Source organism: Lygodium microphyllum, chromosome 16 (assembly GCF_053477565.2).
Source record: "Lygodium microphyllum isolate KBCC chromosome 16, Lygodium_microphyllum_v1.1.10, whole genome shotgun sequence".
NCBI classification, from domain to species: Eukaryota; Viridiplantae; Streptophyta; class Polypodiopsida; order Schizaeales; family Lygodiaceae; genus Lygodium; species Lygodium microphyllum.
Window position 1 is genome coordinate 124,697,528 of NC_141150.1, and position 72,089 is coordinate 124,769,616.

The 72,089-nt window shown below is 39.6% G+C and overlaps 1 protein-coding gene and 1 pseudogene across 1 annotated transcript; both read right to left on the reverse strand.

The window, feature by feature from the left end:
* Positions 1-24,768: 24,768 nt before the first annotated feature.
* Positions 24,769-25,518, reverse strand: LOC148023379 (uncharacterized). Its single transcript, XM_087695387.1, has one exon. It carries the CDS (start codon positions 25,516-25,518, stop codon positions 24,769-24,771), a length of 750 nt encoding a protein of 249 aa, XP_087551513.1.
* Positions 25,519-69,652: 44,134 nt separating this feature from the next.
* LOC148023380 (uncharacterized) overlaps positions 69,653-72,089 on the reverse strand; it is a 7,604-nt pseudogene continuing 5,167 nt past the window's right edge.

A 72,089-nucleotide genomic window follows, 5' to 3' on the forward strand; every position in this document is an offset into this window, starting at 1 on the left:
GGGATTATATTTGAGTGGCATTCAAATGGAACCCCATCAAGAGGATACCCATATGGCCACCCAATAATAGCCCTTTGTAGGAGAAGAGGAAACCCATATGACCACCTAGACATAGGAATGTATAGGAGACCCCATCAATGAGAAAACCCAATGTTTGAGTGACCGCTAGCAACCCTTGTGGCCCTTAGGCCATAGGGTTTAGATATAGGGATTCTTCACTAACAAGTTGTATATATCTTCGATCATTTGGGTCTATATTTGAGTGATCTTTAATCCAGACATAGGAATGTTTAATAAACCCCATCAATGAGAAAACCTAATGTTTGAGTGACCATGCCACTAGCAACCCCTATGGCCTAAGGGCCATAGGGTTATGATATAGGGATTCTTCACTAACAAGTTGTATAGATCTTGAATCATTTGGGTCTATATTTGAGTGGCCTTTAGATGAGACCCCATCAAGATGATATCCCTACGGCCACCTTTTCATAGGCCCTTGTAGGAGAAGATGGAATCCATATGACCACCCAGACATGGGAATGTATAGGCAACCCCATCAATGAGAAAACCCAATGTTTGAGTGACTACTAGCAACCCCTATGGCCCTTAGGGTCAAGATATAGGGATTCTTCACTAACAAGTTGTATATATCTTGAATCATTTGGGTTTGTATTTGAGTGGCCTTCAAATGGAACCCATATGACCACCCAGACATAGGAATGTAGAGGAGATCACATCAATGAGAAAATCCAATGTTTGCCACTAGCAACCCATATGGCCCTTGGGCCATAGGGTTAAGATATAGGGATTCTTTGCTAACAAGCTGTATATATCTTATACACATGGCCAAGTGGTCCCCTTTTAGGACCTATCATGGACCTAGAAAGCCCTACGGCCTAAGGGTCATAGGTCTCATGAAGAAACAATACCTTGGTAGAGATCTCCTTCAACCTCTCTTATTAATTTTGTCTATTTAATTCAAAATATTAGGTGACTACTATTGAGTTTGATTAGTCTTACCTCCTTACTCTACAGTTGTTCAGCAAAGCAATGAGGTGAAGCAAATCGATGATAGTAGTGATATCAACCAGCAAATCAAAGATAGAAGTGATGTCAACCAGCAAATTGAAGATAATAGTGATATCAACCAACAAAAGGATCTTTACAATCCTTTAGATAGTGTGTGTAATGATCAAGAGAGAGTTACATTTCCACCTAAGTTGCATTATACATTATACGACTATACGTGAATAATCGTATAATCATGTATTTGGTGAACCCTTAGAAATAAATGGTTGCATTATACGATGCCACATCACCTTTAGACGTTGAATCGCTTTTTTACAGTTTGTATTCGATCGAAGAAATATATTATTCGATCGAAATATATTCTCTATATATACAGGAAACTTTCGGGTTAATTTTTCCCGATTCTATTTGTACTCTTCTAGGTTACACACACGATGTGGTACACACACTAGAACTAAATTGGGTGCTAGTTGTGGATACCTATCCTTTACATTGAGACATTAAATAGCATGCACAAGCCAGTGCTAGTTTGGGTGTTGGAGGTGGACACGCTATTTTGGATACTAGTGGGCTAAGGTGATAAAATAGGGTGCACACACCAACACTAATTTGGGTGTTGAATGTGGACACGCTATTTTGGGTATATGTGGATTGTGGTGCTAAAATAGGGTGGACACACCAATACTACTTTGGGTGTTGGAGGTGGATACGCTAATTTAGATATTAATTGTCCATGGTAATATTTGATTGTAGTGCATACACAGATGTATATTGTTAATTAATTTGCATATATCTTTGCATCTCCCCTATTATTATTTTGGTTAATTCTACAAATTCTTGTAATTTGAAATGACTTGTGGTAATGAATGGGAATATGTTGAAGAATTAAAAGCTGGAAAGAACACTTCTCATGTATGATGCGAGTCATGTCAGCATGAGTTCCATGCTAGCGCAACTAGAACTAAAAAGCATCTACTAGGGATGGGTGTTAACGTGAATCATTGTCGTAATCCACCTTCTAATGTACATGTAAAGCTTTCCAAATATATTCAGAAATTAAAGGCCTCTGGAAAGTGGGGGGGGAGGTTACACTATTGAAATTACGTCTACTACAAGACATAATAATGCACCAAGCAATTTCGTGAATGTACTACAACATGTGGGTGGCTCCTCATCACAACACTCACAGTTGATGGACGAAGAACATAGATACAATGTGAGTGTAGGCTCTCAGGAACATGAATGCTCTAACAGCATGGAAAAATCAAAGAAAGGAACTCTGTATAGTGCATTTGATAAGTCATCAATGCTAGAGTTGCACTTGAAATGTACACAAGCTTTCATTGCTTGTAGGATATCTTTGAATGTAATGAGAAATCCCTTATTTCAAGATGTTTTGATGTCTCTTGCAAAGCCTGGGTTTGTTTTTTTGGACTACAATAAGATGTGCACAGAGTACTTAGACAAAGTCAAAGGTGGACTTGAGCAAAGCTTGAAGCGTTTTGTCCTTGATTATGTACCTGCCTACGGATGCACCATAGCTATTGATGGATGGATAGATTGCAAGAAGAGGCCTCTAATAAATATCATGTGTATATGTCCAAGGGGGTCAATGTTTTTGGATGCAATAGATACATCTCTTAAAGAGAAAACCTCCATGTATATTTCAAAGATATATGAGAGGGCTATTGCACATGTTGGAGGACCTGTTAATGTCACATCTATAAAGACTGATAATGCCTCTAACTATAAAGGAGCAGGGATATAGGGAAAATGAGTTTTATTAAACTTACTTTAGTAGAGGCACATCATGTGGTTAAGTGCATCAGGGAGCATCAATTTACGTATGTACTCTTTCGCACAAGGTCGGAAAAAGTATTATGCATATTTTGTGCTACATGCTTTGCTACTGCTTATTATGTCCTTGAATGTTTATTGGAAGTGGGAGATGCATTGAGGGAAACAATTGCAGATGGACGATAGGTTGGATGGGTCACTAAGCATTAGATGCATGCACTTACAGCAACGAAATGCGCAGCAACAATCAGCTCAGATGCATTTTGGGTCAAGGTGGACAAAATTGTGAGTGTCACTAAGCCGTTTGTAGAATTGCTAACAGTTGTGGACAGTGACAAATTTGTATTTGGTAAAGTATACTGGCTCATGTCTGAAGCAATACGCAAGGTAAAAGCATTTGAAAAATTGAAGCCTGTAGAGCGTAAAGAGATAGCCAATTGTGCAGAAAGATGATGGGCAATGATGCACACTCTCCTACATGGCGCTGCATTCATGCTAGATCCTTCGTTTCAATTGCATGATCAAACAAAGAATGATGAGGTGACTCGAAATTTCCACTTTGTGTGTGCCCAGCTGTTGCCTGGGGAACATGGAAAATGTGCATTTTATGGTCGCATACGGTTTTTTGGTAGAGAGGGAAAGTTTAGTGACAAGTGGTGTTTAGATGCCATTACATGCTTAAGTCCACTTGTTTGGTGGAATGAGTATGGTTCTAATGAAGTAGAGCTTCAACATGTGGCAAGAAGGGTATTATCAGTGGCAACATCTTCAAGCAGTTGTGAGCGAAATTGGTCTGCATATGATTTCATTCATACTAAGAGGCGTAATCGTTTAAAAGCTTCAAGGGCAAGAGACTTAGTGTACTACTTTTGTAATATGCGACTGCTTCATAGGTCGTCATCAATTGCAACTTGTATTACACATGTAGAAGGGAAGCCACATCCAAAACGAACGCACGAGGTTGTTTCTAAAGACCAAGGTTCAGAGTCTGAGAACGAATGGGAGGTTGATTCAACTAATTCCGATGTGGATGATATAGTCCCTGCTATTGACAGAGTGAAGACAACATAACATGCATTAAAGACTAAAAAAACATAGCAGGGGAAAAGAATAGTATAAACGATACATTAGACAGAATCTCAAAATTATATTCCATGTATCAAGTCTTGAAATTGAATACCAAGATATATACAAAAGTTGTCTATATATCAACAAGTCTTAATCCAAATTTACAAAATCACGAGTTTGTGTGAGCTTATCAACTGCAAAAAAGTCGCCAATTATAGGAGGTGGAGGAGCATGTGCATCCTCATATCTCTTGCATACTCCTTTTAGTCATTGATTCTCTAACTCCATTTCAACTATTCTCAACTCTAGCTCATGGACGCAAGTTACCATAGTGTCTACGGTGACTCCTTGTGTCACTAAAGTCATGCCTTCAGCTGCAAAATTTGTTAAGATGTTGTGGTCGTTGGTGGTGAGTACCACAGGCTTTGTCCGCTTCAATTCTATGCCCATCTCTCTTGCCCGCTTTCGATAGATGGGATGACCCATGCCAACGCCAGCGTTCTTGGCTCTTTGCTGCCACATAACTTGCCTTCCTAATGTGTCCTGGCAATATACTTGTTGAACAAAGTATATTGCCACTTGTCCATTATTAGGTTCAGCCTGATGGTTCTCCACAAATCTTTGATATAGTGTGCATGATAATCCTATGTGTTGAAGCTCTAATAGCTTCATTGGATATTTGCGCTTTGGGTCTCTTTGTCTACTGTGATCTGTCGATCTAAATAAAATATTTTTGACAAATTCTATTGGGCAAAGAAACTTCACTCCATCGAGGTCAAGAGGAGGGCCAACCAAGTCGTTTCTTGGTTTGGCCCAAGTGACATGAAACAAAAAGTGTGTATATGGTTTCACTATGAAGGGGATTGGAATTGATTGGAGTTTGAATTCTCTTGTATATGCGTGTTCAGTCTCAGTGTCACTCTTGTGAGGGAGATGTGTTCTCCATGCATCCTAACTTAGCACTTAGCTTTCTTTTTTCTATGATGATTATATCAAGGATTGTATCAAGCAAGGAAAGCTTCTCTTTGGCCCACACAAAGAACATGAACAAGATACCAAGGATTGAGCCGAAGAAGAAGCGGGTACAAAACACACACGCAAGCAAAGAAAGATCCTCTATGGCCTTTCTTGGAGAGAATCTTGATCCTTTTCGGTGATGAGGAGACTAAGAGGTGAGATTCCATATTGTTCCTAGGTGCTCGGGTAGTGTTTGAGAGTGGCATGAGAGTGTGAGTTTTTCCTCTCATCCTACTAAGCCCCTGTGATTGAATCTTGGTGCCTAGAGCAATTCTCAAGTTGTGTATTTTTCACGTCTCTTTATTGTTTTGGGTGTTGGTGACATGGTGAATGTTCAAGGACAATCTAGCTCTGGTCCTTGTTTTGTTTTTTCTTTGTTCGAGCTATAGTTGGCGATGACCATGTTTGGTTGTTGTTCATTCCAAGGCTCTCGAAAGGACTATTTATAGAGGTGGTTCTCTTTCTCTCAGGCCTTCTCACAATGTCTCAAGAGCCGGTTCGCTATCTGTAAACCCTCTATATCACATGTGTTAAAGGCGTATTTTTAAAACCCCTTATCTATGAGTTTTTAATTATTAAAACACACTCTATTTCTATTCAATATGTAAATGCCCCCTTTAAAATGGAAGCCTTTTGTAAGTAAATAATATGCAAAAAAGGATTTTAAAAACCAGTGACCCCCCCATAGTGCTAGAGAAACTATATCATGAGAACAAACCCGATTTGGTACATCGATGTGATTGGTGTACTGTGTGTGTGTGTGCATGCATGTGGGTGTGTGTGCTTGCAAGTGTTCTAGCTCTCTCTCTCCTCCAATGTTTTCAATTAAGTAGCAACATGGTGATATTTTTAAGAACATAACCATAAATAGCACATAGATAATGCTTTTGTAAGGATGGTGTGTTGTACTGTGTGTGTGTGCACACATGTGGGTGTGTGTGCTTGCAAGTGTTCTAGCTCTCTCTCTCCTCCAATGTATTCAATTAAGTAGCAACATAGTGAGATTTTTAAGAACATAAGAACATAACCATAAATAGCACATAGATAATGCTTTGGTAAAGATCGTGTGGCACATGTCTCTGCCAATACTATAAGGTCACTGTGTGTGTGTGGGGGTCTCGCTCTCTCTCTCTTTCACACACACACCCCCTCTCTCTAACTAGATTGGTGTTTCTACTTGTGTTGTAACTGGATTGGGCCTAGGTGTTATATAGCTAAATAAAACAATGGCCACCTCTCATCATCTGCAATCTTTCTCTCTCTCTCTCTCTCTCTCTCTCTCTCTCTCTCTCTCTCTCTCATCCCACGTTTGTTTCTACGAATCTAAACTCACCAAATTTACGTGTCTAGACTTATGTAGTTACGGTATTTCTAGTATTCGCATGTCTAGGCTTATGTAGTTACGGCATTTCTAGTATTCACACATCTGTGCTTGAATATATCCACCATTTCTAGTAGACTCATGCACTTACCATGTATCATTTCTAGTTGAATTTATATGCTTAAGTTCTTCATGGTGGGCTTCTCCCATTCTTCTCGCAAATAAAAATATGCTCTCTCTCTCTCTCTCTCTCTCTCTCTCTCTCTCTCTCTCTCTCTCTCATCCCACATTTGTTTCTAGGAATTTAAACTCACTAGATTTACGTGTCTAGACTTATGTAGTTACGGTATTTCTAGTATTTGCACGTCTAGACTTATGTAGTTACGGCATTTCTAGTATTCGCACGTCTGTGCTTGACTATATCCACCATTTCTACTAGACTCATGCACTTACTATGCATCGTTTCTAGTTGAATTTATATGCTTAAATTCTTCATCGTGGGCTTCTCCCATTCTTCTCCCAAATAAAAATATGGTTGCATGTGCTTCTTAATAGATTACTATGCACTTAACCAGATAATGGCGAGAAATAAGTACCAAATGCCAAGCATGGATGGGCTTTTTTAAAAAAAAAATTCTAGCAACACTTATGATGTTGATGGATAAAGTTTTAGGTTCATATTTGGGAAAAAATATAGTAGTTCTCCTTAATGATATAATGATTTATAATAAACAAAAAATAGAACACCTAGAGTACTTAATATGTGCTATATTCAATTTCCTCAAGAAGATCAAAGTATTTGGGAAGGAATCTAAATTTTGATTTTTCACTCAAAAGATCCATTACTTGAACCATATCATAACCACAAATGCTACAAAGATGAGTCTTCATAAGAGCGATGCCATTATGAGGTGGTGGTGAGAGTCTAAAATCTCAAGGGCCTCTATTGCCATGTAGTCTATTGTGTAGACACTATCCTAATCGTATTTGTTCCTAAGGAAATGACCTTTGCCAACCTAATTGGTGCATGGAGGCTTCACTCACAATGGAGTATAGGTCTTGTGATTCAAGCTCTTGGAGTGGCCCCCCTTGATGCTTGGTTTGGAGAAGAAGAGCTTGAAGGAAGCTCCTTCTAATCCTATCACTTCCTTTTCACTGCACAAGTATGGTTCAAGCACATGGGCAAGAACACTTGCGGGCTCTCAATGCAATGCATAGCTAGCCCTAATGTAAACCCTACACTAGGCTCAAGCACACACACGTGCATTCAAGCTCAAGCAAACACTCATGCATTCACACAAGCAAGAAGATAGATAGAGAGAGAGAGAGAGAGAGAGAGAGAGAGAGCAAGAGAGAGAGAGAGAGAGAGAGAGAGAGAGAGAGAGAGAGAGAGAGAGAGAAATAGACATGCCTTAGCATAAACATAAGCAATAGAGAGAGAGAGAGAGAGAGAGCAATAGACATGCTTTAGCATAAACATAAGCAATAGATTAGTCCTCCTTAACCAAGACAAGCTCATGAGAGTAGAGAGCTCTCACAAGTATGCTTCTTCACTCTCCACAAGAGGGAGTTGAGAAAGGAGCAAAAAAGGATGGGTTTTACACGAGCACTCACTTATATAGGAGTTTTGGCCAAAAATTAGGTCTTGTCCAAAACTAGCCAAAACTCAAGTTTCTTCTAATTTGAGTGCTATCAAGGCTAGTTCTAGCTAAATTCATGGGTGGGAGTTCAGATGATTGGGAAGTTACAAAGTGAAACTCATACGAGCCCGAAGATATTACCATGTGGATATATTCGCAAGGTTTGGCAGGATTTTAGATTAGTCACCCAAAATGTCAAAAAACTGTAAAACATGCCTTGAGCGATCATTTTTCGATGAAGATCCTTGTAAACTTAGGGTGTAGGTTTACATTCCCCCCTACCACACTACATTCCATCCTCGAAATGGTAGTTAGAAGAAGTGGTAGTGCTGGTGGTGATTGTGGCCAACTCTGGGGAACCTCTTCTTATCTTTGTTATTAGTCACGGTAAATGTCGTAATAATTATCGTATTTGATAGGAGAATAGGTAAAAAAGATGACAAAATTGTGAAAAAGAAGTCCCTTATGTTTCCCATTCAAGTTCTCCCAAACAGATGAGGCGTGGCAAGTTAGTGGCGATTTCACATTGATGTGAATGGGAACACAGGCAGTGGTGAGGATGTCAGAAAGTAGGGGGATCGTTTTTTGCAAAGTGCACATATTTCTTGATGGATCTTGATAGCTATGGCCCTGTATTAGCCATCTCGAGCTCTAGTCACTCTAGCATCTATTGTGCTAGTGATGCGATTGAACTCATCTTGTAAGTTTTCAATATAAAATTGATCAGCTTGCAACCTATGCGTAATTTGCTCTAGCCTTAGAAATTCGTGTGAGAATGTTGTGTTTGCTTCATAGCAACTGTACTTTTCATTACTGACATGTTGTTGTAAGAGCACTCCAAGCACACTAATGTGGAACTTGTTGAACCATGCATCCAGCCGAGGGTTTGCCATAATGGTTATAAGGCTGTTTGGAGAAAATTTGACAAGATTTCGGAAGCACCAGCTGTTTACACTTTTTGGACCTGTTTTGGGTTAGTATTGAGTGTCTAGGTCTCTTCTGCGAGTGTGGTGCATGTACACACATAATATAACATAGTGGAAAGAATTGGTTTCATACCTAAGGTGTGTATACTCTTTGAAACACCATATGAGTGTGTGGTCTGTTGCATGCACAGCCAAAACCAAATCTCACACAATCCTGTATATGATGTTTTTATCTCAAACTGGTGATGACTTGATATACCCCCCTAATCTATATGCTGAGAGGAACCTATGGCTGAAGTATGAAGGGAAATGGAGTTTTTTATGAGTGGCTATGACCTCTCATAGTTCTTGCACACACACAACACATATGATGCACATGGTCACTCAAAACATGCATAGAGCACATCAACGCATAGTTAACACATAGGAGTACACACATGTAAAAGCAATAAACCTAGTTCTTACTCATTTGCATGCAAAAATTGATGGAAAATCACACGACTCTCTTTGATGAGAGCTCCTTTAGTTGTTGCATTTAAAAAATTCTCCTCAACAAAGCGAATTGGGTGGCCTCTATGCCCAACCCATGACCAAAAATTTACAAGTATAAAAACCCACTTCTTAGGCTCACCGGGTTCAATAATCTACAAATTTGAAACAAAATCGGTTGTCCCAGTATAGTTACAAAGATGGTTTTATACAAAAGATGGTTGGCCCTGCTGATCCCCAAAAATAATTTGGTCGCCCCAAAACTTGGCGGAACACAAGTATATTGTTCCACGACTAGGATGCATTCAATTGTAGGAGTCTGGCACAAGGTTGTAGTAATCAACACACATCAACACAATCAATTGCACACCAAACTTGAAGTACGGCTAAATGCCTTAGGTATCCATCAAGACGACTATTTGATGTCTTGGCAACTTGTCTATCAAGCTCCTTCTCTGGTGGTTGATCAATGGAATCAAAAAAAGCACTAGAATTAGGGTTAACCATGATGGCTACACTAGTACTAGAAGGCATATCTAGGTCCATGATCTCTATAAACTCATGCATAATAATATCTTTGACCTCTGATGTTTTTGTCCCCACCTCCTTCAGAGTTTTGATTGGCTCTGCATGCAGAATAATATCTTTGACCTCTGATGTTGTTGTCCCCACCTCCTTCAGAGTTTTGATTGGCTCTGCACCTTTCTCTTCATGTTGACGCTTCCTCTTATCATTTTTCCTTTTTTCAAGAGATATTGATTTACTGTCATTAATGCAGTGATGAAAGTGGTGGCACTCACTAGCTCCTCACAGAGATGTTTTCTAACCATTCTACCTTCATCATCATCATCTCACCCTCGGCCATGTGTGATACAACACTCAAGGCCAAAGGATTCACTAGATAAGATATACCCTCTGTTGTCTTCACACAAAGGCATGAAGACCTATCAATGCCGCATGTGTCTGCTTTCGTATATTGAATAGCTCCACAATTCTTGAAGGGAGAGTCATGGCAATCCTTAAAGAACAAATGAACCTACTCTAGAATGCCTCTAGATGGTGAGCAGAAATCCAAATCCCATTGTTTTTGAGGCTCTATAGTGCCATCCACCAAAGGTGGTTTGGTTCTTTTGTTGTTGTGACATCTCACCTACAAAGGTGTCCACAAAGTAATTTTTTTTACAAAGTGTTTCCAACGATCTTAAGGACCGTATATAATAGCCCCACACCCCTATGGCCAAATCCATAAGAGTTATTAGTGGTCACTCAAACAAGTAAGAGGCATATTCTCTCCTTTGATGAATAGCCCTATAGGGATTTTATTTTCAAGAATATCAACTTGTTTTATTGAAAGAAACCCCATATCCCTATGGTCAAAGAGCCGTGGGACTTAATCATAACCTAATAGCCATACGACCCTTTGGCCATATGAGTTTTTAGCTACCTTGAAAATGCATCTCTATTTTAGTCCTATGGTCAACGGTCCATAAAACTCAACAAGCAAGGTTTCTTAATGTTTAAGGGCCCTTACAAACATAGCCATATGGCTCATTAAGAAATATTTCTTAAATATGGAGAGGTTTCTTTTCTATTCTTGCTTTATGATATCCACTCAGTCATAGTCCTATGGCCAAAAAGCCATAGGACTCAAAGAGAGAGATTTCTATGAGGTCTCCTTTCTAGGCAATAACCACCCAATCTCATTATTAGGTCTCGAATGGTAATCCACTGGGCATTAGGGCTCAAGAATGAAGAGTTATTACTGATGTAGAGGTATCCTTGAAGGCATAAGACCACTCAGTTAGAGATATTTTTATATTCACTCATCCATATCCCTATGGCCAAAGGGCCACAAGACTCAATAATGAAGACCTCTTATTACTATAAGGGTATCCATTATAGGGCTAAGAAAAATCAGTCATAGGTCTTGGTATAGAGCTTGAGTGGTCATAGTAGTTTTTTGGTGGCCACTCAATCATAGCCCTCATTTCTAGCTCCTATTGCAAAAGAGTACTAAAATTTTCTAGCCCTATGACCAGAGGGCTATAGGACTCAATCTTAGTCATTCGATGAGATAGACTTCTCTAGCCTCGTGTCTTAAAGGGTGATAAGACTCAATTTTAGTCATTTAGCAATATAGTCTCTATTCCTATGGTCATACGGACATAGGACTCAATCATAGCCATTTAGCCAAGAGTGACAACTCCCTTTGTCTAGAGGACTCAATCTTAACCATTTAGCCATCGCACTCATTCAAAGCCCTATGTGACTTATACACACCTGTTTCTCTACATCACTCATTCATAATCCTATGAAGGGTCTCTTTTCTAGGCCTATGTGTGGCTACATAGGTCTCTTTCTATTTGCTAGAGGCCTCTTTACTAGGCCTGTGTGACCGGCTTGCCATAAGAGTAATAGGGTGCTCCCTCTCTTTTGAATCTCTATCTCTTTCTCCTTTTTGTTTCATTTTGCCCCCCCTCTTTCTCTTCTTGAGTCCTTAAATTTTCTAGCCCTATGCCAAAGGGCCATAGAGGTCTCTTTTCTAGCCCTATGCCAAAGGGCCATAGGGGTCTCTTTTCTAGGTCTATGTGACTGGGTTTTACTACCAAAGAGTCTTTGAGTTTTCACGCCCTATGGCCAAAGGGCCATTGGACTCAATCATAGCCCTTTAGCCACTAGGACTCAGTCATACCAATTTATTATAACATCATTCACTCAGAGCCCTATGGCCCTTTGGCCCCACAGGGGTCTCCTTTCTAGGCCTATGTCCGGCTACATAGGTCTCTTTTCTAGGTCGCAAGGCCTCTTTACTAGGCCTGTGACATTAAGGGAAGGTTGAGGTCCATAGGGGCCCTTTAAGCTGCCATATTAAAATTTTAAGCACTTTGGCTTAACTTGTTAATGTTCTTTAACTTTGGATGCTCTTCTTTTCTTCAAACGGCTAGAATTTCAAAATTTAAAATTTCCCACCAAAACCAATTTAAAATCGGCGGACGAGAAAAACTATATCATGTAACATATCTATGGAAAGATTTCAATGCGTAGATTCTAGATATGTAATCTTCGCATATGTTGATCCGAAAATAAAAAAATTTCCCTCCCACTTTTCTAGAGAGAAAAAGTACACAAGGAATCTTTGAAAGAATCTTTTAGACTTTCTTAAAAACCCAACATTCTTCTCCACATGGCAAACACCCATTTGCCTTTCTCTTAATCATGTTGATTAGCCCATGGCATCTTAAAGGGCCCCTATGGACCTCATCCTTCCCCTAATGCCAAGAAGCCACAAAAGTCATAGGGTATTCTCTCCCTCTCTCTCTCTCTGTCTATCTTTTTTGAATCTCTCTCTTTTGTATTCTCTCTCTCTCTCTCTCTCTCTCTCTCTCTCTCTCTCTCTCTCCCTCTCCCTCTCCCTCTCCCTCTCCCTCTCCCTCTCCCTCTCTATCTTTTTGTGTTTCTCTCTCTCTCTTTCTCTCTCTCTTTTTGTTTCATTATCATCCTCTAGTCTTCTTGTGTCTTATAATTTTCTAGCCCTATGGCCAAAGGGTCATAGGGTATCCTCTCTCTCTCTCTCTATATATATATATATATATATCCTTCTATCTAGCTTTTTTGTATCTCTGTCTCTATCTCTCTCTTGTGTTTCATTCTCTCCCCTCTCTCTCACTCTCTTCTCTCTTTATCTTCTCGAGTCTTACAATTTTCTAGTCCTATTGCCAAAGGGTCATAGCGTATTCTCTCTCTCTCTCTCTCTCTCTCTCTCTCTCTCTCTCTCTCTCTCTCTCTCTCTCTCTCTTGTTTCATTCTCTCTCTCTCTCTCTTCTTGAGTCTTACAATTTTCTAGCCCTATGGCCAAGGGGTCATATGGTATTCTCTTTCTATCTGTCTCTATGTCTCTCTCTCTCTCTCTCCCCTTGTCTCTCTTTCTCTAAACTTAGGGTGCGGGTCTACATTCCCCCTACCACACTACATTCCGTCCTCAGAATGGTGGTTGACAGAAGAGGTAGTGCCGGTGGTGATTGTGGCCAGCTTTGGGGAAACTCTTCTTATCTTTCTTATTAGTCATGATAAATGTCATAATAATTTTCGTAGTTGATAGGTCAAAAAAGATGACGAAATTGTGAAAAAGAAAGCCCTTATGTGTCGCATTCAAGTTCTCCCAAACAGATGAGGCGTGGCAAGTTGGTGGTGATTTCACATTTTATGTGAATGGGAACACAGGCGATGGTGAGGATCTCAGAAAGTAGGGAGATCCTTTTTCAGAAAGTGTGCATATTTACTGATGGATCTTGATAGCTATGGCCCTGTGTTGGCCATCTCGAGCTCTAGTCATTCTAGCATTTGCTGTGCTGGTGATGGAGTTGAACTCATCTTGTAAGTTTTCAATGCAAAAATGATTAGCCTGCAACCTATGTGTAATTTGCTCTAGCCTTAGAAATTCGTGTGATAATGTAGTGTTGGCTTCATAGCAGTTGTACTTTTCATTACTGACACGTTGCTATAGGAGCACCGCAAGGACACTAATGTGGAACTTGTTGAACCATGCATCCATAGCCGAGGGTTTGCCATAATGGTTGTAAGGGTTTGCACCAGCTGTTTACACTTTTTGGACCTATTTTTGGTTAGTATTGTGTCTAGGTCTCTTGTGGGAGTGTGATGCATGTACACACATAATAAAACATAGTGGAAAGATTTGGTTTCATACCTAAGGTGTGTATACTCTTTGAAACACAATATGAGTGTGTGGTGTGCTTTGTGCACATCCAAAACCAAATCTAACACAATCGTGTATATGATGCTTTTGTCTCAAAATGGTGATGACTTGATATACCCCCCTAATCTATATGCTGAGAGGATCGTATGGTTGAAGTATCAAGGGAAATGTAGTTTTCTATGAGTGGCTATGACCTCTCATAGTTCTTGCACACACACGACACATATGATGCACATGGTCACTCAAAACATGCATAGAGCACATCAACGCATAGGAGTATACACATGTAAAAGCAATAAACCTAATTCTTACTCGTTTGCATGCAGGAATTGATGAAAATCACATGACTCTCTTTGATGAGAGCTCCTTTAGTTCTTGCATTCAAAAAAGTCTCCTCCACAAAGCAAACTAGGCGGCCTATATGCCCACATCCCATGACCAAAAATCTACATATATAAAAACCAACTTCCTAGGCTCAACAGGCTCAATAATCTACAAATTGGAAACCAAATTGGTCCTAATATAGTTACAAAGATGGTTGGCTCTGCTGATCCCCAAAAATAATTTGGTCACCCCAAAACTTATCGGAACACAAGTATATTGTTCCACGACCATGATGCATTCAATTGTAGGAGTCTTGTCATAATCAACACCATGAATTGCACACCAAACTTGAAGTACTACTCAATGCCTAGGTATCCATCAAGATAGATCTTTGATGTCCTAGTAACCTATCTATCAAGATCCTTCTTTGGTGGTTGATCAATGGAAGCAAGTATTAGAAGCAGGGTCAACAATGATGGCTACACTAGTGCTAGACGGTATATCTAGGTCCATGATCTCTATAATTCCTCTCTGTCTCTCTCTCTATCTTTTTATGTTTCTCTCTGTCTCTTTCTGTTTCATTATCTTCCTGTGGCCATGTGGCCAAAGGGTCATAGGGTATTCTCTCTCTCTCTCTCTCTCTCTCTCTATCTTTCTATCTAGCTTTTTTTGTATCTCTTTCTCTATCTCTCTCTTCTTTTTTTTCATTCTCTCCCCTCTCTCTCTCTCTTCTCTCTTTATCTTCTTGAGTCTTACAATTTTCTAGTCCTATTGCCAAAGTGTCATAGGGTTCTCTCTCTCTCTCTCTCTCTCTCTCTCTCTGTGTCAATCTTCTTGAGTCTTACAATTTTCTAGCCCTATGGCCAAAGGGTCATATGGTATTCTCTTTCTATCTATATCTATGTCTCTGCCTCTCTCTCCCATTGTCTCTCTTTCTCTAAACCTAGGGTGCAAGTTCACACTACATTCTGTCCTCAAAATGGCGATTGAAAGAAGAGGTAGTGCTCATGATGATTGTGGCCAGCTCTAGGGAACCTCTTCTTATCTTTCTTATTTGTCACAGTAAATGTCCTAATAATTATCATAGTTGATAGGAGAATAGGTAAAAAAAGATGACAAATTTGTGGAAAAGAAGGCCCCATTAGGAAAAGTTTGGACCTCAAAAGGGCCCTTTAGATTAAGGGGTGATCATGAATGGGCCAATAGGAAGAGGATGGTGGTTACAATTGGGGCCCTCCACAGAGTAGGGGGAAGTCTACTTTTCCAGCCTCATTATGTCTTTGTCCCTAGAGAGAAGGAAGGGGCGTAGGGGGTGGGGTGGGGGGTAGGGGGAGTGGGGAGTTATTAAATTCATGCACTTTTAGCCCCACCAAAAAATCTTGTGCATAAAAAAACCCTAGTTTTTTTTTAAATGAAACTTTCTCAAAACTTCACTTTTTCCCTCTAAAACTCCCTCCGAACCTATACTACGGTCAAAAAATCATTTCCTATCTCTAGTATCCCTCTCCCAAGCTCCCTTTGATTGCAAGTAAACTTTTTGTTAGTCCACATCCTCTCCTTCCCATTTTCTCTATCTAAACCTCTCAAGCTCTCCATTGCTAAGAATCATCATCTCCTTTGCACCCTAAGCCCTCCATTGCTTCTCCACACTCAAGCTCTCCAAGTTTCTAAGTGCACCATCCCTCCCAAGCTCTCTGTTGCTTCTCCACTCTTAAGCTCTCGCAAGCTCTCCTAGCTTACAAGTGCACCATCCCTCCCAAGCTCTCCGTTGCTTCTCCACTCTCAAGCTCTCCATTAGTGCACCTAATCTGAGGCTCCCATGGTCTCCATTGATGCATACATCTCAACCTCTCCTTTGGTGCACCTCACCAAAGCTCTCCATCAAAACTCTCTCCATCAGGTCTCTCTCAAGCTATCCATTGCTGCCACAACCTACATATCACCAAACCTCTTAGAAGCTCGCATTAGCTTTCTCAAGCCATACTAGCTCCCCCCTTCCTCCATTCAAATGACCACCCCGTGCACACACCATCAATGACCAAAAGACGAGATTGAAGAACTTGTGTTGCATAACACACTGAACAATGGTGGAGAATGGGTAGCAACAAGGTTCGAGAGAGGCTCTTGGGTTTACATGCAACCCACAACGATTGGCCCTTATCGTGTGCGGCAACGCGATGTATTAGACCGACATTGGAAAGGGAGGCTTCTTGGTTTCAAGGAGAAGAAATGTGCGGAGTGGTGGCGATTGTCCATTGGATTATCGGACATACATGAACGTAATAACATTTGAAAGAGGGCATTGTCTACAAATTGTAGGTTTCTTGTTTCGTGTATCACATTGTTGCTCTTCAACTTCAATATAAATCATTGCATGCTTACTTACTTTGGTGCTTTTGTAGTCATCTTCCCCTCAAGTCTCGTTGAAGAGCAACCTCTCCAAAGTCTATCGCGTACATTCACATCGATTCATACGAGCATTGGGGAGGTGATGTTCGTTGGAATGCCTCCATCACAGCTCAATCAGAGGAGGGTATTCTTTTATTCGCATACGTATATTATTCCTAAGAAAGCGGGAGAGTATGGTAAACTCGAACCTCTCTCACCACCTGATCTTCATAGCTTAGAATGGCCCTAACTAGATGCTTGGTCAGCGTTTGCCCTCAAGCATAAGACCAGTATGGATATTTGTTCATCAATGAAGTTTGGAACAACGTCTAGATCTTTGGGTTTGAGTTGGTGTTGCGCAATCCATGTCTTTGTGCACATTTTTCATGACCTTCCATTCAACCAAACTACTACTATGTTTGTATACAAGGAGGTTGAATTTGAGCTTTTTGAGGCATTACTTGGTGAGAAATGTGTAATTGTGGAGGAAGGACTACACAATGGGTACACTTATAGATGCAACATGGGGCAAAATATTAGCATAAGATACCTAAGATCTCGCACAACATTGTATATTCGCTTTCATTATGAGCATTGGATGCTTAAAAAGGGTAAATGGATTCCTCTACAGCTTAACAAGGGCGAGATATTACCTGTTTTTCTCCATGATTTGGATAAAGCATGCAACCTTCGAATGGATGAATGCTTGGGGGATGCTTGCCATCAAGATTGAATTCCCCTTAGACAACACTGCTGACCCCCCGAGTGACATGCTCCTCCCCCTTGGTGATTCCGTACTAGAAACTATCACCCTCATGAACCAGGAGGTCGAGAATGTAGAGCAAGACCTAGTGTCAGAAGAGGAATTCATGGCCATCCAAGCATTGCTCGTTGCAGAGGACGATGCACCCCCCTGCCCGACTCCAAGCTAGAAAAAGACACCACACACAAAAGGTCTTCCATTAACCTCAACACGAACAAAGAGGAAGATGATTTGGATGAGGTAAACAAACGCCTTATGTCGCTCAGTACAGTTTGGTTTTTACTGCTAGTGCTAATATGTCTTGTACTTGGAGAACGTAATTGACATGGACGCATGGGTGAGCCACGCGCAAGGCATTCGGCCCACAAGCGGCCATCGTACACTATATCGGGAGGATGCCAAAGGAAGATATTGCCATCCTGCACATAGACTTCACACCCTTCGACCGATTCTATGTATGGGTAGTGAAAGCCCTCTCAAATTTTTTGTGCCTCTCCCCTATAAACCAAGGGGCTAACTATGTAATCCTAGTGAGGAAGGGTCTAGCTATAGGTACCTTTAGCACAGGATTCCGGGGTAAAGTGCTTGCCCACATAGGGATACACTGAAGCTTAGGCAGTGATGATCTTGATGCCATGACCAAAACCCTTTTGCTTGCTAAGGTCCCTAAAGCCAAGCGGCATTGCACAAACTTTGTAAATAAACTTCTTGGAAATGACGGTCGAATGTAAACATGATTTTTAATGAAAACACATGTTTTGTTGCACAACTTTTGTTCATTCCTTTTTGTTCAGTTGAAATTAAAGTTATTGCTTTGATATGGACGATACGAGACTTGTGCACTGACAGACAGGTATGTGCTGGTGATGAATTATTTTTTTGTCAGCTGCTGCTAGGGGCTCTTGTGTGGCTGTAGGGGGCCTTGGCCAAAGAGGCGCGTAGATCAGCCATCCAAAATCCTTGGAAGGCTGATTAATGGCCACACGGGAGCCCCTAGTAGCTGACAAAAAAATAAATTCATCACCAGCACGCCGGTCGGTGCGCAAGTCTCGTGTCATCCGCAAGAACTTTTGTAGATGAGAAAAAATATCAAAACAAGAATTTTGAGCTAGAGCGCTCGTGTTCAATTAGTTAATTACACAATCGAAAAGAAGCTAGAGCACTCTGACATAGTCATAGACAAAAGTATTTTTCATTACAGAAGGAAGATTACATTTGAGGTTTCTAATTACGCTTGCCTCTAATGCGCCGTGCAAGGGCGTGCTGCTACTATTGAAGTACGTCTTGTAGCTCTTGCCCTTCATTGCTAGGCTGTTGCTCATCATCTTCATTGTTTTGTTCATCTTCAGGCTCTACGGGCATTTTTGTGGTTCGTAGAGCTCGAGGAGGTAGTACCTTGGCTCGAGGGCCCGATGCGCGGATGGGAGGGATCTCCGTGTCCTCCCATGGTGCCCTGCCACCTACACTAGGCTCCCCATCTGAATGGGGTTACGGCTCCTCTGGGTCTAGGAGGATTGTGCTTAGCAAATTAGGGATTCCATGATGGATAGCACACTTCAAGAGAACCCTGAAGAGCTTCAACAACAAGGAGAAGTCAGCATACTCAATAATACTTTGTGTGCCCATGAACAAAGACATACGGAACGACATGAAGCCATCTTGTCAAGAATGGAGCAAATGGTTCTATCTACTGATCAGACCAAGGCTTCTATTGATAAGTTGGTGGAATCCAATGAACACCTCATGGCATAAATCTCTAAATTCATGCAGTTGCAAATGGCATCAAGAGAAGTTAATGAGAAGGCTTGTTCAAACAGTGGCCCTTCAGCCCCACTTCAACCATCTAACCAAAATGGTCATGGAAATGGGATTATTGGAAGAAGAGGCATTCCAAATAGTCAGTATGAAGTAGGAGAAGCTTCACAAAGGCATGATGACTATTTGGGCATTTTGAATGGGGCCAATACTCAAGCTTTTGGACTGCATACTCAAAATTCCAGGGGTACTCTACCAACAGGAAGATTACATAGTAATTCTCAGTCACCTGTTGGAAGATTTTAGTCTCAATTTGCAGGCTCTGTACTTGGTAATCCTGATCAGCCAATTTTGGGATAGCAACCCTTTCATGAAAGGGATTTTAAGGATAATTTTTTTTTAGCCAAATTTAATGGACAGTCATCTTCACCATCAGACTTAGAGGAATGGACCTCTAAGATGGAGTCCTACTTTGATATATATCCTAAAATTGATGATATGAAGATTCACTTTGCTTCCTTGCATCTAGAAGGATTTACCCATACTTGGTGGATGTATATCAAGAAAGAGAATATACTTGTAGAGAATTGGGAAGCTTTCAAGGCACTTATGGCTGAAGTCTTTGTTTCGCCTCTTGAGAAAGAGAAGTTAGCACGGAGATGGTATGGTTTGGAACAAAGGGGCCTAAGTGTAAGAGAGTATACAAACCAATTCCTCAACTTGGCCATGTATGTGGAAAGTATCAGTGATGAGGCTGAGCTTTACAAGTTTATGTATGGTTTGGAGCCATCTTTGTCAGCTGATGTTATGGCGCAAAATCCTACTTCACTTTTCAAGGCTATTGAGCTTGCGGAGCACTATGGAAGAAAGTATAGGAAAGAATCTTCATTTCAGCCTAGTTATGGACAACCAAGGACTATTTTAAAGCAAGGACAAGTTGGTAACATTTATGGCAGCAATCATGTGCCTAATGGGAGCTTACGAGTACCAACTTATCCTCCATTTAATGCTTCTAGGCCTCAAAGTAATTTCAGGACAGCAAACAGTCCAAAGGTTGAATTCAAACAGGGGGACAACAAGCCTAATTCCACTTCAACTAATACAAATCCCAAATCTATTCCCATGGATCTTTACAAGGAAAGGAAGGACAAGGGCTTATGTTTCAAGTGTGGAGAAAAGTATACACATGATCATGCTTCAACGTGTGTATACAAAAATGTCAAGCCAAAGCTTCAGAGTATGCTAGTTTTTGAGGACTTTGAAGATGACATAGATGAAGCTAATGCAGTGGCAATTAATGCTGAAAATGAAGATCTTGAGGAGGATGTTGGACAGGAGTACTTTTATGATCCAGCCGACTCTTTTCCTTTTGATCCAGATGGAGATGTTCCATTTGACCCTGGTGGATCTTGTGATGAGTCGCTTGCTACCACTAATTGTTCTATCTCTATGGATGCTTGGACGGGATCTAAAAGCCCTAATACACTTCGTATGAAGGGAAGCATATGTGGAAAGCCAGTGTTCATCCTGATAGACAGTGGCATTACTCATAGTTTTGTCAATAAGTCCATCATGGACAAGTTAAATTGTGTTCCCATAGACTTACAGCAGCCCATTAGAGTACAAGTGGCTAATGGTAAAGAAGAAATCAGCACACAGATCTGCCCACGGGTTTCTTTGCAGTTGGCTGAAAATTTTGAAGCCAAAGTAAACTTTGATCACTTTGGAAATGGGGCCCATAGATATTGTACTTGGTTGTGATTGGTTGATGACATTAGGCAGGATCACTATGGATTTCTCACAGTTATATATGGAGTTTATCTCCAATGGACGGCTTATCCATTTACAGGGAATTCCTAGTAAATCTGATTTTCAGCTTATCACCATTCAACAACTCAAAAGAGAGTACAAGAAGCGCTCACAAATATTTGTTTTACATTTGAATAGAGAAACACAGGATCAACCCAATAATTCAGCAAACCATCCAGCCTTGACAGCTCTTCTTGAGAAGTATAGAGATTTGTTTGAAGTACCTACTTCATTGCCTCCTAAGAGAGCGGTGGATCACCCCATTGATTTGGAGCCCAATTCAAAGACAATCAATAAGCCACCTTACAATTATCAAAGTGTGAACGAGAGGAAGTAGCCAAGCAAATCAAAGAACTTCTTGAAATGGGATTCATTGAACCAAGTTCTTCACCTTATGCATCTCCAGTCCTGTTAGTCAAAAAGAAAGATGGATCTTTCAGAATGTGCATTGACTATAGGGATCTCAATAAGATAACAGTGAAGAACAGGTATCCTATACCCAGGATTAATGATTTGCTTGATGAGCTTAAGGGGGCTCGATTCTTCACGAAGATTGATTTGAGATCAAGGTATCATCAGATTTGCATGCGAGAGGGTGATAACGTCAAGACTGCTTTTAGGACTGATCGTGGGCTCTATCATTTCTTGGTGATGCCATTTGGGCTTACAAACGCTCCAGCTACCTTTTAAAGCCTGATGAATAAGATCTTGCAACCTTTCCTCTTTCAGTTTGTCTTGGTGTTCTTTGATGACATTTTGATCTATAGGAAGACTTTATAGGATCACTTGGCACATATGAGGAGGGTTTTTGATGTGTTGAGACATCATAGGCTTTTTGCTAAGGAGAAGAAGTGCTCTTTCATGCAGACTGAAGTGGAATACTTGGGACATATAGTCAGTGAAAAAGAAATACAGGGTGATCCAAAGAAGATGCAATGCATAAGAGATTGGCTAATGCCTACTACTACTACCTCTCTTAGAGGATTCCTTGGTCTATCCTCATTCTATCGTCGATTTATAAAGCATTATGCGAAAATTGCAGCTCCTTTGACTGATAGATTGAAGAAGGAGGCTTTCTTTTGGGACACTCTTGCAGATAGCAGCTTCAACCAGTTTAAGGAACTCCTTACTTCTGCTCCTATCTTAGTATGCCCAGATTTCTGCAAAGAGTGTACTATACAGTGTGATGCTAGTGGCCATGGAATTGGGGCTGTTTTGCTTCAGGAGCATGGAGTAATTGCATTTGAGAGCCGTAAGCTTACAGATAAGGAGATGGCCATGAATGTTTATGACCAGGAGATGTTGGCTATCCTGCATGCAATTAAGAAGTGGCACCATTACTTATATGGCAGCCAATTTAGAGTACATAGTGATCACCAGGTCCTCAAGTATTTCCTTACTCAGTCAAATCTCACTTCAAATCAACGTCGCTAGGTAGCTACATTACAAAATTATGATTTTGACATCACTCATACAAGGGGTAAAGATAACATAGTGGTTGATTCTCTTTCTCGTATGTGGTCCTGCAAAGTGTCAGCTGACAGAATTACATAATGACTGGATTGAAGAACTACAGGAGACCTATCTTTTAGATGAGGAATTCAGCCAAATCTTTCAGAAATTACAGCAAGGTCTTATGGAAGAAAACTTGCATTACCAGCTTAAAAATTGTCTTATTTGGTGGAAAGGAAAGATTGTTATTCCCTCTACTTCTTCTTTTAAGCGGAAAATTATGGAGGAGTTACATTCTTCGCCTTTAGCTGGACACTTGGGAGTTTTCAAGACTTATGACAGGATCAGAAAAAGCTTTTATTGGAAAGGACTGTGGAAAGATGTCAAGGACTTTGTTATGAAGTGTATGCCTTGTCAGCAAAATAAGGATAGCATCCATAAGCCAGGAGGTTTGTTATAGCCATTGCCTATTCCTACGGGTAAATGGACTCATATTACTATGGATTTCATTACTGGCTTACCTACTAGTAAGAAGGGGTGGAATAGTATTTATGTGGTGGTTGACAGACTCACCAAAGCAGCTCATTTTATCCCAACAAAGATTCAGTTTACTGCTTCTCAAGTGGCCAACCAGTTTATGGAGCATATTTTTAGACTACATGGATTACCGCAGGTGATTGTCCATGATAGGGACTCAAATTTTATGAGTAACTTTTGGCAGGCGGTATTTACATCTATGGGCACTAAATTGGCTCCATCTACGGCTTATCATCCCCAAACTGATGGACAGACAGAGAGAGTTAATAAATGGTTAAAGACTTATCTTTGCCATTTTTGCTATGATGTCCAAACTTCATGGGATTCTTGGTTACACCTGGCCGAGTTTGCTTACAACAATTCCACTCATGCGAGCATAGGAGTTTCACCCTTTGAGGCTTTATATGGTGACAAGGTGCCCTTACCCAGAGTCATCTTTAATGAAAAGATCAATCCTCATGGGAAGGAGGAGTTGGAAAGAATGCAGACCCTTCTTCAGCAATGCAAGGTAAATCTAAGGAAGGCTCAAGATCAAATGAAGATGTATGCTGATGAGAAGAGGAGGCCTTTAGAGTTCCAAGAAGGAGAGCTGGTTTTGTTGAAGGTGCCCAAATCCAAGTACTCTACGTTAAAAGATGGATCCAGTAATAAGCTTGGCCACAGGTTTTATGGCCCTTACAAGATCCTTAAGAGAATTGGAAATTTGGCATACAAACTAGAGCTTTCCTCTTCCACAAAGATTCATAACATCTTCCATGTTAGTCAGCTCAAGCCCTATTATGGTGATCTAGTGGAAATAGTTGATGAGCTGCCACCCATTGACATTGGTATAAAAGGAGAGAAGATGTAATTTTTCACATCTTTTTGACACATTAATACAATTACAATCTTTCTCTCCCTTCTTGCTCACAACTTCTATGGCTTCCCCTTCTTTCCTAAATTTCTCTCTCTAAATCTAGCATTTCTCTCTCCTCATCACTCTTCTTCTCTCTCTTCTTGCAGTCTTTCTCTCTCTTCTGCAGTCTTCTCTCTCCTCTTTCTCTCTCCCAAATTCTCTCTCTAACAGATACGTAAGAGGATTTTGATTAATGTAGAGAGAAGGAGAGTAATTGAGCTCTAATTGAGCTTAATTAAGAGAGTAAGAAATTAATCTAATGATGAAACTCATTAATTTGTAGTAATTAAGAGGATATGCAACTTGAAAATTACAAGATTACCTTAGCGCTTATGGTCCTTGCTCCTTCGCTGCCAACCTCTCTCTAAATCTAATGAGTGATTAGGAAATTAGGGTTTTCCCTAATGTGAAACCCTAATCTCACAAACCCTAACCCTAATTTCTCTAAAGCTTAACCCTAAATTTACTCTCAAATTTTTCTCTAAAATTTTCTCTAAAAATGGCCAAGGCCATATGGGGTCTTTATATAGGGGAGTGCAGGGCCTTAGTGAGAGGGTGTTAGGAGTAGTTAACTGAGCCCATTATCTCTCTAGAAGAGGCGCCTTCTCACATGCTCCTGACACTTGGCAGTGGTTGCCTCATGCACCACACATGCCCAAACCATGTGCCCAAAACCATGGTTTTTGCCCTAAGCCTTTTCACCATTCAATTTTGCATTATTCTTAGCAATTCCTCATTAATTGAATTGAGTCTAATGTGCATATACTTTGTCCATTTTCCGATCCGTTTCGACCAATGAGTACGCACACACATATAGCACAAGACTCCTTTGCGAATACAATAATTACTCCTTCAAAAAATGTACAAAAAGAAAGCCGAATTTATACACTTTTAAAAACTCAATTCTCTTTAAAGTTCTCGTAAGAAAAAGATTTGGAATAGCACAACCTCGGGTTGGGATATTACATTCTCCCCATCTCGCAAAGAACTGAGGGTAAACCTTGAGAAGTGAAACTTCGTCTTCCCATGTCGCATCCTCAGTTGGGTAGTCCTTCCGTTGTACCAAATTCTCTCTTAGGATTCGGTTCCTAAGAATCCTTTCCCAAGTCTCCACTATTCTTTCAGGTTGTAACTCAAGAATACTCTGACTTGGCATGACAATCTGCTCATCGTCAAGTACATGATCTGGGTTCGATATGTAAGGTTTTAACAGACTTACATGAAAAACATTATGTACCTTGAGATGTGCCGGTAGGTCCAGTTTGTAGGCTTGGGATCCTATCCTTTTGGTAATAGTGTAGGGTCCACAATACCTTGCACTGAGCTTCTTGTACTTCCCTAGGGATAGTGAACTTCTTTTGGGTCGTACTCGAAGGAAAACTTTATCACCCTCTGCAAATTGTCTATCCGATCTCTTCGCATTAGCATACTGCTTCTGCCTGTCCCGGGCTGCTTGGATATCCTTGTGGATAGCTCTCGTTTGCTCAGACATGTCTTCAATCATTCTCTTTGAAGCTTCTACTCTCAGGGTTGGATCATAAAAATTTAGCAGTGAAAGACATTCCTGGCCGTATAATGCACAAAATGGAGTCATACCTATGCTTCGCTCAAGTGACGAATTATAAGCGAATTCCACTAAAGGAAGGTATTCGATCCATTTGGTAGCTTCTCTGTTTACAGTAGGCTCTCAGAATATCTTCAATCACTTGATTAACCTGCTCTGTCTGTCCATCTGTCTGTGGATGGTAAGCTATACTAAAGCATAGCTAAGTTCCGATAGTGTGAAATAAGGAAGTCCAGAACTTCGATGTGAACTTAGCATCTCGATCACTAATAATCCGCTTTGGTAACCCATGTAATCTGAAAATTTCCTTTATGAAAAGGCGGGTGATATCAGAAGCAGTGTGCGTCACCTTAACTAGGATAAGGTGAGCTACTTTAGTCAGCATATCAACCACTACCATGATTGAATTAAATCCTCCTTGTACACTGGGTAATCCTGTGACAAAGTCCATGCTGATGAATTCCCACTTTATTTCAGGTATGTCTAGAGGCTGAAGCTTTTCGGGGAATAGAACTCGTTCTGCTTTGTTCCTTTGGCATGAGAGACATTGTCGCACGTAGCGTAAAACATCGCCTTTCAATCCTACCCAATGATAACTTTTCTTGACTGCATTTACCGTTTTTGCATAACCTAGGTGTCCTAAAGTTGGAGTATCATGGGCTTCGTATAGGATTGCTTTCTTCAAAGAAGGTTCCTTTGGTACACACAACCTATGTCTAAAGTATAGACATTCATCATCACAAGCATAATTCCTGATCAACCTCTTCTCCTTATCATTGCTCCCTCCATCCATAACCATCTTTAAGAACTTCTGGTATTCTGGATCTGCTCTGGATGCTTCCTTGACTTTGTTGATGATGGGGTTGTCAAGTACCGATATTGCTCCACTAAACGACTTCCTGCTTATAGAATCTGCTACCACATTCTCCTTTTCTATTCTATAAACAATATCAAAGTCGAATTCCTGAAGAAGTTCTACCCATCTTCGCTGTCGCATATTCAAAGTGGGTTGCGTAAAAATCCACTTTAAACTCTTATGATCAGTGACAAGCTGAAACTTTTGCCCAAGAATGTCTCCATAACTTTAGTGCATGAATGACAGCTAAAAGCTCTAAATCATGGGTCGAATAATTCCTCTCATGAATTTTCAGCTTTCGGGAAGTGAAAGCGACTGGCCTCCCTTCCTGAACAAGAACTCCTCCTATGGCAATTCCACTAGCATCAGTGACCACTTCAAATGGTTTAGAGAAATCTGGCAGCTTTAAGCATGGAGCAGTTGTGATGTATCCTTTTAACTCATCAAAACTATCTTGGTGTTGTGGCTCCCATACAATCTTGTTTCCCTTTTTAAGAAGGTTTGTCAACGGTGCTGCAATAAGAGCATAATCCTTGATGAAGGTTCTATACCATCTCGTGATACCCAAGAATCCTCTCGTTTCACTCACGGTTTTGGGTTGAGGCCATTCAACAATGTCCTTAACCTTAGCTGGATCAACTGAAATTCCTTCCTTAGACACGGTGAATCCGAGATAATCAATCTGAGGCGTGAAGAAAGTACACTTGCTTTTCTTCGCGTATAGCTTGTGTTGTCGTAGCAGTTGTAATACTTTCCTGACGTGCTCTTCATGATCTTCCTCTATCTTTGAATAGATTAGGATGTCATAAAAAAATACTAGAACAAAATCGTCCAAGTATGGTCTGAAGATATCCTGCATTAGTCAATTAAATGTTGCTGGTGCGTTTGTCAATCCAAAAGACATTACTGTAAACTCGTAATGACCGTAACACGTATTGAAAGCTGTCTTTGGTATATCTTCTTCTTTCACTCGGATTTGATAATACCCTGACCTTAAGTCGATCTTTGAAAAGATCTTTGCTCCGTGAAGCCTATCAAGTAGTTCGTCGATTCTAGGAATCGGGTACTTGTTCTTGACTGTCACTTGATTTAGCCCTTGGTAATCGATGCAGAGACGAAAACTTCCATCCTTTTTCTTCTGAAAAAGAACTCGTGCTCCCCATGGTGAATTACTTGGTCGAATGAACCCCTGTTCAATCAACTGTCGTAATTGTTCCTTCAATTCAATTGCTTCAAGGAGAGACATTTTGTACGGCCTTTTTGAAACTAGTTTGCTCCCTGGAAAAACTTCTATCCCATGATCTATCTCACGAGAAGGTGGTAGATCTGTAAGATCTTCAGGAAAAACATCTGAGAACTCTTGAAGCCATATAGGTTCGTTCCTGCATTTTGAATCATCAGTTTTATTGATCTTTACTATGAAGATTTGCTGCCCTGACCTTGCTCCTTTAAGCAAACGGTTTGCTTTGACTAGATGAACTTTGGATTTCCCATTTTTCCCTTGAACTAAGGTTTCCTGCCCTTCATTATCCCGAAATGAAAAACTCCCTAAGGCACAATGGATACTTGCATGAGTGGCAATAAGCCAATCCATTCCCAAAATTCCATCATACACTCCTATGGGTAGCGTTCAGAAATAAGCTAACATTGATTTCCCCCCTAATGCAAAGTCTAGGGTTCCCACTACGTGATGAGACACGACTTCCTTTCCGTTTGCTAACTCTACTGTCATTGGTTTGACTTGGTACTGATTCAAACCCAATCTTCTTAAGCATTTCGGAGAAAGAAAAGAATGGGTACTTCCACAATCGATGAGAAGTTGAAATTCCTCACCTTGGCGGTTCGCTAGAGCTTGGATTACTGCGTATTGTTGCCACGCTCCTAGATTATCAATAGCCGCAAAAAGACGATTCCTTCCATTTTCCTCATTCTCCAGTGTCGGTTCCTCTTCAATTTCTTGGATTCGAGCAACACGACCACGCCCTCTTCCACGGGCTCTAGCTACTCTTCTGCGGCTTCTTCCTCTTCCACCCACTCGTCCTCCTTGTCAAATTGGTAAGGCTCGACCTGGTTTATGCACATTTCCAGAGACTGCTGCAATTTGATTTACAAGCCTAGGGCACTTGTTCTGATAATGCCCTTCTTCATTACATTCCCAACATCTTCCTCTCTCTTGAACCTGGATGCTTGACCCAACTACATAAACTCTAGGATTCGGTGGGGGTACCGGTCCCATGTTGATCCTCTGGTTGCTGTTCATGTGGACTTGAGTCGACGCACTAAAATTCATCTTCTTAAACCCTCCAGACTTCTGTTGCTCTTTTGCCAGTGGCTTCGCTCTAATAATAGCATCCTACAAAGATACGGGTCGCATTGCTTCTAGTTTGGAATCCAAAGGTGCATTCAGGCCCTAACAAAACCTTGCAATCTGTTATTCACTTTGACATCTGCGGTGCGTAATGTCACAGTGTCACAAACTTAGAATAGTACTCCTCTAGAGTCATTATCCCTTGACGGAGACTAAAGAATTCGTTCATCTTTATGGCTTGGTGAGTAGGAGGTAAGTATCTCTCTTTTACAACCCTCTTGATCTGCTCCCACGTCTGAGAATTCTCCGTTACTCCTTGGTCCCAACAGTGTTGTTTCCACCATAATTTCGCATCATTGGTGAGTCGAAACATGCCAAGCATGGATTGGTTCGCAGCTGAAGTTCCTGTAGCTGTGAAGTAGTCATCCGTTGCTTCTATCCATGCTTCCGCGTCTCGCTCAATGTCCTTGCCTTCACCCTTGAAGGAGGGTGGTTGCATCTGCTTAAGCAGGAGCTTCTTCTCCTGGGTTTCCGTATAAAGTGCCGGGGCGGGTTCATCCTGAGTCCAACAGACTAGGGTGAAAATCTATTTATTTAACGTAACACGCAATTCTAAGACTTAAAGGTACACAATTAAGAGACATCTTTAAAACTCCACTCAAGACAGTTTTATTTCATGAATTGTCTTATTACAAAGCTTTACGGGCTCTCAGCTCCGTCTTTATTACAATCTCATAAAGATTTTCTATGGGTTAACACTATACTCATGCCATTTTGAAGCTTCCATTTCCTTAAAAACAGGAGGTTCTGCCATTACATCCAAGATACGATAAACTAAGGGAAGTAGGGGTAAACCCAAATCTGCCCTTGAGAATGCTCTTCTTGTGCCATAAACTGCAACACGATCCTTGGGAATGACTGCTATGACTTGATCATAAACCCACCGATTCTTTCAGATTGCTCGGCCATTAATAGTCAACGTGGCTGCAGGGTCTTCAGTAGGGATGAATGAGAACAAGCGGACGATCTTCAGTTCTTCGGCCCATCACATGCATCGAAGGTCTGATGAGATATGGTCAATGCGATCCGCCTCGATTTGGTAATAAGTTGCCCCTCTACTCCATCCCATCGCCCTGAACATACGCCAGTGCCTATATGGATCCGCAAATGGGAAAGGACATGATATGCTCTCAACAATCCTCATCATCTGCTCTCGAACACTGAGGTCAGAAGATGCACAAGCAGCTATGAACATGACGTTAAATATGTAAAACTTGCGATATGTTGCATCCGAATCCTGACCAAGAATTTCCGAATCACTCTTAGTAACGAATCTCTAAATACAAAAACTCTCTTAGAACAAAAACCAAGACTTCTAGTCTAACCATCTACGGCTCTAATACCACCTGTGAGGTGCCGACCCCAACTCGAGGAAGACTAACCTTTGATAGCCTAATAGACTTTTAGTATGTATGTGGTTGACGACCTCCCTCGTCCCGACTGGAATACCGAAGGGATTACCAGCAACCAACGTAGTATATTATCTTCCTCACAGGGGAAAGGCGGTCTCTTAACTGTTAATCGAGATCTGCGACCTCAAGATTACAGTAAATAAACCTTGCACTTGGTTCATAGAATTAACGTCTTTTTCCCCGTCAAGTGTGAGGCATGATTGTTAACCTTTCCCCTAAAACAAGTTTTATTTGGGTTCTCATCCTTACCGTCTCCTACGGAGCTAGAATTGTTGGAAAGCTATCCGACTTGTTGGATCCACTCGGCCATGAATCGGAGTCATTGAGACTACCAATTCCCCACTTGCCTTGAAGGGTCCAGTGTTTCCCAATTACTACCACACTGTTTTACATATACAAACAGGTTCCTTTACTTTATTTGCGATACTTTGTTCGTTAAAATAGTCTTTCAAACGTTTCAAACAAGATAAGACATTGTTTACCAAAAACAGTCCCTACTTTGATTTAAATTCATTATTCAATTACAATCATTCACTTTTATTTAACGACGCTGCCTCCATCGGCGTTTCTACGTCCCAGCATGGCCTGTCGAGGCGTTCGAGTTCATCCATAGCACAACCCTTTCCTAGGCTTTCAGTGCCTTTCCATTGCACAACCCATCCGATCTTCCAATGCCTTTCCATTCCGCGGCTTTTGGAGCTCCTGCGCTTCCAATCGACTCGGTCTCAGGCACTATGCTAATACACCGGAAGATCTAGAATCCGGCGGTACCAACGAGGGTAGCTAACATCTTGTCCTAAGCGATTAAGGGATTTTTAATTGACTCATAGCCCCCGCTAAGTGCCCTTGCCCCTCGGAGATGCTCCTCGCTTGGCAGGCTTATTGGCACCACTCGTCTCTTGCCCAAGAAAAATGAGTAGCTCATCCCATCTCAAGCTATGATGCACTAGCCTTCCAAAGTGGGGAAATGTTCCAATGGGGTGGAGGATACGCCCATAGGACTTATTCACACGACCGAAGCCGTCAATTCCGCCTAGCTGGCGAGATTTCAATTTTACCCATAAGAACTTTCCTTATTTTAAAAATTTTACTTTTTTTGCCAAATAAATTTGGGAAATTCAAACACTTCCATTTGGGAAGATCAAACATTCTTTTGAACTTAAAATACTTTAAAACACATGCGTGAGTTTTGTGGGACTATTGACCGCATTTACGATCAAGGTTTCTCTTAATTAGTCCCTAGGCTAAGACTAAGGTTGCGTATGCAATGCCTTTAAATTATGACATTAATTTAATTCAAGAACTTCCTAATTGAAAGCTTTTTCCACTCACCTCGTGTACATTCGTAATAGCGACGACATTGTGTGTAGTGGTTGCTCCCAACGCTTCATGTTCGCAGCTAGTCCCGGCTTCCTTGTGTACGAACTCACGAGCGCGTTTTGGGGCCATTTTTCACTCACACACAATAATAAGCTCACGAGGAAAATAAAAAAAAACTAACACAATTTTCGCATATATATTGAGGTTAACGTAGAGTGCAAATATGAATTTCTGTTACAATTACCCTATTATTTTTGAAATTTAATCTAATTTACAATTTTTGAAATAAAACTAGAATTTCCTAATTTCCTAGGTATTTTAATGCAGATTTTATTAATTTTTGCATCTTCTTTAATTAAAAAGTCATTTTAACTAAAAATTTTGATTAAAAAATCCTAAAATTAGCAAAAATTATAGAAAAAATTCTGTAAATTCTAAAAATTTAGAATTTTGCAAAAATTTCTAGAATTATAATTTTCAATAATTTTCTTAATTTTATTTAATTAAATTAGCTTGATTTTTAACTCTAATTAAGTGATTTCCTACCCTTAAATAATTCAAAATTAGATATTCATAATTTTTCCTCGATCCTTACACTAATCTTTACACATGGTACTCATATCACTTTTTAATTTTAAGATTCTCTAATTTCCCCTAATTTCTTTCCATAATTGGGAAAAGTAATTAATTTTTAATAAGTAGATATTAATAGATTTTTTAGCGTTTCTTTATTGCATCATACTTATTTGCTATTTGATTTCACAAGAAAATATCAATTCTTGCTAATTGTGCATAATTTTGCTAATCGTGATTACGCTCTCTAATTACAATTTGGCAAATTAAGCATAATTAGACACACACACGCATAGAATGCTTTTATATATTACATTGAGTGTATAAATGCTCATGCATGCTTTAATTAAAGAAATTGACTAGATACGTAAGAGGATTTTGATTAATGTAGAGAGAAGGAGAGTTATTGAGCTCTAATTGAGCTTAATTAAGAGAGTAAGAAATTAATCTTATGCTCAAATTCATTAATTTGCAGCAATTAAGAGGATATGCAACTTGAAAATTACAAGATTACCTTAGCGCTTATGGTCCTTGCTCCTTCACTGTCAACTTCTCTCTAAATCTAATAAGTGATTAGGAAATGAGGGTTTTTCCTAATGTGAAACCCTAATCTCACAAACCCTAACCCTAATTTCTCTAAAGCTTAACCCTAAATTTTCTCTAAAAATGGCTAAGGATGGGGTCTTTATATAGGGGAGTGCAGGGCCTTAGTGAGAGGGTGTTAGGAGCAGTTAACTGAGCCCATTCTCTCTCTAGAAGAGGCACCTTCTCACATGCTCTTGACACTTGGCAATGGTTGCCTCATGCACCACACATGCCCAAACCATGTGCCCAAAACCATGGTTTTTGCCCTAAGCCTTTTCACCATTCAATTTTGTGTTATTCCTAGTAATTCCTCATTGATTGAATTGAGTCTAATGTGCACATACTTTGTCCGTTTTCTGATCCGTTTCAACCAATGAGTATGCACACACATATAGCACAAGATTCCTTTGCGAATACGGTAATTACTCCTTCAAAAAATGTACAAAATGTAATATCCCAACTTGAGGTGGTGCTATTCCGAATCTTTTTCTTACGAGAACTTTAAAGAGAATTGAGTTTTTAAAAGTGTGCAAATTCGGCTTTCTTTTTGTACATTTTTTGAAGGATTAATTATCGTATTCACAAAGGAGTCTTGTGCTATATGTGTGTGCATACTCATTGGTCGAAACGGATCAAAAAACGAACAAAGTATGTGCACATTAGACTCAATTCAATTAATGAGAAATTGCCGGGAAAAATGCAAAATTGAATGGTGAAAAGGCTTAGGGCAAAAACTATGGTTTTGGGCACATGGTTTGGGCATGTGTGGTGCATGAAGCAACCACTGCCAAGTGTCAGGAGCATGTGAGAAGGCGCCTCTTCTAGAGAGAGAATGGGCTCAGTTAACTGCTCCTAATACCCTCTCACTAAGGCCCTGCACTCCCCTATATAAAGACCCCATCCTTAGCCATTTTTAGAGAAAAATTTTAGAGCAAATTTAGGGTTAAGCTTTAGAGAAATTAGGGTTAGGGTTTGTGAGATTAGGGTTTCACATTAGGGAAAACCCTAATTTCCTAATCACTCATTAGATTTAGAGAGAAGTTGATAGCGAAGGAGCAAAGATCATAAGCGCTAAGGTAATCTTGCAATTTTCAAGTTGCAGATCCTCTTAATTGCTGCAAATTCATGAATTTCAACATTAGATTAGTTTCTTATTCTCTTAATTAAGCTCAATTAGAGCTCAATTACTCTCATTCTCTCTATATTAATCAAAATCCTCTTACGTATCTAGTTAATTTCTTTAATTAAAGCATGCATGAGCATTTATACACTCAATCATGTAATATATAAAAGCATTCTATGCGTGTGTGTGTCTAATTATGCTTAATTTGCCAAATTATAATTAGCGAGTGCTAATCACGATTAGCGAAATTATGCACAATTAGCAAGAGTTAATATTTTTCTTGCAAAATTAGATAGCAATATATAAGTATGATGCAATAAAGAAACGCTAAAAAATCTATTAATATCTACTTATTAAAAATTAATTACTTTTCCTAATTATGGAAAGAAATTAGAGGAAATTAGAGAATCCTAAAATTAAAAAGTGATATGAGTACCATGTGTGAAGATTAGTGTAAGGATCGAGGGAAAATTATGTAAATCTAATTTAGAATTAACTAAGGGTAGAAAATCACTTAAGTAGAGTTAAAAATCGAGCTAATTTAATTAAGTAAAATTAAGAAAATTATAGAAAATTAAGATTCTAGAAATTTTTACAGAATTTTGAATTTTCAGAATTTAGAAATTTTTTTCTATAATTTTTGCTAATTTCAAGAAATTTTAATCAAATTTTTGAGTTAAAAATAACTTTTTAATTAAAGAAAAAAACAAAAATTAATAAAATCTGCATTAAAATACCTAGAAAATTAAGAAATTCTAGTTTTATTTCAAAAATTGTAAATTAGATTAAATTTCAAAAATAATAAGGTAATTGTAACGGAAATTCATATTCACACTCTACGCTAACCTCAATCTATATGCGAAAATTGTGTCAGTTTTTTTTAAAATTTTCCTCGTGAGCTTATTATTGTGTGTGAGTGAAAAATGGCCCCAAAACGTGCTCACGAGTCCGTACACAACGAAGCCGGGACTAGCCACAAACACGAAGCGTTGGGAGCAGTCACTACACACAATGTTGTCGCTACTACGAATGTACACGAGGTGAGTGGAAAAGCTTTCAATTACAAAGTTCTTGAATTAAATTAATGTCATAGTTTAAAGGCATTGCATACACGACCTTAGTCTTAGCCTAGGGACTAATTAAGAGAAACCTTGACCGTAAATGCGAACAATCGTCCCACAAAACTCGCGCATGTGTTTTAAAGTAATTTAAGTTCAAAAGAATGTTTGATCTTCCCAAATGGAAGTGTTTGAATTTCCCAAATTTGTTTGGCAAAAAGCAAAATTTTAAATAAGAAAAGTTCTAATGGGTAAAATTGAATTCTCGCTAGCTGGGCGGAATTGACGGCTTCGGCCATGTGAATAAGTTCTATGGGCGTAACCTCCACCCCATTGGGACGTTTCCCCACTCTGGAAGGCTAGCGCATCGTAGTTTGAGATGGGATGAGCTACTCGTTTTTCTTGGGCAAGAGACGAGTGACTAAATGAATATGGTTGTTTGGGCTATTACATAAGAGGTATGTTTTGTATTATGTTATTACATGAGAGGCATGTTTTGTATTATAATGTTATGAGAGAGATAGAGATAGAGGGAGTACACCCTATGATCCCGATCATATATGCCTATTAAAGATGCCTCTAGGGCATAGAAAATATATCTATGTAGGCCTAGAAAGAGACCCCTATGGCCAAAGGACCATAGGGGCATGAATGAGTGTATATCAAGCTCAAAAAGTCCCCTTTCAAAAAAGTGGGCCATTATGAGCCTATGTGATTCGATGGTCATGAGCCTAGAAAGGACACCTATAGATATATAATAAGTGTTTCCTATTGATCCCTATAGCCATCTAGATTACTTGTGTAGACCTATGGATTAGTGGTCATACCATAAAGTTTCCTTTTAATAGAAGTGCTCTTTCAAGGCATATGACTAGTTGGCCATATGCCCATATGTGGGGAAGAGATCTCTTATTAAGCCATATAGCCATGAGTCCCTAGGACTTTGAATGAGTGAATACCATTAGGTTTAAAGTCTTGATAGAGGTGTCCTTTCTAGGACTATGACTAGGTGGTCATATGCTTAGAAAGAGGTCTGATATTGAGCCCTATGCTCTTCGGCCATAGGACTATAGAGCTCCTATATCTCTTAAGCTCCAATTCCTTAACCCTGTTGCACTTTAGATGTTATTGTTTTTCTTGGTAGAGGAACTACCTATTTGTTTACATGAATTAATATTTAGGAGTAGTTAAATGCTTATAACTTGTTATTGTCATTAGATGGAGCAATAAACACATTAAAGAAGGGCAATATTGAAGGAAGAGCGTGCTTGGTTTCTGCAACACTACTCTCATGAGCTTTGCAAAAGTGTAGCTTTGGCATTGGCAAAGGATCTTAAGGATCGCTCTGAGATAGACATACCTTGGCCAAAGACTACATATGATTTGTTTCCCACTTCAAAAATCTTGAAGTTTTAGTTATATATTTTGAAATTTATGAAGAAATGTCTTCTCAAACTAGTCAATCTTCTCTTCAACCCATGGTGAAAAAGGCTTTTATTCTACCATAGGCTCTACTAAGAAATGCCATGCGCTTTCTCTTGTTCCAATTCCGATGTGAAATGCTCCTTATGGGTTCACCAATCTCTCTCTCTCTCTCTCTCTCTCTCTCTCTCTCTCTCTCTAACTAGGCCCATGGTCCCATAGGTGGTAGAGTCATTATCAAGAGCCTATCCCTCCATGTTCCTTGTCCTCTCTCTCTCTTTTGGAATGTCCAAAAGATATTCTTGGATGATATCGTTCATTTGGATGGTAATTTAAAATTGGTTTTAGCTAAGGAGAAGTTAGGTCTTGTGCATTTTTTTCATGTGACACACCCAAAAAATGTGAGAGTTTCTCTTGATGTAATGCATCATAGAATGAGTGTCTTGGCAGAGATCATACCAAGTATAAGACTATGGTCTTGCCATCCATACTAGTGATATGTGTGAGATTTGTTATTGAATAACATTATGTTTTATTCTTTAAAGTAGTGTGAGAATCTTTTTGAAGTTATACATGAGTATCTATAAAGTTTGTGAGATACTTATAGTTCAGAATTTTGTTGGGTATGTCTAACATTTATGCTTCTTGACACTCTTAAAGAAACAACATTCTAGAGAACACTTTTGTCACCTTTAAAACCTATGACTGTGTGGTTACCTGCATAAGAGAGAGAGATAAAACAAAGAGAGAGAGATAGAGTGATAGACTGATAGAGTGAGTGTGTAGTCACGTGTATAAGAGAGAGATAAAACAAAGAGAGAGTGATAGAGTAAGAGAGGACACCCTAATACTATTTGGCAACAAGAGCCCTTTGAACCTTATGGCCACTCGGCCATAAGCATGGGAAAGAGACCCCTGTTCTCATTAGGTTAGTGGGCTATGATTCAATGTACACTCAAATATTTCTATAACGTTTTGACCATAGTGTTAAAAGGATATGATTGAGTCATATGGCCCTTTGGCCATAGGTATAGAAATGCATTTGTTGTAGATCCCTATGGCCCTTTGGCCACAAGGCTATGACTGAGTGTATACTATAATGCATCTATGGTGATTTAGTTGGAAGGCTAAATGGTGGTGATTGAGTCCTATGGCCCTTCCGCCAACAATAGGGCTAGGAAAGCTTTCTTCTATAGCCATGTGGTCTTTAAGATGTGATTGTGTGTGTACTCTAATAGTTTGATGGTGATGTTTGAGTCCTATGGCCTATGGACCATAGAGGTATGGGCTTCATTTCACTCAAATAGGTTCCACATTCATGACTATATAGATTTATGTTGAAAACCTACAACTAAGTTATCATTGTCCTAAAAAAGAGACTTGTATAGTAAGTGTCATGGCCCTTTTAATAGTTGTATGTCCCTTTGGATGGCTAGAAAATAGATATCTATAACCATAATAAGTATTTCTTGTTGAGCCCTATGGCTCTTTGGCCATAGGGTTATGAATGAATATACACTCAAATAGATCTAATGCCCTTTGGCCACCATAATGCTAAAGGACTATGAATGAGTCATATGGCCCATTGGCCATAGACTATGGGACTAACACCCTCTTAGATAGTTTGGAAAATCCTGCAAGTTTGGTACCAATTTGGAGGTCTCCATGACCCATTTCCCTACTTAACCTGGGAAAATCCCATACATTCTGGGAGTGCTTATTTTGAATAACTTGGATTGCAATTGTTGAGAAAAATAATTGGAGTGTGTTTTGAATAACTTCGATTGCAATTATTGTGTATTTTTTTTATTGTAGTATTGAAATATGAGACGATAATATTTAGTTGTTGTAGGCAAAGACATAACTTCTCATGATATTAGTGGTGTTAAGAAACACCATTTTTGTGTTTGTAAGAGCATTGATGTAGATGAGGCATACGATACCATTCTTCAATTGAATTGTTGATGAAGTCCTTCCATCCACATTTGTTTAATCATACCTGCATAATGTTATAAAAGCAATATCCAAGACCATCAAGGAACAACACTCCAATTTAACAATAAAGATAATGCTAGATGGATAGCATGAACAATTAAAATAGAAACCCTATGACCACATGGTCATAGGCCTTACCATACACTATACTTTATTACATAAGTAAAATTGTATGAAAAAAATGGTAATTGATATTATGCTTAAAAATCAAGCATGGGTTGGCTGTAGTGATTGACTTTAGCATAGGAAGAAAAGCAGTCAAGTGTTCAATTGTTACAAAGTAAGCTTGCCTGAGTTTTTTCTGCTACACTGGATGGGATTTTAATTATTTATGGAATCTTTTTGCCCCTTGGAATCCACGACCAAACCACATCATCAACAAGCTCCCATCACTTTGGGTCTTGCAAGTTGAAACACCAACTCTTTTCCCACATATAGTTCGGCTAATGTTGGGTTCTTTTTCCTTGTGTTTTGGTGCCCAATATTGAACTAAGATATTCTTATAGTTAGGAGATGATATGTCTAGCTGGACATCTGATTCTGCAACTCCTAGCCATATTGGGTACTCAGGCTCCCCTGGCCTCACAAGAATAAAGTCACCTTTATGCACATCAATGTGTGGTTTGAAAGCATCCTTAGGCCTTCCATTTAAAGGACCACAATAGTGTTCATTCCACTCCTCATATCCTTCGAACTCATCTATCTCCTCTTCTACTTTTTGCATATGATGGGTTCCTACAGTTTTCAGCCAAAAATTTGTGCATTTACCAATACGCTTGTTGGTTGGCTTCTGTAGCTTGTCAACCATATCCTTCCGATAAGAAATGACTGGCTAAATGTACTATGTGCTCGCTACTTCCTTTTCTTTCTTTTGAGACCATTTTTGCCAAAAATGTAAGTAGATTTTGATTCCTTCAACAACTGCCGCATTGTCCCTCACATAATCAGTAATAGGCAACACATCAGGGCATCCTAATGGTAGCATTGGTTTCCCTTCATTGTCTCTCTTCCACAACTCAATTCCCCCTTCCCTAGGCAGCCACTCAGGTGACTTAGTGGGATCTCACCTTGCATAAAAATCCAAAATTGCAAGGGTTTGGAGTGTCCCACTAGATTTTCCCCCCCATCACATATGTATCCATCAACAAAGGCTTTGAAGTCCAGTACTTTTGTCAGCAAAAAAGGTGCCGGTGATGAGCTTTCACATTGCCTGAATGTATCCATAAGATGTGGAAATGTGAATGTCATATTAGTATGCAACTTCTCTGAGAATCTGCTAAACAATGCATCTATGTCCTCATGTGTATTCCCCACCATCAAAAAACCCAACATCACTGTTTTGAAAACCCTTTTGGCCACTAGCAAGGACAAGTAAGCAAACAAATAACGGTTCTTATTTTCTGCTGCTGCACAACTATCTAATTGTAGCAAAAGATTTTCTGGTAATGTACGAAACACAGGTTTGGTTATTGAATTTGAAGTTTGTTGAGTAGACTCTATTTGTAGGTTTTGAGAACATTGAGTACCTTGAGTATCATCATTGAGGCTATAAGAACTGGGATACATACTTGAAGTTTCTTCATTACCACTTGTAGTTATAAGAGATCTTTCATTAGTCAAATTGATGAAGTCACCCATGCCTCTTGTTTTGTAATGGCGATCCAAAGCCTTTCTTGGGTTCAATGATTTGAATAATGTGACATTGCAGGTTGGCATACCATCATTGCAAAAGTCTCAAAGGCCATGTCCTTCAATTCTTTCTAGATTCTATAAACACAATGTTAATGATCCGATTGTGGCATTGGGAGGGCCACATACCATTTAATGAGAAATGACCATACATTCCTATAGCTTTGTTGTTGCTTCATATGTACTCTCAAATCTTCTTTGAGATGCATGGTAATGTCCTCATCCTTTGTTGATTCCAATTGAGCCTTAATTCTACTACAGATATTGCACTTGGAGAACTCACTTGTTTTTGACAAAGTGACATGCTTATACTCTATATTCCAAATCCTGTTGAATGTGGTGCTAGACATAGGCTTATAATTTAAATTGTCAAGAGTTTTGTTGACATCTTGCAAAATATCAACTTGCTTGTATGTGTTTGGTACCACAAGCAAAGTCTCCCTTGTGCCATCTTCCATTGTCCTACACTTATGGGGCATTCTCTCTGAGCTAGTGTCTATAAAACTCTATATGAGTACCCTCCCCATTTTTGTGCGATCTCTCCATTTTCGTATCAACTCCTCATTTCCATGCACCGCATGATGCACACCATTCTCATGATGTTCCCTGTACCTATAGAATGATGTTTTTAAAATGCTGTGCATTTCGTACCACGCTTTGCAACACACCTCCTCACCATTCAAAGAAAATACATAACCTTTCTTCCCACATGGGAAATCACGATAAGCAACCTGCAGGGTGTCATACATGTAGTTTGTTCTCTTTTGTAAGCTTTAACTCCAGAACTCTTTGTGCAAAGCCTGGACATTATCACATTTTGCACGTTGGTAACAACTATTTACACAACAATCAATGGTTGATAGTAACTGCACTGATTCTATTGATATTTTTTTTCTTTTTTTGGATGTCACTAAAGATGTCATTGGCTATCTATTTACAAATCAATACTTTCGTTTCCTTGATAGTGGCTTTGCAAAGATGGCATCCCCATTGTGCATTTCATATGTATCATTTTCTTTAGATAAGGTCTCATACTATAGCAAAGCTCACCCATCAAGCATAGTGATTTGTTCGATAGGCCAAATGAGAAGCCTAACACTGCAAACATCTTCTATGGGGATACTTGACTCACCATCAAATGTTCCATCCACTCCCACTCCTACATTATTGCCACCCAACAACTCAAAGTTAACTGAATCATAGGGATATACGTACATAATGACTCCCTTCCCAAAATTTTTTGTTCTTTCCTTGATCCCATAAGTGACATGGTTTGTCCTTCCAGGCATCACGATAGCTAAGTCCATTAAACTATGTTAAAGATATTCCATCCTTAGAATCTCCAGTTGGTATACGAGTACCATCTTGCTACATCACACGTCCAGCCTCTTTTGCCTGCATATGAGTACCATCCTGTTGCATCACACATCCACCCTCTTTTGCCTACATATGAGTCCCATTCCACTGCATCACATATACACCCTGCAATGACTCAACACTCCATCTGACAGTGCCCTGAGTTGCATCCAAAACCCTCAATGCATCCATAGTGGGAAAGAGAAGAATCGCATCCTTATCGACACATATCCCAACCACAAGTGATACATTGCCTTCCCCAATAACTGTACCAGAGCAATAGGTAGTTGGGTGTGTTTCCCACACTCTACCAATAAATCAAGCATCAATATACATTCCAACATTATCACCACAATTGAATCCCATCCCTGCACACAATTGATTAAAATATGATTAACATGCAAATCCTTTTGATTAGATGTAGGCCATATGACCACAAAGATATAGGAATGTATAGGAGACCCACTAGCAACCCCTATGGCCCTTAGGCCACAAGGTCAAGATATAGGGATTCTTCACATTTTAATATAGGGATTCTTCACATTAAAATGTGAAGAGAAAACCCAATTTTTGACATTAGGAAAAGTTTGGACCTCAAAAGGGCCCTATGGCTTGAGGGCAAATTTTGCATGGACCAATAGGATTTGGCTGGTGGTAACACATTGGGCCCACTTGGGGAATTATGAGATCTTCGAATGGCCATAACTTAGGCATTTCAAATCCAAATTGAGCGCTTTAGTGTGCATCAGGATTGCTTCAGTAAGCTCTTTCCATAGATATGTTACATGATATGATTTTGGTGCTTTTATCAGTGAGTGCCATGTGGCAATCCATGCCCCTTTACTCTCATTAGTCCCCCCTTACAAGGCCCTTTTGAGGTCCAAAGTTTTCCTAATAAGTGACCCCACTAACAACCCCTATGGCCCAGGCCATAGGGTCAAGAGATAGGGGGTCCTCACTAATAAGTTGCATATATCTTGAATCGAAACACATATCACCATGGAGACATAGGAATGTATAGGAGACCCAATAGCAACCCCTATGGCCCTTAGGGTCAAGATATAGGGATTCTTCACGTTAAAATGTGAAGAGAAAACCCAAATTTTGAGTGACCACTAGCACAACCCCTATGGCCTAAGGGTCAAGACATAGGGAGTCTCCACTAGCACGTTGCATATATCTTGAATCATTTGTAGGAGAAGAGGAAACCCATATGACCACAGAGACATAAGAATGTATAGGAGACCCACTAGCAACCCATACAAGGGTTCTTCACGTTAAAATGTGAAGAGAAAACCCAATGTTTGAGTGACCACTAGCAACCTCTATGGCCCTTAGGCCATAGGGTCATGATATAGGGAGTCTTCACTAACAAGTTGCAAATATCTTGAATCATTTATAGGAGAAGAGGAAACCCATATGACCACGGAGACATAGGAATGTATAGGAGACCCACTAGCAACCCCTAGGGCCTTAAGGCCATAGGGTCAAGATATAGGTATTCTTCAGTCTTTTCTAGGAGAAGAGGAAATCCATATGACCACCACGGAGACATAGGAATGTATGGGAGACCCACTAGCAACCCTAGGGTCAAGATATAGGGATTCTTCACGTTAAAATGTGAAGAGAAAACCCAATGTTTGAGTGACCACTAGCAACCCCTATGGCCCTTCAGGGTCAAGAGATAGGGAGTTTTCACTAACAAGTTGCATATATCTTGAATCATTTGTAGGAGAAGAGGAAACCCATATCACCACAGAGGCATAGGAATGTATAGGAGACCCAATAGCAACCCCTATGGCCTAAGGGTCATAGGGTCAAGATATAGGGATTATTCACGTTAAAATGTGGAGAAAACCCAAATTTTGAGTGACCACTAGTAACCCTTATGGCCCTTAGGCCATAGGGTCAAGACATAGGGAGTCTTCACCAACACGTTGCATATATCTTGAATCATTTGTAGGAGGAGAGGAAACCCATATGACCACAGAGACATAGGATTATATAGGAGACCCACTAGCAACCCCTATGGCTCTTAGGCCATAGGATCAAGATACAGGGATTCTTCATGTTAAAATGTGAAGAGAAAACCCAATGTTTGAGTGACCAGTAGCAACCCCTATAAGGGCCATAGGGTCAAGATATTGGGAATCTTCACTAACAAGTTGCATATATCTTGAATCATTTCTAAGATAAGAGGAAACCCATATGACCACGGAGACATAGGAATGTATAGGAGACCCACTAGCAACCCCTATGGCCTTCAAGCTATAGGGATGTAGGAGAAGAGGAAAGCCATATGACCACCACGGAGACATAGGAATTTATGGGAGACCCACTAGTAATTACGCAGGCGGTAATAAGTGAGGCAATAAATGTGGTAATGGATAATTGCCAATAAACACAGTAATTAGCGCGGTAAAAAGATTGGTAATATTTTTTGCATTTTAACAAAATAATATGGATGACCATTTGGATGGGTCCATGTAGGACCCATCCAAATGGTCATCCACATGTTTTGTAATTATTAAATATTAACTTACGGCTTGAAGAGTCCCAACCACCGTGTTGAACTCGTCTTGATTTACATACCCATTGTAAAGAGTGAATAGCCATGTTTTGTACTCTGTGTGACCCTCTCAATTCTTTACAAGCCCAAGGAGAGGGCCACTGAGTCGAAGGAAATGGAGACCCTTGATGTGAAGCCCAAGGAGAGGGTTGGTACGAATGAAATGGGGACTCTCAATGACTCCAGCCTCTCAAGAGAAGAAGACCTATCTCAACCCCACCCCTCACCTCTTGCCAAAATTTCGACAGAGTCTCCTTTGTATGAAGAGTGAAAAACCCATTTTTTGACCACCCTAAACGAGGGCTCCCACAGGGGATTTAAGGTGAGCGTTTTTAATTGAAAAGAAAGAGAATGAATGCTTTACCAAAAATGACAAAGCTAGATCTTGGGCTCCATCCAAGAATGATAGGAAGAGGGGGAAGGGAATTCTAGACCCCGTCCTTCCTATCTTCCTTGGATGAATCTGCTTGTTACTCTTCGGGGGAAGAGGCCAAATGCGCTATGCATAGAGCCCAAATCCACTACATTTGTTACATGTGCATAGAGCCCATTAGCCCAAATGTGCATGTGTAGCGCATATGGGCTACGCATAGAGCCCAAATGCGCTACATATGCGCATTTGGGCTACATATGCACATTGTGTAGCCCATATGCACTACACATGCGCATTTGGGCTACACATAGAGCCCAAATGCGCTACATGAGCGCAGCACTACATGAGCGCATTTGGGCTATGCATAGATCCCAAATGCGCTACACTTGCGCATTTGGACTCTATGCATAGCCCAAATGTGCGCACAAGCGCATTTGGGCTACGCATAGAGCCCAAATACGCTACATATACACATTTGGGCTACATATGCGCATTGTGTAGCCCATATGCCCTACACATGCACATTTGGGCTCTATGCGTAGGCCCAATGCACATGTGTAGTGCATATTGGCTACGCATAGAACCCAAATGCCCTACACATGCGCATATGGGCTATGCATAGAGCCCAAATGCGCTAGACATGCGCATATGGGCTATGCATAGAGCCCAAATGCGCAACATATGCGCATTTGGGCTACACATAGGTATTGGGTAGCCCATATGTGCTACACATGCGCATTTGGGCTCTATGCGTAGCCCATATGTGCATGTGTAGCACATTTGGGCTCTATGCATAGCCCAAATGCGCTCACATGCACATTTGGGCTATGCATAGAGCCCAAATGCGCTACATATGTGCATTTTGGCTACATATGTGCATTGTGTAGCCCATATGCGCTACACATGCGCATTTGGGCTACACATGGGCATTGTGTAGCCCATATGCGCTACACATGCGTATTTGGGCTCTATGCGTAGCCCATATGCGCATGAGTAGCGCATTTGGGCTCTATGCGTAGCCCAAATGCGTTCACATGTGCATTTGGGCTACGCATAGAGCCCAAATGCGCTACATGTGCACATGTGAAGTGCATATGGGCTATGAATAGAGCCCAAATGCACTACATGAGCGCATTTGGGCTACGCATAGAGCCCAAATCCGCTACATATGCGCATTTGGGCTACACATGCGCATTGTGTAGCCCATATGTGCTACACATATGCATTTGGGCTACACATAGGCATTGTGTAGCCTATATGCGCTACACATGTGCATTTGGGCTCTATACATAGCCCAGATGCGCATGTGTAGCGCATTTGGGCTTTATGTGTAGCCCAAATGCACTCACATGTGCATTTGGGCTACGCATCAAGCCCAAATGCGCTACATATGTGCTTGTGAAGCGCATATGGGCTATGCGTAGAGCCCAAATGTGCTACATGAGCGCATTTAGGCTACGCATAGAGCCCAAATCCGCTACATATGCGCATTTGGACTACACATGCGCATTGTGTAGCCCATATGCGCTACACATGCGCATTTGGGCTCTATGCGTATCCCATATGCGCATGTGTAGTGCATTAGTCTCTATGTGTAGCCCAAATGCGTTCACATGCGCATTTGGGCTACGCATAGAGCCCAAATGTGCTACATTTGCACATTTGGGCTACATATGCGCATTGTGTAGCCCATATGCGCTACACAACCGCATTTGGGCTCTATGCATAGCCCAAATGCGCATGTGTAGCGCATATCGGCTACGCATGTAGCCCATATGCGCTACACAAAACCCAAATGCGCTACATATGTGCATTTGGGCTACACATCTTCTTACAGATGAAAACCCTGTAGATCTTCTTACGAAGAGTCTACCTTCTAACAGGTTGCATATTGTAGAGATATGATGGGTATGGGATGAGGCCAATTTTTAGTCTTGATGTGGCCATGTATATCATCCTGTACATATCTCTCTTAAGGACGTATTGTCTTTAAGTTGGAGGTTGTTGGGGTAAAGTCAATACTCAATAACATAATGTAACATATCTTTTTACTTTAATACATATGAGTGGTCAAGGGGGAGCCACTCACACATTGATGTGTGCTTATCCCTGTCAAGCAGGCTTCTCTCTCATCTTTGCTGTACACACTCACGCATTCCTTCCGCCATAGCTAAAGCTCATGGAGAAGCTTCTTACTCCCTCAACCCACTCACTATACGCCGATGGCTCTGCAACAATAGCAGTAACCCATATTATAGACAATTCAGTAAGTTAGGTAGTGGATATTAATCGAATCAGGCAACATATATATATATATATTTATTTATTTATTTATTTATGAATATATATATATACACATATACCAAAGTGGGAATAAATCTGTGTAAAAATTGCTTGTGTCTATTAAGCAGCTGAAAATCATGATGATGCTTCTTACGAAATTCTTGGTCTGGAGACTTCTTCTGCAGGTTGTTCCGCCCTAATTCTCGTCCTTAATTGTTTAGGTGGTTGATTAGTAGGCAATTACAACTAGATTAATGAATTATTTAGGTAATGCAGATCGACTCACCTGCTACTTGAGCTTCGTGACCTGCAGCAGTACCTGATGCTACAGCACAAACTGCAACGATGAGTAGTACTAGTAGTAGTTTCACCATCTTATTATTCTGCCAAGGCGCAGTTGTGCTATATATCAGTACAAGTACATGTCAATAAGGAGACGCCCTTCATATACATGAGCTTGTTTGAAATCGGTATGTACGTATGCTTACGTGTCACAGCTCAGTGCCAAGCGCACTAATACATATGTGAGACTATACATAGTGTACAATCGTGAGTTCTAAACTAAATCTGGGTTGACCTGCACTTTACGTTATTTATTTCTTAATGCTCATAGCATTTCTAAAATCTCATAAAACTAATTCACAAATATTTAATAGTTAATGCTTATAGCTAGAATCTCACAAAACTAATTCACAAATATATTGCCCTTTTCTTCTTCTTTGCTAAGCCCTAGCTTCCTTTGGCACATAACTCCACCACCATGCCCGCTAGCACATGCCACCTCATGTGGAGACTCATGAGAAGTTGGAATGGCATGCAAGCAAGCAATATAATCATACCAAGTGCATGTAATACTTGACATTACATATTGCTGCAACCATAGAAACATAAGCACTAGTGCTCGGTTCTATCTTTTACCTAATAACACTTCTTCTTCATGTTTTGATCTTTCTTGCGATTAGCATCCGCCCTGCTAGCTTTGGGAGATCCCATGCTACTAATAGATTGACCAAGGATACCCACGTGACTGATGGTATCTCTGCTAGAAGGAAAGAATATGGAATACAGCAAAAAGGATGATCTATATTACTATGCATAATGAATACAATAAAAATGTAACGAATGTCTTTGGCAAAAAGAAATGTCCAAACTTTGGAGCCTAGTATTGCTCAAGGCTACCCATCCACGTGCTCTAGCTATAATAAGAGAGAATCCCTACCTCCCAGAATGTGAGCCCGAATAAAATGTACCCTATTATCAAGTTCGATGATCACCTCATCATCCTAAGTAAGGCTCGAGCTCCAAAGCGTTCCAAATACCCACCATCGATAATTGGAACCATAGTATACATAGTGGGTTTAGGCCTTTAGCCTCTTCTAAGCACCCATCACCTAGGATCAACCCCTCTAGAGCAACAATTAGAGTAACCCTCTGCATAGGTTTGCTTGTTTGGAGTAGCAATCTCATTATCACCACATATGGAATTGGCACATCACAAAAATTGAGCAACAAAGGAACAACAATCATAAAACATGATACAACATGGCAATGAACTCAATCATCTATATACAGCATGAAAACAACAATCAAGCACCATGAAGGTCTCATACACTAAGCAATGCATGCCTTGGGGTCCTAGAATCTATCTTCTAGGCCAAGATACTCTTTGCATATATGGGTCTGCTCACATTGGTCAAGGGCCCTTTTATCGCTACTCTTGAATAATACCCTCCAAGCCTATGGAAACACATCCATTCTAGCACAAAAATATATACATATACTCTATATGTTTCCCCCACATATATACATATGTATATGCCATCATACCCACATGCATTGGTATATACTAATATATACATATACTATACATATATACATACACTACTAGAGGATCTTTATCTATCGATGCTAGCTTTTGACGGCAAGCCCTGATATCAAAATAGGCATTGTAAAATAGCATGAAAATTACCATGGAAATAAGAGTGGAAATAGGCATGGAAATTATCGTTGAAATATGTGTGGGAATTACCGTCCAAAAAAGCATAAAAAGGCGTCAAAATTTCATTGTTCCACTCGCTCAAAAAGTTCAATATAATTCCATTCAAGCTCTTTAGCAACTCATAGAGTCAAAACCAGGAATTCTATAGGCAATATGGCATTTAGACTGAAAACCAAGTCATATGGTGTTGATCCAATGATTGTTTTGTATTCGGTTTTATACACCCATAGAACATAGTGAAGCTTTTGATCTCAATCTATTCTTGACCCTTCCATAATTTTGGTAAGAGCCATACAGAGCATCTTATTAGTATGCTCCGGCTTCGCCATTAGCTTGAGGAGCGGACCTAACAATCATGAATTCTTTAAGAAGAAATTCAATGACTTCATTCACAAAATGTACCCCTTGATTGCTTATGATCTCGATTGACAAGCCATATTTGATAGAGATATGCTCATATAGGAATTTAGCAGAAGTTCGAGCATCATTTTTTTCTTGTGCTTTGGTTTCAACCCACTTCATGAGATAATCAATTGTCACAATTATGTATTGTGCATGTGTGTGGCGAGCAGGTGGCCCCACATCTCTTGACATATTCGTTTGAATCTCTAAACAAAGTAGCCCTCACAACAATTACTTTTACCATGGTGTCATTGGAAAAGTGTCCTATATTTCCCGAATGTGCATGGCCAAGAACTTTGAAGTAATCTGCCTCATTTACACATAACCTTAAATTTCCATTGTTTCCCCTTTTGTAGAGTTGTTATCCTACGAGTACATAGTTTGAGGCTTCAACCTCTATGGCTTTTTTCTATGTCTCGGGCATTTTATGTCTTCTTTTAAATATCGCACAATGAAATCCCTCCATTTAGGTGTGGGTGAGATCAAGAATAAAGTGGCATATACAATAGGAATAAATCGTAGACAATTCTTGGACTTTTTAAGATATTATTTAGTGTGTGAGCATAGTGTTGGCCATCAAAGGACTTTCATTATCACTCTTTTAGCCATGCATTGACTGTCAATGTGTTGGTTACTCATGGTTGTATGTGCATTGGCTAAAACTATTTTATACTCAACTAGACTAATGCATATTCTTAGGATGCCATTCTGTGGCCAATTTGTAGATTTATCTTGAGATAAGTGTGTAAGACTTACAATGTTCTATCATCTTGAACTTATCCCTAGTAGGTGGTGATGAATGAATTGGTTCTAGGGTAAGAATTTGAATAATAGGCTCAACCCATCTTGGAGTAGTCTCCACCATGAATAAAGCTGAATCTAGTAAATCATCATCCACTCTAATGATTCCCTTGAAGTGATCCTAGAAAGGTGATATGCACGGTGTAAAGTCAAATTCTAATAACATCACAAACCATCTCACTATTTTGCCCATGGCACATGGCTTGTTGATGAGATAGAGTACGGCTTGATGGACGTCAACGAGGAAGAAAACTTTATTTGCAAGAAAATAATGTAAAAATTTCTCGATAACATAAATCCTTATTAATCCTTCTATTTATATTATGGTGTAGTGTTTTTTGCAGTTTTCCTATTTTTGGCCCTATTTTGTCAGTTTTCGGTGTCTAGGTCTGTGGTTAGTGTATGTAGCATGTTCCCAAACGATATACAAACATGTGTACATAGTTTGTTTACATACATAATGTGTGTAGAACCGCTAAACTCTCCTGCTGTGTCTCTTTAGCTCCGTGCACTCTCTGTGTGCTCTCTGCTCACAGCAGCTTTGAAGTGTAGTGGGACTGAATGTGCTCTATATAGTATATATAAGCTCTGTATGATTGGTCTCAGCGATTAGTAGAGTAGGTAAAGAGAACAGAAGCTCTGAAAAATCAGGCAGCTCTCTTTGAAAGCTCTCTCCTCAAAGACTAAGTACTCGACAATGAATAGTAGTTTTGCTAATATGTGCTTTAGCTCTTAGAAGACTTACTTCATGTCCCCAATTTTACCTCACAGATAGGTTAGTTGACATTCAATGCCTCTGTTTTGGCTATATGCGTTCCCTCTGAATCCTGATCTACAGCTCTAGATCTGAAGGTTAAGTGATGTGCTTAAACTGCTTTCTATAGCTTTGTCACTGAACTGTGTTCTATGAATTTGGTCGCAATCTCGCGTTGACCTGCTTTGTTTATTTTTGAGTTTTCTTTTAATTTTTATGGATTTTTTAAGATAAATAGTCAAACAAATAGCATGATTTCTAGTAATTAGCCTATTAGACATAAATTGAAACTTCCAAGCCTATAATTATGTTCAATAGATGCATGTCAGTCAATAGATGCATGTCAGTAGTGTAATTTTTCATGGCCATCCAACCCTGTTTGGGTCCTTTTTGCTCATAATTACGTGCTGCATTTTGGGCATAATTTGGCTTGTTTTGAAAAGAAATAAAAGCAAATATTAATTATTTACAATAAAGCACAGTTATCATTACAATTTGAAAGTACATCAAAGCAAAAATAGCAACAACTTGGCCATATGCCCGATGAACTAGCCTAATGCTCAAGACATTCTCTCTATATAACTCACGCACCCATCTCACGATTTACCTGTCTCACACTCGTGCTCCCACCACCTAATCGAAGCACTATGTGTGACGACCCTCTTTAGGCTTAGGAGTGTGCAATGGTCAAAAAGATCTGTGCCTATGCAAGGCCATGTAGTGTGACCCTATTCATGCTTTTGAACAGATATGTAATTGGAAAGACATGCTGTGCGAGAAAGACGATCATGTGACAATGTGTTCCATGGGCTTTCATTAACAAGGCTTTCTAAGCTAGTTCTTGATCCGTTGAAGACAAATTCACTGCTTTGCCCCTTCTTATGGTTCTTGGAATTGTGGCTAGCTTTTCATAGCCTTATTATGTTCTTACCAATTCCAACCATTTTTGCTGGGTAGGAGCACTGACGAGAACCCAAACAACTTGAGTTATAAGTCCAAAGCTCTAAAGCGCATGTGTTTGTCGGATTTTGTAACCTCTTTTGTCAATTAATGTACATGTTTTGATGGTTCGAAGATTGCTTTATGCTTTGGTTGCCATACCATCTTGGATTTCTTGCATTCTGGTTGTATCTCTGATGGCTTTGGCAATGAACCCTTTGGTTTCCGATCCTGTTGTACCTGTTTTGTATATCCTGGAGAATATACCTGCGTTTGATTACTCTCATCTGTTATCTTTTTGCGCCAGACTTGTCCAGATTATCGTAGATGTTTGGATCGATTGCTCCTTGTTGTCAATTCGATCTATTTTGTCTTGTTTGTTAAGGACGCTTTAAGTTGTTCTTTGGGCACCTATGCCATGCCTCCACAAGTGCGAAAGACCTTTGTTTTTGGCACCCATTGTCCTTCTTGTGCGCTCTTCTTTGAGTGAAGGCTCCTTCTTGAAGACCAACCTTTTCCACAAGCGTCCGAGCACTTGTTTAGCTTTTCCCATGGGTTGAGAAGCTTTGCTTTTGGGGATCCATCTGTATGTAGATCATGGTTGTCCTATTATCAACGACTTCTTTACCCATTGCTTGGTTACTTGGGTTTGCCACTTTGGGGAAGAACCTTTTTGAGCTTTGGTCCATTCGAAGGCTCTTTCTTGTACCTTGCTGTTTTGTTTTCTGTGGTAGACTTTTCACCTGCGTTTGTTAGTGTAGGCGTGGGCAGCTCTTCACCTTTTCGAACCCACCTCTGTGTGGTTTTTCTTTGACTCTTGTTGGTTCATAGTGGTGCTGATGGTGATATTTGTGGTGCTTTTGCTTTAGGATTTTCCTGTATGGGAAGAGAGTCCACTTGGGAGTGTTCCTTTGTGTTAGCAATCTCTTTGACTGCTACTGCATAAGCTTCATCTGGCTCCCTTAGCGGTACCCACAACCTGTTTGTCGGTAGTTTGACAATGAATCAATCTTTTTCCCCAATTGGAGACGTAGTTGTGTTTTCGTTGCCATATCCTTCCTAGTATAATTGGAACGTCCTGTATTCCAACTTGGGTGACAAAGAACTTATCCTCTCAAATTAGTTCACTGACATACAACAATGAATCACATACTCCATGCACTTTGGTCGTATGAACTGTGAAAGCTTTAAACATCGCTTTAGTTTCTTTGAGGCTCACATTCATTAACTTCTGGAACAATTCGTAGGAGATGGTGTTTCCATCTACTCCAGAATCAATAAACGCATAAGTTTGTATTCTTTCAATGCCAATTTGTACAGCAATGAATGGTAGAGGTGTCTCATCATGCGATGTTTCAAGTTCATCCTCCTCAACCATAGTAAACTTATTCTGCTTAGAGATTCCATTTGCTAAAGGAATCACTCTTCTCAACTTGTTCTTTCTAGCTCATTCTTTGGCCTCTTCTTGAGCCATATCTACCACAAGTTTCTTCTTCTCTTGTCGCCACTTGGCATTATGCAATCTGTCCAATTCCGCTTGTGTGAAACAAAGTGTAATATTTCTTAATACGACATCCATTGATCCAATTTGGCATTTCTTCTTTATCCAAGGTCAATAATTTAACTGCCCCACTTGAAGATAGTCTTGAGATCACATACGGACCTCGTCCTCTCTTAGTGACTTTGGCTTAAAATTGTTTAAGAGTATAAACCAGAACAAGATCGCCTAGTTTAAAATCTTTGTTGATGATGTGACTATTGTGGAACTTCTTCTACTGTCTTTTCAATGCATACATCCCTCCTACCATGGCCAGTCTAGTTTCATCGAGTCTTTCAAGTCTCATAGACAGTTCGTGTCCAGTCCAATTCAACTCCTTGGCCACTCGTAAAGTAGGAATTAGAAATTCCATGGGAAGTATTGCTTCGAGGCCGTACATCATGTTAAATGGTGTTGTTTCGATCGCCGTTTTGTAGGCTAATCTATATACCCATATGGCTGAATGTAGCTTCAACTCCTAATCACTCTTTGATCCACTTACAATCTTTGTCAATACAGCTCCAAGTATCTTGTTGGTGCTTTCAACTTGGCCATTGGCCTACGGGTGATAAAATGCCAAGCTTCTTGTGAATCACCATGAATTCACTTAGTAGATTTTCAATTACTTTGTTCAAGAAATGCGAACCTCGATCACTCATAATCTCAATTGGTAGACCGTATCTTGTGAACACATATTCATGCAAGAACTTTGCTGTGGTGTGGGCATCATTCTTCTACGTAGCCTGTCGCAACAACGATGTACTGAGCATGTGTGCGAGCTAATGGGGGGTCTATTGGTCCTACAAAATCAATGCCCCATTTGGCTAACGCTTGTGCTCCCATCATTGGTCTCAAAGGCATCTCATCTCTTCGTATTGGTGCCTTATATCTTTGACATTCATCACATCGTTTCATGTATTCATTGGCATCATGGAAAACGGTTGGCCACCATAATTCAGAGTGCATTATTGCTTTAGCTGTCACATTTGCTGAGAAATGACCTCCCGAGATACTTGAATTATCATAGTAAAGCACTCTCAAGTATTCATTTTATGTCACGCATATTCTCAACATACCGTCTTTTCCTCTGTAATAGAGTTGGTTGGCAATGATACAGAAATCCTGAGCCTGTTTTTGTAGGTATCGTTGCCGTAACTTACTCATTTTCTCTGGGAAGACATTAGTAGACAAGAATTCTACTAATGACTCTGCCCATTTCGGTGTGATAGTAGACATTTGAAAGAGAGTGACGCAATTCAATTCCACAGGGCTTGGCCCCATCTAGCATGAGCATTCTCTAACAAAGTTATACACATCTCTTTTCATGGTAGGCCAGTAGTAGACGCCCATTCGGTCTATTCTTTTGAAGGTTTATTTAGGAGCCACATGAATGTTTCCTATTGCTATGTGAGCTTGCTCCAGATACAAAACAACTTCCTCTCTTTCTATGCAAAGTCTAAGAACTTTATCTCTCCCTTGTTTGTACAATCTACCTACGATCATCGAAAAATGTCGTGTCTACTAGATTAATGTGAGATTGATTTCCAATGAGATCGTGGGGTGTAAGGTACCAATAGTCAGCATTGGCAAAAATGCTCTACTCCACTCCGAAATCATCTCTACATTAAACACCACCTATTTTTTTATGTGCTATTGCTAGAAGTTCCTTTGGGAAAGATTCATAAAATTTGAGAAGCTAGAGGATTAGTTCGATCTGAGAAGCCTTTATTGGGTGTAGGTTCTTGGTTAAAGTTCTTGTCAGGGTCCTAAGAGTTGTGAACATTCAAAAGATTTAGGTTTGAGGGTTGACGTAGATTAGGGTTTGGTGGACAATCTCTAGCACAATGTCTGGGATCAAGACAATTAAGGCACAAATCCTCTCTGAAGACCTTCTCTTTAAGGAAAATAGGTAGCTAACTTATCTCCCATTGAGGATATCAAGACATAGTTGAAGAAGAATTAGCAGAATAGGGCATATGTAGTAGAGTAAATCAACAAATTTTTGGATTGTGCTAAAGGAAATTGTGCATTAGGGGAACTTTGAGGTCATTTTTTTGCCCTGTAAGAAATACTAGAGAGAGAAAATCAAATGGAAATAAAGAAATAGAAAGTTCTAATAACATCATATTTTTAGAGGGGTAAATCCTTGAATTTTTACTAGTCAGCTTTTCGGCCATTTAATGCTCTCTCTAAATTCAAAACATCAAAGATCTTGTGTCACATCAAAACATTCCAAGATCTTTTTCCCTCCTCTCTCGAAATTCAAACTTTCCTCTCTCTCTCTCTCTCTCTCTCTCTCTCTCTCTCTCTCTCTCTCCTTCTTTGCTCCCCATGAGATTTTTAAAATTTCACCTATTCAGCCCATCTTCTTCTTTGTTCTCTCAAACCTACAAACTTGCTATTAGTATGGTGGAAAGAGAAGAGAACTCTAGCAAAAGGGCCCTTTATCATCTTCACATTGAGCTAGAAAGAGAATATGAGCCTCTTCATAAAAGGAGTAAAGTTTATACTGTCCCAAGGTCTGCACTACATACCTTGTGATTGCAATAGAGGAAGAATTTAGATTAATGGACAGATGGTGGCTTGTATCCCATAGATCCTATTAGAAAAACTAGCCCCCCATTTTTTAATAGTTCATCATTGATGCGGTTTGTTGGTGATGGTTATGGTGGGCTTCTTGGCTATACACAGAATCTTATAGCCGAGAGATATATCTTAAGATTGGAAAGTCACTTGCTAAATTAATAAAAGGACTCATTGTGTCAACAACTTGTAGAGTGCAAGGAGAAGATTATGGGTCTTGAGAAAAGCTTGAATACAGTAAGGAGAAAACAAACAAAGCTTGGATATCAACAAAGGCAAAGAAGACTCAAGAATATAGAGAATCTAAAGCGTGGAGGTGGAGGTTGTAGCAAACAGATACAAGCGGTAAGGTAAGGACATTTCTCTCTTCATGGTTTAAATAGATTATTGTATTTAATTTTGGTGGTTCTTTTTAGGTCAATATTTTTGTTTCTGATGTAGTATTTATGTTGTTCTTTGTAGGTTATTACTCCAACCATATAAGGAATAGAAAGACGTGCTTAGAGCATCACAACACTATAGTGATGTCCTTCCTCCAATGCTAGTTGGGAATATAATGGAGGAGAAATGTTCAAGAAGGCAAAGAAGCAGTGTCTGAATACTTTCTTGAAAAGTTCTTGTTTGGAGCCAGGGGAAGTCTAAAGAACTAAAGGAGAAGAAGCTGAAAGCCTCTTTGTTGCCAAAGCCATCATCAATTAGATAGGTTCATCGTCCATCTATTAATAATAAGGTTATGGAGATGCTGGGGAAGCCCTTCCATATCACAGATACTTATGTTGGTAAGAAAAAAGACCTTAAATTTGATGAATTCAATAATATATTCTTTGATCTTCTTACTTTACAAAGAGCTATGATTAAATTTTATGACCTTTCCCATGAAGAGGCAAATGGGGTTGCAAAGTTTGTGATCAAGCTAGATGAGTTTGAGATTCTGAAGTCTAGAAAGCTTGAAAGGGTTTCAATAACTCTTATGAACAGAGCTCTTTTAACAGAAGGTGATTTATTCTTGAAAAAGGATCCAAAGCACTTTAGTGTTCAGTCAAAGCAGCATATTTGGTGGCTTGGGGCTTTTGAGGTGGATTCTGAGGATTTCAACATACTGCATTGGGATTTCCATCAGACTACTATACCAGAGGTTATCAAAGTCCAGCAAGCAGGAGAAGAATTGTATGTTGAGGGTTTTGGGAGATACAAGGTGGAGTGGCATATGGTAGGTGATTTAAAGACTTTGAAATGTATGTATAATGTGTCAAAGGGGGCAAATGTTTGTACTGTATGTCTACAGCAGCAGCTGGGGAATGTAAGTCTTCAAATTGGAGCAAAACCCATTGATAGACATGTAAAGGACAATGGGCTCCAAGCAATTCTTGATATTCCTCTTACACATGTTCATATATGCACATTACATGCCCTTTGTAGGGTTATAAAAAAGCTAGTGCATCTCTATATAGGCTTTGCATGGAAGCTCCAACCATTATCTGCTAGACAAGAGGCCATTAAAAAAGTTGTGGGCACCCATGCCATGTCCCTGCAAGTGCGAAAGACCTTTGTTTTTGGCACCCATTGGTGCGCAGATCGGTCGCAGAATGCTCACGTAGTGAATCCCGGAAGGTCCCCAAGAACAATGAACTCTACCTTTTTGCACAAAAAACAATGTAAAAGCATGAACGACAAGAAGCAAGAGACCAATTGGGTTCAATCTCCCCCCATGCCTTGTGTGAGCGCTTCACAAAGCATGTATTTTATGTATATTTTCATCTTCATGCTCAATAATAGCCCAATTTACAAAAATATGACAAGCTTTTAGCTTTTGAGTTTGTTTTCTACAAAAATAGGAAATAAAGCTAATGGACGGTGCCCATAGAGCCTGGCACGCCCAAGATCTGAAATAATCACTTTTGGCAATCCATGGTTAGTAAAAACAGTTTTCAAAAATAACTGTGCTGCTTGTGATGCTGTTAAAGTTTTCTTACATGGAATGAAATATGCTTGCTTACTAAATCTATCTACAACTGTCCAAATCATGTCATGGTTAGATTTAGTATTTGGTAAACCAGTAATGAAATCCATAGAAATATGTTCTCAAGCTTTAGATGGAATAGACAAAGGCATTAGTAATCCATACTGTTTACCATGATGTCTCTTTATTCTTTGACAAATCAAACATTCAGAAATGAAATTAGATACATCTGCATCCATATGCGGCCAATAAAAATCTTTAGTTAACATGCGTAATGTAGATATGATACCTCTATGACCTTGATATGGGGGACAATGAATTTCATTCAAAACAAAAGATCAGAATGGAATAGTAATACATAGTCTCTTTTCATAAAACATAAATCCATCATTATATGACAATGAATCAACAGGAATGAAATTATTTTGAACTAATTTTTGCCAATCAGACTGAAAAGTAATATCCTGATGATATGTATCTTTCATAGCAATCAAAGAATCAAAAGATATGACATAAATATTATGAATTGCAGGTCTTCTACTCAATGCATCAGCAACTACATTTTCTTTTCTAGGTTGGTATTGAATGATAGGATGAAAACTTTGAATGAAGGAAGCCAATTTGATATGACGGTCAGAAATTTGGGGTTGGCTAAGTAGATGTCTAATGCTTTGCTGGTCGGTCTTTATCATGAATTCTGAACCCATTAAGTAGTGTTTCCACTGTTTTAATGCTTGTAGAACTGCTAATAGTTCTTTGTCATAAGTGGAATATTTGAGCTCAGAGGGTTTCAGCTTAGAACTAGAATATGCTATTGGATGATTGTCTTGCATTAGTACGGCTCCTATTCCTGATCCGCTAGCATCGGTCACAACTAAAAAGAATGGTCTATGAAAGTCAAGCAATTGTAGAACAGGGGCATTGGTTAATGCATGTTTCAGTAAGTCAAAGGATTTTTGCTAAGTTTCAGTCCATTGATAAACAATTCCTTTCTTGAGAAGTTTGGTTAATGGTAAAGCAAGTAATGAAAAATTACGTACAAACTTCCTATAGAAACTAGCAAGACCAAGGAATGAGCGTAACTCATGCACGTTTTTAGGAACAGGCCAATGCAATATTGCAGCAATTTTCTTAGGATCAACTTTAATTCCTTCTTTTGATACAATATGACCTAAATACTCAATTTCCGTCTTAAAGAATTCACTCTTTTCAGGATTTGCAAACAATTGATTTTCTTTCAGTAATTGAAAAACTAATGATAAATGCTCATAATGCTCTTTTTCACTTTGACTAAATACCAAAATATCATCAAAGAAAATAATCACACAGTACTGATATTTCAGAAAGATATGGTTCATCATTCTACTGAAAGTGGCAGGTGCATTAGTCAATCCGAATGGCATGACTAAGAATTCCTAATGGCCAAACTGTGTTCTGAATGCAGTCTTAAATATGTCAGATCTATCTAGCCTTACCTGATGATATCCAGACTTAAGGTCAATTTTACTAAATATAGAAGATCCTTGCAGTTTGTCCATAAGGTCATCAACTCTAGGTATAGGATACCTATTCTTTACAATGATCTTATTTAAAGCTCAGTAGTCAAAACACATACAATAGGTATTATTCTTTTTCTTGACTAAGAGTACAGGTGCACCGAATGGAGAACTGCTAGGTCGAATTAAGCCTCTATTTAGTAATTCTTCAACTTGACTCTGGATTTCTTTTTGCTCTATTTGATTGTGCCTATATGGTGCTTTGCAAGGTGGTTGTGTGCCAGGGATTAAATCAATCTTATGGTCTTCTGGTCGTGAAGGTGGTAAACCTGGTGGTAGGTCTTCTGCAAAACAGTCCTTAAAATATGCAAGAAATTCCTTATGCCTAGGGTGCATATGATTTTCCTTTGCTTGCAATTCATTCACCCAAATGAGATATGATTTAGTACTCTTTCGTAATGCACGTTTTGCTTGAGTATGCGAAAGCAGTGGAAAGACATTAGATGCATGCATACCATATAATGTAATAGATTTTCCTTGAAAATTAATATTCATTGTGTGTGTGGAATAATCTATATTTGGATTATGCTGGTGTCTCCAAGGCATTCCTAAAATAATGTCGCTTGACTGTAATGGAACAACTAAGAAATTTCTTCTTTCAATGTATGAACCAATTTGAATCTCTAAATCTTGTACTTCTTGTGTGCCATTGTACCTAGTGCCTAAAAATGCAGCTTTTATGCGATAATGCGTAGGTACAGTCTGTAATTTCAATTCCTTTACCAATTTTGCTGAAATAAAGTCATGAGTACTACCGTCATCATGCAAGATAGTTCTTTCCTTTCCATGCACCAAACATTTCATAGTCAATAATGAATGTGGAGTAGGCATACCTGGTAGTGTCGGAAGTAGTAGTAGGATCATCCTCATCTTCAGTGAAATCAGGCATATCCTCGTGCTCGTCTTCGTCCATGGCTCCAAGATAGTTGATATGTGCTGGTGGCTTCTTTGAATGACAATTTGCTGCGAGATGCCCTGGCTGGTGACATTTATAGCATACTATTGGCTTGGCTTTGGTTACATTATTTGCAATGGCTGGAAGTCTGGGTACATTTGGATTTGCTTGTGGAATAGACTTAGGATTTGGATTGACATTGGATGGTAATGCAGGTGGTTTAGCCCAATTCTTGCGGAAAGATGGTGATGAGAAACGACTTGGATTAAACCTTCTAAAATTGGAATTGAATTGTTTAGATCCATAATTACCATTGCCTCGAAATTGCTGTGGTCGTCTGTCCCTTCCGCGTAACTTATCTTCAGTGTCATGAGCTAGTGAAATGGCGTCTTCAAGAGTAGCAAGCTTGAACATATTCACTTCAGCGTAGTAATGTCCAAGAAGTCCAGACATATACTTTCGCTTATGTGTCGTCTTTGGTACGTCTTCAAGCATGCGTAGTTGTAGGAGTGCATTCCAAAAACGCTCTGTATATTGTGGAATAGTCTCACGATCCCGTTGTTGAAGTAGATCCCATTGCTTGATAGCCTTCTCATGAAATTGCGGTGGAAGGAAATTCTGCATGAACTTTTTCTTGAAATCTTCCCAAGTAGCAGGACATTCTATACTCTTGCGTACTATAGTCCACCAAAGTGATGCTCTGTCTATCAGATGATTAGTAACACACTTGATTTTATATTTTTCTGGATAAGTTTCCTCATGGAAATAGTCATCAAACTGGCTAATGAATGATAAAACAGTCTTTCCTTCTCGTATGCCATTGAAAGTGTGAAATTTGAAACTTCGTTTACTTATCTTGGATTCCTTGCGAATGGTTTGTGCTTCAAGAATGGCATCGATGGTACGTCGAATCAAATCTTCAGCTTGTGGTTCTTCTTTGTCGATGGATGCTCTTTGTAATTTTGTCAATTCCGCTTGCAATGCTTGCCTAGCCCTTCGCTCTTCTTCCAATTGCAGCATGATTAGATCCATCTTTTGTTCCATGGTAGGCTCAGGTAAGTCGTCTTCAGCCATAGAATCATCCATATGTGGAGTCCTCATCCTGTAAAACTCAATAAACCTTTCTCACTCGAAATCAGGTTAGCGGGATGAGCGTAGCTCAAATTCGGGGTTACAAGGCTATGTATTTTTTGGGTATTTCTTTCTCAATTTTCAAAAAATCTGCAATATTTCCTTCTTTGTTTGCTGGAAATACTTCAACGAACGTGTAGATAGGTGGAATACTTTGTCACGAACAACTTTCCTGTTCAGAGTTTTTGCATAGGAACAAGCCTTCTAGGAGTTTTGAGCACTAGTCAGTTCTGACTCCAGTTGATTAGTCTGACTTGCAGAGTTGCAGACTTAGCCGACTTGCAGAGTTGCAGAACTTAGGCCGACTTGATGAACTTGCAGGACTTGATTCCAGTTGACTTGCAGAACTTGACTTCTGATGCGCAGGACCCGGAGTTTGGTGACTTTCTTGCCCTGTGTGACTTGCAGAACCTTGCTTTGACTTAGGAGTTTAAGCTTAAAAAGCTTAAACAGTAGGTCGTCTGATTTCGTGGGGGAGGGGGGGCCGTTTTTTCCACCACGCAGAAAAATCGAAGGTCCTCAGAGACCTCAAGATTGAAGATTTAAAGCAATAAGCTTCTTTTTAAGCTTATAAGCTTAACAATTAAGCTTTGAAAAAGATGGATTATGGAGTTTGCTCACTGTTTCTTGACGACTTGATGAAGGAGATGGATGCGTGGTCCTCCGCCTGTACAGCCTGATCCTTCGCGATCTGAGAGTAGAAACAGGGGTTCTTGATCGCCAGAAGTCTGCTTGTATCGACGGTTCACGACGAGATTGACTGTAGAGCCTGATCGTTCCTGGAGCTCCGCCTTCGCTCGAGATGGGTAGCAATTGGAAGCTCTTGATCTCAGCTCCGCTCTGATACCACTGGTGCACAGATCGGTCGCAGAATGCTCACGTAGTGAATCCCGGAAGGTCCCCAAGAACAATGAACTCTACCTTTTTGCACAAAAAACAATGTAAAAGCATGAACGACAAGAAGCAAGAGACCAATTGGGTTCAATCTCCCCCCATGCCTTGTGTGAGCGCTTCACAAAGCATGTATTTTATGTATATTTCCATCTTCATGCTCAATAATAGCCCAATTTACAAAAATATGACAAGCTTTTAGCTTTTGAGTTTGCTTTCTACAAAAATAGGAAATAAAGCTAATGGACGGTGCCCATAGAGTCTGGCACGCCCAATCTCAATGTCCAAAATAGAAATAACATATCCGTGCGCATAGGCGCATACAAAATAATAATCAATAATCGATGTCTCAATAGACATAACAAAATATAGGCGTGGCGCCTATCAAAATACAATCCAAAGGTCGAATACTCGCTAGACTCCAATGCTTTCCTCCGCCACTGCTGCTATCTCTACACATCAACTGAAGCATTCACAATCGTTAGCAAAATAATACAATTAAACCGACAAAAGTGAATACCTAGCAGTCTTCAGCTACATAAATAAATCAACTGGTTAGAAATAAATCCTAACCTTAATTTATTACGAGTGCGCACTCTAAACTCATAAACGTTTATTAATTTAATATGCATTTTGTGGAATCACCCGCTATGGAATCACCCATGTACACACTAAATTAATGAAACGCCCGAAAAGGACAGGCGTCCCCATCAACTTCTCGCACAAAGAATCCACTTTGTGTATGAGCCCCGGTCATCTAAGTTTACGGAATCCACCATAAAACCTCACGGAATCCACCGTGGAATATGCCTCTTGGAATCACCCATTGTCCTTCTTGTTCTCTTTTCTTCGATTGAAAGCCGTCCCTTGAAGAGTAGTGTTTCTTACAAGTGTTTAACGTTATTTCTGGGTGGAGAAGCTTTGCCTTTGGGGATCCACATATATGTAGATCCAGGTTGTGTGTTGATTAATGACTTTCTCATCCATTTCTTCGTTACTATGCTTTGGCTTTATGGAAGAACCTTTCTGAGTCTTGATCCGTTCAGAGGCTCTTTCTTGTACCTTGCCCTTTTGTTCTATTTAGTAAATGCTATTCCTAGAAAGCCCTCTATTGGTGGTGTGAAGGCAAGGATATTTCTAGGATTCCATGGAGAAATAGGAAAGATTAGCTCAAGAACAGGTGGATCCAACATCAAGTGGAATCAGTGGAAATCACTACACAATGCAATAAAAGATCATGTTGATGATGGCCAGGCCCGTAATAGGAAGGCAGCAGTGTGGAAGGGATTAGACACAATATTTCTCTTCTGCAATAAGACATTTTGGTAAGAGGGGGACCTGTCTGAGTATAAGAGGTAGCTCAATAAGTTCAAAAAATCCATGATAGAAGCATGGAGTGGTCAGCACTTTACACACTACATGAGATGTATTTTCCTACTTTACCTTTGATTACTTATAAAAGGAATAATTTCAATTTTATTTTATGATTCAATCAAGTGACTCCATGCTTCTTTCGAATCTTACTCCCTGGTTTACAGCATATACTTTACAATCATACTCCCTGGTTTGTGAAAGAATATGGAAGTTTATCTATCTGGTCAACTCAAGGCATGGAGAAGTCCCATTATCAAGCAAGATCCAGATATTTTAGACACACAAGTCATGGTGATGGAAAAAACAAAGCAAACAATCTATTAGAAGTCCTCCAATGGTTTTACAGACAATACTGGCATAAAACAAAGTCAAAGGAGGCCAAAGTGTTATATGAGAGCTCAAATACAACAAGGACTATACAAATTTACTGAAAATAGACAGAGAGCATATAGGAGGTTAGATGCAAGAGAAAAGTTTTTACAATGGCTTGAAACTAAGCAAAGGGATGGACTTCAAGGCAGAGCTTGACTTGATGATGGATTTCCTTGCTCTTCTTTGGTGCTGTCTTTAATCTCCCACTCTATCGGTCCTCTGCACTTCAAAAGCTCTTGTTTCCTATATCCCACCATATTTTTCATATTCTTTGCACTACCTGTATGTGCAAGGACATATGCACCTAGAGTAGCATAGTATGCTGCCCTAGAGGCTACAACACCAGGCATATAGCCAAAGACCCTAATAGCCTCCTGCTTCTCTACAAGTATTATTTTTTCCACTCCCCTATGCAAGGGTTGAGATCCAACAACCCTTGAGAGGGCCTTCAAAGCTAGAAATGGAACTCCTGGATTTGTGCTAAATTTATTGTGGTAAATTGTAACTGTATATGTATTTAGGTCACCTATGTAGTGACCCAAGCTTTGATTTCTGCCTGTGCCATGGGCCTTGAACCTTTTGCTCTCCCCAAGAACTTATTTGGGTCTTCAATGTCAATCTAAAAAAATAAAAATCTTAATTTAGATACTTTGTTTCAATCCTTCATGTGAAAAAATATCAAATACAAACTTATACATGTGGATTTTCATCATTTTCTATCAGCTTAGTTGAGTGAAGATTTATTGAGTTCTTTGGTTGAGTCTCTTGTGGCACTATTTCCTGAGCATTTTCAAATCCCATATCTTGAATATTTGTCTCCTTTGAATTTCTTAAAATTCCTCTTCTAATGGAAGGCCTTTGCTTTCATAAGCCACACGAAGATCTGTGAAATATTGCCCTACTGTAGCTTTGTCCAATAAAATTATCACCCTGGGTATCCAATGTAGAGATGGGATCTATTGAACTATCTATAAAGACTCTATCATTTTGGCCCCACTTTGCAAGGATGGCTAAACAATAGTCTTCCCTCAAGTCATAAAGATGTTGTATGTCATTGAGGAGGACATAATCTTTGTTGTTGATTTTGTAGCTTGGAAATGTTGGAATAGCCTGCAAAGGTTTTTCCAAGTCAATATCATCATCATTGATATTATGCTCAACCTTGGTTAAATTATGGGTCTTGAATTTTGCAATATCAAAAACCCTCCAAGTTCTCCTCTCTTCCTGTTCCTTTTGAAACTCCTCAGCTGCATCATCAACCTCCTGTGCCTCAACATCAGCTGTCTCTACCTCTCCCTTTGCTTCAGATTTGGGAAGACTCTCTTATATCCATTGAAAGAATACAAGAAGTGCCATATCCTTTTCTAGAATCTAGTAATTACCATTGACATGCCACTCACATTTCTCCAATATCCTCTTGAAATCATTTTCAAGGAGATTCTACTTGTGGGGACAAGAAGATGACTTAGAGATATAGCTTGCCACAACAACATCTGAGAAGCGGACATAATTGTCAACCCTATGATCCCTTGTGAAGAGGAGAAATACCTCTAACAAATCCATGAACCTATTTGAAAGGGATTGAAGGAGAGAATTGAGGTCCATTGGTGTGTTGAACATTTGGCTTATACTTGACAATTTAGATACATTTCCAGTACTCATAAGAAATTCAAAAACTTTGACCTCTGGAGCATCTTCAACATCCTCAACCTCTAGATCTGCAAATGAGAGCTTCCTCTTACTCATCCTTGTAAATCTTGAGGAAAGGTAGATATTATTGAGCTGCATGAAAATGGAAGGGAAGGTAAAAAGAGGTATATGAGTAATTCGAATAGCTCAACAATGGTTTAAAAAATATGCTATAAGAGGTGTAATTGGAATACGTAAGGATTATGGGCATGAAATCTTGGAAAAGGTCTTAGTAGTTAACAATTGATGAGTTGCGCAAAAATAGAAGGGAAGCTCAAAAAAGCTATATGAAGAATTCACGCAGCTCAACAATGGTAAAAAAATATGCTTTAAGGTTTGTAATTGGAATACTGAAGGCTAATGGGCATGAAATCTTGGGTGTAATTGGAATACTGAAAGCTAATGGGCATGAAATCTTGGTAGTTAACTATTGATGGGCCGCGCAAAAATAGAAGGGAAGCTCAAAAAAGCTATTTGAAGAATTCCCGCAGCTCATCAATAGAGATTCATATGCCTGAAAGGCTAGGAGGTGTATGTCTGTGTGTGTGGAGTGTTATTGTGGATGAAAATGGGCAAGATATGAATGATGTAGAATGTAAAGTGTCATCATAAAATCCTTTTCATTTTTATAGGTGATAAATGTGACCATTGCCTCACACGTGTGTAGCACATTTCCCAAGGCACCACATGTGTGAGGCAATGGTCACATTTCTCACCTATAAAAAGGTGAGGAGAAGGGCAGTATTACTTTATATTCTCTCCATTCCAACCCATACCTTCCTATTTCGAATTCCATTTTCTTTCCTATACACATACATTGCACACACACCTATTGATGAGCTACGTGATTTTAGAAGGACACTCTCCCCACCTTCTCCATTGAATTCGCGTAGCTCATCAACATATCCTGATTCACACTTATTGCCAAGAAAGTCCAACTCACACCCTCTAAAAACCATACTATTTCTCATTGATGAGCTACGCGAATTAAGAAGGACACTCCACCCTTGTTCACTATTGAATTCGCACAGCTCATCAACTGTCTATTTTTCACCCTCATTACTTAGCAAGGCCCATATTCAACCTATTCCCCAGCCCACACCCACTAAATAACATATTTTTGCCCATTCACGAGCTACGCAAATTTAGAAGAAGGCTCGCCATTTACTTTACACAGATTTAGCACTGCTCATCAATGGAAATTTTTCTTCCCCAAGGCTAAGCTTTGCCACTTACATCGCTATTCTTTACCTCCTTTGCTTTTAGATATATTCTTTCACATTGATAAGGTGCGCAAATTAGGAAGGGCACCTCTATCTCCTTGTGAACTGATTTTGCATAGCTCATCAACACTTCTTTGCTATGGCTAGAACCAAGCAAATTGCAAGGAAGGAAAAGGTTGACCCTAGAGGCATACCAGCCAAGATATACAAGGGTTAGAGCCAGGAAAGGAAGAAGCCACCCATGACAAAGCGAAAGTTCAAACAGTATGTCACCTCCCTTAGAGATATAAGGAGGGCACTGAAAGCATTGAACCTTGCAATACCAAGGCTACCTTTCCAAAGGCTATGTAGGCAGATCTGTGACCAGAGGAGTATTTCCATGAGATGGCAGAGATCAGCCCTTGATTGTCTCCAGGAGGCCGCTGAAGATTTCATCATTGAGTTTTTCCAGGACTCTTACATTTTTGTTTCCCATGCTCACAAAGTCACTCTCATGGATAAGGACATGGTTGTCCTTAGAAGACTGATGTATTGATTTAGTAAATTTCTTAAGCCCGTACCATTCACGGATGAAAAGACCTTCAACATATTGAATATACCTCCATGGAGGAAACCAAAGCTAGAGGATAAAAAATCCAATGAGGAGGAGGTCAAGTACAAAGATGAGGAAGGGGGACATAAGAGGCAAACCTAAGCAGGATGCAAGGAGGGGGATGGAAAGGCAATGGAGGAGAGTGAAGAGCAGCTAGCCTACCTGGAGCAGGAAATGAAGGTACTTTTCACCAAAGTTGATGCAGCTGGATTCCTTGTAGTTGCCTTCCCTCCAGATGATATTGTGAAGAGAGAGGACTACATTGTCTTGGACCATGAGTGCCTGACACTACTTAGGGACATCAAGAGGGAGATAAATGACACCATTGTGCTAGCATCATTGAGGTAGGAGAAGTATTATGCTAAATATTTTTTATTCTTTTATTTCACAATATCAAAATCCCATCTTATTTGAATGTCTATGTTCTTGAAGGGTAACGATGCATAGTTTCCAGCTGGGAGTGCAACAAAAGGTGGAGGTTATTGATCCCTCCATATCAGTGTATCTCAGGAGGATGGACACTGAGGTTGCTTCATTTAAGCACTGGGTGGCCAAAATTGATATGGAGACCCTTGAAGTGGTCTTACTGCCCTATAACGAAGGGTAAGTCCTTTTAACCAGAGCTTCTGTAATTAAAGACTGATATAGATTTTCTAGAAGCCATTAGAGTCTAACATTTACAACTAATAATGATTTACGGAAGCCATTGGAGTCTTATTATCATAGACATAGTTGACAAGAAATGTTTTTATCTCATTTCTATGAGAGGATCACATGGTATAGCAAAATTGTAAGCAATTTCATAAAATCTTCACTATGGTTACCTCAAATACTATATTAGGTCAACCACTAATTTCTAATACATTGATTATTTTGTTTTGTATAGATGTGCAATGAGATTCATGTAGCTTCTGAAGAGTTGTCCACCAATGCCTCCAATCTTATCTACAGTTGAGTATCACCAAATCAAGGTCCCTTGAACTCTTAGTTATGTTATACAATCATGGTTTTCTGCCTTTCTTAAGAGTAGTCTAATTTCTCCTTATTCATGTAGTGTCCAATCCAATCTGACTCCCACTCATGTGGATGGAGGGTTGTTATAAATGCTGAGAGGATGATTAAGTTCATTTATGACAATGAACAAAAGAATATAAAAGTGTTTTGTATAGATGTGCAATGAGATTCATGCAGCTTCTGGAGAGTTGTCCACAAATGCCTCCAATCTTATCTACAGTTGAGCATCACCAAATCAAGGTACCTTGATCTCTTAGTTATGTTATACAATCATGGTTTTCTGCCTTTCTTAAGAGTAGTATAATTTCTCCTTATTCATGCATTGTCCAATCCAATCTGACTCCCACTCATCTGGATGGAGGGAGGGTTGTTATAAATGCTGAGAGGATGATTAAGTTCATTTATGACAATGAACAGAAGAATATAAAAGTGAGTATTTCAATCCACCTCTTTTGTAATGCAAAAAAATTCTACACTTATTTTTACAACCCTCTTACTTTCTAACCCCCTTTTCTTGTTTTGGCCAGTTTTCCTTGGATTGTTACAATGCTACACAAGTCTGGCTTGTAAGAGCCAGAATCATTGTAACAATGGTTGTGAATAATTTTCCTCTATAGGAGCTAGAAGAAGAGAAAAAACCATCTAAGAAGAGAAAGAGCAAAAGAGAATGGACGGCAGGGACCTCCAAGGAGCAGGATGAGAAGGAGAAGGTCCCTACTCCTAGGAAGCCAAGGACTCCAAGGAAATCCAGAAAGGCTAGAGAGGAGAAAGTGGAGGAGCAGAAGGAGAAGAAGGAGGAGGAGCAGAAGGAGAAAGAAGAAGCAGAAAGAGAAAGAAGAGGAGAAGGAGAAGGAGAAAGAAGAGGAGGAGGAGAAAGAAGAGGTGAAAGAGAAAGAAGAGAAGAAGAAGGAGAAAGAAGAGAAGGAGGAGGACAAAGAAGAGAAGGAGGAGAAAGAAGAGAAGAAGGAAGAGAAAGAAGTGGAGAAGAAAGAAGAGAAGGAGGAGGACAAAGAAGAGGAGAGGGAAGAGAAGGAGGAGGACAAAGAAGAGGAGGAGAAGAAGAAACAACAACAGGAGGAGAAGAAAGAGGAGGATAAGAAGGTGAAGCAAAAGAAGAAAGCAAGAAAGGCAGAAGAGAGAACACCACCAAGCACCCCTTCAAAGCCAATACTTGCCTCTACTAGGATGAGTCCAAGACACAAGAAATAGATTGACTCTTCTCATTAAAAAAATACTTTGTACATCTTTCCCTTTTGGGTTACATTCAGGTGGAAGTTTTTTGTATATCTCCAGCATTTTGTAAATCCTTGATAGTAATCTCCAGCAACCTTCTTAATCCGAGATATGTAATCTCCTACAGAAAAGGCAAACAAAAGTTTGCACTTGTAAATATAATTCAAAGTAATTTGATATGTAAGTCTTTGAAGAAATCAATCTGATTATGTTTTCATGTTTCTTTTACCTAATTACTTAAACAGCAGTATTTTGGATGTCTTTGCATCTTATATTCCTTTCACTCCTTTTAGAGACCTGCAAAGAGTGTAAAGTAAGAAGATATGCATGCTAGTATGAAATGTTAAGAACATTAATGTTAGTGTCAAAAAAATTGCCTTTTTGTCATCCACTTTGAAAGAAAATGACTTTGGCGATTCAATTTTTTCATTTAGAAGATTCTGTCTCACTTGTTGCAATGTACACATGGCCCTTATCTTTAAAATAGTGATAACTTCATTGTTGAGCCACAAATCAAGATCAATGACTGGAATCACGCCAAAATCTTCCATGTCTTGGTCTAGAGGGATTATGACACCACCCACATGGTGCCATCTACTATAATAAAACGTCAAAATGAAGTTTTGTGTAGCAACCATATACTTGCAAGAAATTGACTCTTGATGCACCTTACATGTGATTCCACTAACTACTTTTGTGTCCCAGCCTTCATCAAGAAACTAAAGAACATTTTTTGCTTGTAAGCTTCTCACTGAGAATAAAGTTTTACACCTTCTAGCTTGCATATTAGAGAAGAAGTCTACAAACACAAGGATAGGCATGAAGAGGACAATTTTTCTCTGTTTACTGGCAATATTAGGTTTCATACATATCTGAAGTTCATTGAATAGCTTACATCTATAGCACTCACTTGTGCTAGAATTTGGTAAAGGCCACTCCTCACACCCAAAATCAGGAAGTGGAAGCTTGGTCAGAGAACCCCATGATCCTTGTGAGTTAGGAGAGACATAGAAATGGTCATAAAAGAACACACCATTCTCTGCAAGAAACCCTCTTGTTCTTCCTTTATAGAGTTCCTCTCCAACAGAGGCATGAAAAACATCAATAATATCAACAATACACTCCACTGGCTGCCATTCCTCTAAGTTGGAGGGATATAAATCTACAAAATAAAAAGCTAAATGCTATAAATCTAACTTCAGTTTTAACATGCAAAGAGAACTTATAGTTAGGCCTGTGTAAAGGAAGATCCCAAGTATTTGGTTGAAGATGGTATGCATAAAAACATGTTGTACCAGCACCTCTTTTATTGTCTTCATGTTTGAGCCATGTCTAAAATCCTTCACTCTTCCTTTCCAACACGAAATGAATGGATTGGCGGTTACCTGTTTCTTTTTCCTGTTTTGTTGCATAGTTATCCAACTACCCTTAGCTATGGTAATAGGAATCCATCTACCCTCCTGCATATCAAATGTATTATATGTGGATATATATTCAATGGAGGTACTAGGACGTTTAGATCTGGCATAGTTTTCTATAGCCAAAAAATGAAGAAGAAGAATGAGCAAGAGAAGGAGAAGGGGGAACAACAAAATTCAAAATGGCGAGAAAGGGGGGGGGGGTGCTTTGGCTCTAAAGAAAGTAGGTGGCCTCGTGAAGAGAGAAGGCTGAGCTCGACATTTGTCATGATGGTTTGGGGGTGAAAAAGGAAGAGCTAGAGGAGAAAAAAGGTGACTTCTGACATGAAAAAGACCCTTTCACGAATTTTCCCCTAAATAAAATTAGCAAAAGAAATGCACTTCTTATTTTTAAAAAGAAAGATTCCATAGCGTAAGCTCTCCTCTCATTGGCTAAGAGCACTCTCTCTCTACATGCTAAAAGGCAAAAAAATGACCTCAAAGTTCCCCTAATGATTTGGAGGGATATTATCATCACTTCCTCATCTTATTGCAATATGCATCTCCAAGAATGACTTAAGAAGTCAAGGTGGCTAGATTCATTATAGCTTTGAACCCTCCATTGAATTCTCATTTGCAATCTCTTTGATTGGCTACTTTCATAGACGTATTGGATGGTGGGAAGCCAATGGAGTAAGAAGTGAATTTAACCAAGAAGTGCAAGGAGGAACCTCTACCAAATTGGGATGTTAAGTGGAATCATTCCAGCTTCAAACCTAATCCTCAATGGGAGATAAGTTAGCTACCTATTTTCCTTAAAGAGAAGGCCTTCAGAGAGAATTTGTGCCTTAATTGTCTTGATCCAAGACATTGTGCTAGAGATTGTCCTCCAAACCCTAATCTACATCAACCCTCAAACCTAAATCCTTCAAATGTTCACAACTCTTGGGACCCTAACAAGAACTTTAACCAAGAACCTAACCCCAATAAAGGCTTCTCAGATCAAACTAATCCTCTAGCTTCTAGAATTTTATGAATCTTTCCCAAAGGAACTTCTAGCAATAGCACATTAAAAAATAGGTGGATTTAGAGGACCGCAAGGAGCATTCAAGGGTAATGAAAGTTAGTCTAATGTTGGATCTCAAATAGTGAGATATAATCCTAAAGCAAATCAAGGTGACAAATCTAAGGCTCAAGTGAATCAATTCATTACAAGAGAAGAAGGACATAGAGATCAAGCTAGCTTATGTCTATTTCAATATTGAGCACCAAGGAGC

Bases quoted from the DNA above. Each gene is read 5' to 3' on its own strand.
- LOC148023379 (XM_087695387.1), bottom strand. From the start codon at position 25,518: ATGACTCCATTTTGTGCATTATACGGCCAGGAATGTCTTTCACTGCTA.